Here is a 72089-nt window from a genome sequence, read left to right as displayed (position 1 = left end):
GCCTCCGGAAGGAAGAAATAGAAAACAGATAATTGAAATAAAAGAATGGAGAAGAAAATGCCAACTTCTGACACAAAAGAGTTTGAAAAGGCATCCTTAGGAGAAGGGTCGAACGGAGTTGTTGGAAACCAACAACGAAAAGAGTAAGCTTGTATGGGCTTATGAAGAACATCTCAAAACTACGAGGTGAAATTCTGCCACTAACGGAAACGATAAATTGGATTGATATGAACAAGGAGACGAGAAGATTATTTCACCGGAAGGATAAATGAAGAACTTGGATCATTTATAAGCACCACAAATAGAACAATCCTTAGGGAAGGCTTTAGGTGCAACATGACGCAAGATAACTCCAACGAATAGATTGGTGGATTTAAGATATTTCAATCTTAACAACAAGTGAATCATGAGACATGAACTCAAATTATCAAGAATGACATAATACCACCTCGAATGATACGGTTGAAAGAATTGCACTCCATATTGCAAGATGAAGAATGTTTGAGCTCCTCTGAAAAGAATCTCGATGAACACTTCGAGAATGGATTAAGTCCTTTATGGACCACCATGTAGGGCCTTCATGAAGAACTCCGGTAAACAAAAGGATAACGAAAAGAAAGAGAAGTTGAAAACACAAGGTGAAACCTTGCAATGGTTAGATGGATCTCCGTGGCGATAAAATTGAAAGAGGTTGGAACTCCGGAAAAAGAAAAGATAAAGCATCTCGAACCGAGAATGTGATATGATGAACCACTCCAGAAAGTAGGAATTGAATACACTCGATGAAACAAGAATAAGAATTACATTATGCTCATCCTTCACCAATTAAATTGATGACAAACAATGGATTTGTCATACTACTTATTCTCATAGAGAGGATTAAGATAGATATAGCGCAACCTTGAGAAGGTCTTCTACGAACCACCGGTAAAATTGGAAAGAACGAGTGAATTGATACAATAACGTAAAAAGAAGGATCTTGAATGAACCACCGTAAGAATTGGAACTGAACGTAGCAAATGCACAACTCACCGGGAAGAATTGGAAAACGACTGAAGATACTTGAAGGAATTTAGATACAAGAGAACGAATAGATCACAAGATGATTAGAGGATATTTGAGCGATGCACTGGTATGATTTAAAGAACGAGAACTGAAAACTAGAAAGAATAATTCTGAGATGATGGGCTGCGGACAATCAAACTGAAAAGACTCCTGACTTGCTTCGGATGGGTGAAAAGAATTCTCACAATCGAAGATAATTATGATAGGATGGCAAAAGGCTAGAACCATGAATCTTGAAAGAATGGATATGATTTGGAGGGAAAATCTCTTCTTCGGTCTTCAAATGATGAGAAAGACGACGAGAAACACCACCGTGAATTGTTGAGACACACCGAAAGAATCAAAAGCGAAGAGGTAGAGCCAACGATGAAAATAATTTGAAAGATCATGGAGAAAAAAACATAAGACTGATGACAAATCATTCTTACGTCAATCATTGAAATGAATTTGAAAAGCTCCAGGAAAATAAGAAGAGTCAGGTAAGATCCTGGGAAAAGACCTGTGGGTTAGGGCCCACTCAAAAGAAACACCGTAGAACGATTTAAAAGAGAGAATGCACCGGTAAGATTTAAATGGCTAGAATGAGATAACAACCTCGAAATAGGTTGAACTGATCTTGAAAGACAAGACGAGCCTTCTGAGATATCTTCAGCACTCCCGACCAAATGAATAGCGAGAAGTGAATTATTATGTGGTGCACCGGTAAAGAAAAAGCATTGAAATGAGGAAAGGATATACTCAACAAAGCTTGAATTGAAACCACCGAAGACGAAAAAAGAACGAATAATGATAACTTGAAACTCCGTTAGTATCTTCTTGAGAATCACCGGATAAGAACATTGAAGAAAAAGAATGGAGAGACTTCATGATCGTAAGATAGATATTTGGTAAAGAAATCTTAGTCCTTGAAAAAAAAGGGGGGGGGGGGGGGGAAAAAAACAAAGGCAACTTGGAGACAGATGAATCAAACACCGTTGAGAAGAACTGATACCAGATCTTGTGGATGTTGAAAATGGACGGATCCGCTTGAAGAGAAGCACACCGGTTGAAAAGGATTGGCAAGACAATCTCGATGATCACGAAGGATTAGTATTCACATAGGAATATGAGAAAACCACTTAGACAAGGGATGGAATCAACATTTGACTTTGAAGCAACTCGAATACCACAACTCAAAACAAAACAAAGGATTGGCTTGCAAAATAAGCCGGAACAAAGATATGATAGAGATTTCGTCCGAAGTTTTCGTGGTGGGGCCTACACGGGCTCGATCGTACAACACCATCATGTACAAGGCAGTGCACATGACATACGAAGCGTCCCCAAGTCGGCATAGCCAAGGACTCTTTAAGACACAATGAGACCATTGTAAAACCAACCGTGGATAGGCGGACCACTAAACGACGAACCCCAATCTCATATCATGCATCTGTCGGAAAGATATCCTAAGAGCTACTTGAATTCCCACTTATAAACTCCCGAAACTTTTTGGTTATGCAATCGGGTGTTGCGGATACAGGGGAAGCATAATATCTCATCCAAAACTAGCAAATCCTACATCCAGCTGTATCCATCCTTCAACACATAACCAAGAAACCTTCGGAAATCATCTAGCTCAACCTTCGAAAAGCATCTGTTATACGGGTTATGGCAATACTCCCGAACTCCCGCCCCAGTACTGGGTGGCGTCGAGGTTATCTCACCAACAACTGCATAAAAGAGATTTTCGATGTCGGCGAAACTAAACTCAGGTATTCCAGAACTGCAACGATAAAATTGTGACGACAACACCTCGGAGCTCAACTACCCGGGACACTGCCACAACCCCTAAATGTCAGGAGGCACCAAGAACAATGTTCTCGTCACAAAACCATCGGAACGATTCCAAGATACCCGCGTGATCCTAATTTTTTTAGTGAAATTTGAGAAGAGAAGATTCAAAACTCTACGTCAGGATGCCTCATCAGAGCGATGAAGGGAAAAAGAATTCCTAAACTCTTCGATATATATAATCCTAAATGACTCTCAACATTTTTCTAGACTCAACAACGCCAACGATTCGATCAAGCAGGGGGCTCCTAAGGTCGGGGAAGGCTCTGATTACCAACTTGTAACGCCCTCGATGCGGCTCTATCTCCCACGTGTTGAAGCACGACTTAGAGGCATAACCGCATTGAAAGCAATGTCGCAAGTGAGGTAATCTTCACACAACCCATGTAATACATAAGGGAAAGAGATACATAGTTGGCTTACAATCGGCACTTCACACATTTACATGAATAAAGCATTACATCAGCCAGATACAATCAAGGTCTGAGTACGGAACCAAAATAAAAGAAGACTACCCCAAATGCTACACAGATCCCCGATTGACCCCAACTGGGCTCCACTACTGATCAACTAGAACGAAACAACATAAAGGACAAGATCTTCAACGAGCTCCTCCTTGAGCTTGGTTGGGTCATCTGCACGGTTCAACGGCACCTGCAAGCTGGTTTTGGAAGTATCTATGAGTCACGGGGACTCAGCAATCTCACACCCTCGCTATCAAGACTATTTAAGCTTATGGGTAAGGTAAAAGATATGAGGTGGAGCAGCAGCAAGTGACTAGCATATATGGTGGCTAAACATACGTAAATGAGAGCGAGAAGAGAAGGCAAAGCACGATCGAGAAACTATGATCAAGAAGTGATCCTAGAACAACCTACGTCAAACATAACTCCAACACCGTGTTCACTTCCCAGACTCCACCGGAAAGAGACCATCACGGTTACACACGCGGTTGATGTGTTTTAATTAAGGTCAACTTCAGGTTTTCTACAACCGGACATTAACAAATTCTCATCTGCCCGTAACCGCGGGCACGGCTTTCGAAAGTTCAAATCCCTGCAGGGGTGTCCCAACTTAGCCCATCACAAGCTCTCACGGTCAACGAAGGATATTCCTTCTAGCGGGAAGACCCGATCAGGCTCGGAATCCCGGTTACAAGAAATTTCGACGATGGTAAAACAAGACCAGCAACACCGCCCGAATGTGCCAACAAATCCCGATAGGAGCTGCACATATCTCGTTCTGAGGGCACACTCAGATGAGCTCTCCATACAACTAAAACCAAACCTCGAGTTTCCCCGATGGGGCGCTGCACAGGGCTCTAGTTTGGACCAACACTCAGAGGAGCACTGGCCCGGGGGGGTAAAATAATGATGACCCTCAGGAGCGCGACTCCCAAGGGAAACGAAAAGGCTAGGTGGCGAATGGTAAAACCAATGTTGGGCATTGCAGGAGGAGTTTTATTGAAGGCGAACTTTCAAGGGGTTCCCATTATAACCCAACCGCGTAAGGAACGCAAAATCCGGGAACATAACACCGATATGACGGAAACTAGGGCGGCAAGAGTGGAACAAAAAACCAGGCATAAGACCAAGCCTTCCACCCTTTACCAAGTATATAGATGCATTAATTAAATAAGAGATGTTGTGATATCCCAATAAAATATCCATGTTCCAAACATGGAACAAGCTTCAATCTTCACCTGCAACTAACAACGCTATAAGAGGGGCTGAGCAAAGCGGTAACATAGCCAAACAACGGTTTGCTAGGAAAAGGTGGGTTAGAGGCTTGGTTCAACAATATGGGAGGCATGATAAGCAAGTGGTAGGTATCGCGTCATAGGCATAGCAAAAGAGCGAACATCTAGCAAGCAAAGATAGAAGTGATTTCGAGGGTATGGTCATCTTGCCTGAGATCCCGCAAGGAAGAAGAACGAGTCCATGAAGAAGACAAACGGACGAAGTCGAACGGGTTCTCACAATCACGATGTTACCGGAACCAACCCGAAGAAGCAACACTGGAAAGAAGCACACAACATAGTAAACAAACCACACATGAACATGGTATGATATGCGGGATGCGGTATGCGATGCATATGCATGATTTGCAAGGGAATGAATGAACCTGGCCTCAACATGGGAATCCAAGAGTGCCACTGGAAAGGTGAGATGATTTCGGTTGAAATTGATATAAAGATCACCGGAACCGGATGCACGAATTGGAAATGGCAAGCAAAACAAATATGGCACCGGTCTGCGATAATCAGCAAGTAGTCATCTAAATCCAACAAGATAGATATGCTACAGCACTCAAACATGACAACAAAATACATGGCAGGGATCCACTCATGATGCTTGACAAAAGATTAACACTGAGCTACGGCTAATTCATCCATTAACAGGTTCAAACAAGCATGGTAAAAGTGCAAATGAAAACAGGTTTCAGACTTTGTGAAATTAACACAAGTCTGGAATTTATCATCAGGAAGCACACTTTAGAGCATGAAAAATACATTCTACAGGAACTTAACATGGCAAATCAAGGCATGAAATGAAGCTACTCAAAGCACTTAACACAAGTCCCTTAGTGACCTTGAGCCAAAAGAGATCAGAAAATACAATTGCAAGCATGTGAACATAGCAAAAACATAAACAGATTCACACTTGGTGAAAAACTGAAGCAAGGGAAAACAGTTAACGAGTAGGAATGTTAACGAGCTCGATGCACTCACTACAGAGCATGGCATGAAAAACTAAGCATACAACCGTCAATAAGACATGACATAGAAGCTAGACATGGCAAGAAGAACAACATAGCATGCACGGATCAATAGCAACATCCTCGGCAAAATCGCTAATCATGTCAACAATCTGCCAGGATTCACTTTATAGAAAAAGTAGAGCTCGATTGACTCAAGCTAGGGTGCTCCATAAATGCAAAAAAAGACATGGATGGAGAGAGCACCACAATGTTAACAAAACATCCTTACTGATGATCCTCAAAAGAGGCACGGGTCACTAGGAAACAACATAAACATATGGCATAACCACAAAAACAGAACAAGGACTTAGTGAAATTCTAAGTCCTGAAATCAGCATTACCGATTACGCTACTTTGCAAACTTGTGCTAGTCACCACAAATATCACAAAAATACATTGCATACACCCCTGTAAAGATGGCATGGCATATAACAAAACACATGTAGAGCTTAGGATCATAGCATGCACACAATAATCATGGAAAAAATGACAAAATGCCATTTGCAGAAACATATCTGACAAATTTATCAAATAGCCCTCTTCCAACAGCATTTCAGGCATCAAGATGAGCTCAAATGAAAATTATGCAATGAGATGAAATGATGTACTCGTCGAGGCGAACATTTTGATATGCTACACGTGCAAATCGGAGCTACGGCTGCAGAGATACTATGCGATGAAGATTGCAAAATATTACGGGGACTTGGTGGAATCCTCGCCCTGCGAGATCTAGGGTTCGTGCACGCGAACCGACACAAGGCAGATCTCGCCGAAGTCAACGACGTTGCCGGTGGCTTCTCCGGCAGTGTGGCGGCGGGACGGCGCCGGAGGGTGGCCGGGGAGCTCGGGGTTGGCCGGATCCGGTCCGGCTCGACCGGATCCGCGGCAAGGGCGGCGGTGGCGCGCGCTCCGGCGAGCAGAGGCGCCGACGGCGGCGAGGTGCGGCGGGGAAGGGCGGCGCTGCACCGGCGAGCGGGGCGGCGGAGCACGGCGAGCGACGGCGGCGCGGCGAAGGACGCAGGGAGGCGGCCCACGGTGGAAGACGATGGCTCGGGGGGGCGCGGGAGGAACCGGGCCGCGAGGGCCCGCGGCGGGCTCGCCGGGCCGCGCGAAGGGCTTGTCGGGCCGCGCGGGAGGAGGTGGCCGGCGGAGCCACGTGGCGGCCCAGGAGAGGCTGGAAGCGGCGGCGCGGGGACGAGCGGACATGTCCATCCGGCGAGGTTGTGTCCGGCGGCGCGGAGGGAGATGGATCTAGGGTTTCATCCATGAATTTCAGAGGGGGATCACATATATATAGGTAGAGGGAGCTAGGAGAGTCCAAATGAGGTGCGGTTTGCAGCCACGCGATCATGATCGAACGACTGAGATGATAGAAGGGGTTTAGGTGGGGTTTGGGCCACTTTGGAGGGGTGTTGGGCTGCAACACACACGAGGCCTTCTCGGTCCCTCGGTTAACCGTTGGAGTATCAAACGAAGTCCAAATGGCTCGAAACTTGACAGGCGGTCTACCGGTAGTAAACCAAGTCCGCATGACAAGTGTCGGTCCAATCCAAAAACGTTTAGCACCCACACACGAAAAGCGATAGAAAGGGACACCGGGTGACATAGGAGCGCCAGATTGCAAAACGGACAATGGGGAAAATGCTCGGATGCATGAGAGGAACATGTATGCAAATGAAATGCACATGATGACATGATATGCAATGCATGACACACAAGAAATGACAACGCAACAACAACGAATAACTGGAGGACACCTGGCACATCGGTCTCGGGGCGCTACATACCGCCCCTCTCGTTCAAGGATGAGTGAATACACACTCATCATGAGAATAACCCGCTTAGCATGGAAGATACTAACTACCCCCTGTCGCTCTATAAGAAATCCATGCACACAAAAATAGATGTTCATTTGATGTTTTTGAGGTGGCACATGCAAATTTACTTTGAACAACAGGGTAATACCGCATATAGGTATGTATTGTGGACTCATCTAGAATAACTTTGGTTTGAGGATTTGATGCACAAGTAGCATTTCCACTTAGTACAGGCCAAAGCTAGCGAATAGGTTCAGAAGCGGCCAGCTAGAGAGCAAAAACGGTCATGAACATGCATTATGCATAATAAACATTGAATGCTAGCATGAGTAGGATATGAACACCATGAACATAAATATCATACATGCTATGTTGGTTTTGATTCAACTACATCCGTGAACATGTGCCAAGTCAAGCCACTCGAAACATTTGGAGGAGGATACAATATCATGATAACACATCACAATCGTTTTAATGCATGTTGACATCCAAGATAAATCATTATCCACTCCTAGCTACTTAAGCATGGCATGAGAAACTATAGTCTCTAAATGTCATTGCAAACATGTTTGATCGTAATAGGCTTAATGATGGATACTAGGTTAAACATATTTACAAAAACAGAACAAGTTGAGTTCATACACGTTTCTCTCTTCCATAGCCAGTTCATCAAATATCGTCATTACTGCCTTTCACTTGCGCGACCAAATGATATGAAAATAACAATAGTGCAAGAGTGCCATGGACTAAGCTGGAATCTGCAAACACATTATTCAGAAGGAGAAGACAAGGTAATATGGGCTCTTTGTTAGATCAATTACAATGAAAATGAGAGCCACTGAACATTTTCATTGTGGGCTTCTCCTCGGTATGACTCAATAAAAAGAAAAGAATTTCAAAGAAACACTGAAATATTTTTGGAGTTTTTAGTGTTTTTTCTTGAAGAAAGCGAATTAAAGAAAGAAAACCAAAAATGAAAAAAACTATTTACACGGGAAAGCTACCAACAAGCAAGAAGAATCGAGAAATATTTTTGGGTTTTCTTTTAATACTGCAACTAAATAAACTAGAAAGAAGAAACCAAAAAGAAGCAGGAAACTTTTTTGGGTTTTCTCAAAGTTTTCAAACACACTAGAAGGAATCAAGAAAAATAAATTTAACATGGACGATACAATGAAAAAGTGTGAACACCGACAACCGGGATGAAAAGTGTCAACATTAATATAATGTTGGTGGTAATACGTACTCCCCCAAACTTAGGCTTTTGGCCTAGCTTGGTAATCACTATCCCGCCCTGCATAGTAATCAGAGTGGTAGTTCACGGAGGCCCTTGGTGCAGCCTCCACAGCTCGCCGAGCAACCACAACCTCTGCATTGTGTGCGCGGGCCTCGCTCTCAAGAACATAATAACCTCCTTTCCTGTGGTAATCAAAGAGAGCAGGAGCAAGCAAAAAGGTGTGCACAACGGAAACTTTATTGAATAGTAGGTTATAAGTACAATCAGTGATCTTGCCCTTAATGAACTTATGGCGCTTCATGGCATCAAAGTCTAAGTACTGAGTAGGTAGGACAGGGTCACTAGGCCAAAGTGATACACCAAGCTCCCTTGCTAAATGTGAAGCATAAATCCCACCATAAGAATATCTACTACCAGCATTGTGTTGCAATCTGCGTGCAACAATCGCTCCAAGGTTATAACATTTGACACCGGTGTGAGCAGTGTGTATGAGGCTCAAGTCAGGAGCACATACTGTACTACAGTCTTTTTTGCCTACGATGCATTTTCCGTTAAACAGTGCAAAGTATTGAATTGATGGGAAATGAATACTTTTTATTCTACCTTGTGTCACCCCTTTGTTCTCACCATAGCAAAGACTAGTCAGAAATGATTCATACTCAAACCTTGGTGGTTCGTCCAACAAACTCCAAAATGGACTTTTACGCACACCACTAAATGCGTCTAGAGGCACGGTGATCGAACCGTCATAAAGTTTGAATGAAACTCTAGACTCACGAGGATGAAATTTAAACTCTTTAGTAAATGATTCTGTGAGACTGAGATGCTGGTTGCACTTAACTTCGATGTAGGGACCGAGCTCAGCATTGTGATCATATTGCTCAAATTCTTATTTAATACCTGCCATCATCATGAAATCGTTGCATGACCATAAGCATGATTTGGTGGCGGCATCCCATATTGAACTTGCACTTGGTTCAACATAAGACTGACGGGTTGAGCCAGTATTAGAAGATGCCTCCGAGGACCTCCTCCTCGAAGAACTCCTTCCAAAGAGGTTCATCATATTTGCATAAAAAAATTTGGAAAAAAATTGGGTCACAAAATTTTTGTCAACAAATCTTCACAAGATTGATAGAAACTACTCATAAGCATGCATAGAGGCTATATTGAGCATTCAAACTACTTAGAACTCTAAGAATTCAACATGCAAGCTCATCTACAGAAGCACCAAGAGTAGCTAATTATTCAAAATATAATCCACTAAAGAAAAAACTAATTGGACCAATGGAGGAGTCAAAAACCAAGTAGCAATCCCCCAAAATAGTTTCAGAAATGGAGTTTCAAGCAAAGAGATCAAAATCCGTGGGTTTGAGAGCAAGTACACGAGAGAGAGAGAGAGAGAGAGAGAGAGAGAGCAATGGTGAATTTTTTCCGGAGGTAGGTGGTGACACGGGCTAAAGAGATAAGTGAGGGGCCCCACATGGGGACCACAACCCATCAGGGCACGCTTGGGTCTGCTGGCGCGCCCAGGTGGGTTGTGCCCACCTGGTGCACCCCCTCTGATGTTATTTGAACTAGAAAATCAGAAATATCCAAAAAAAATCTTATTAAAATTTCAGGACGTTCTGAGGACTTTTATTTGTGGGTCATTTTTTATTGCACGGAAAATCCAGAAAATAAGACAAACATGGCATTTTATTTTATTCAAATAAGAAAAATAGAAAACAAAAGGTAAGGACAGAAGGTAGTGCCTACTAAATTCATCAACTTCATACCTCTCAAAGATGATCCATTAATAAGGTTAATCAAGTCTTATTAATAACCACCTTGGATTAGCATGAAACCTAAGAACTTTCATAAAACACTAAATTACCTCAACGGGGATATGCATGTCCCCAACAACAAGTATATCATATTTTTTTGGCAGTAGGTAGAGGTGGTTGAAAACTTCCAATAATGAATGTCGGAGATTTTTCAATAACATTAATACCATTCACTTGGAATTATTTCTTCAGCAAGTGCACCGTATGCTCATTACAATTGATATGAAAAAGTGATCTTGCTTTTATTAAAATCAAGAACAGCTCCTGCAGTATTTAAAAAGGGTCTACCAAGGATAACTGACATGTTTTCGTCCTCGGGCATCTCGAGAATAACAAAGTCAGTTAAGATGGTAACATTTGCAACAACAACGGGCACATCCTCACAAATACCGATAGATATGGCAGTTGATTTATCAGCCATTCGCAAAAGATATTTCAGTAGGTGTGAGTTTTTTCAAGTCAAGTCTTTTGTATAAAGAGAATGTCATAACACTAACACCAGCTCCTAATTCAGATAGAGCAGTTGTAACATAGTTTCTTTTGATGGAGCAAGGTATAGTTGGTATTCCCGGATCTCCAAGTTTTTTAGGTACTCCATCCTTAAAATAATAATTACAAAGCATGGTGGAGATTTCAGATTCAGGTATCTTTCTTTTATTAGTGATGATGTCTTTCATATACTTTGCATAAGGGGCCATCTTTAAAATATCAGTCAAACGGGTGCCCAAAAAGACTAGCCTAAGCATTTCAGCAAAGCGTTCAAATTCTTCATCACTTTTCTTCTTAGTTGATTTAGGTGGAAAGGGCATGGGTTTTTGAATCCATGGTTCTCTTTCTTTACCATGTTTTCTAGCGACAAGGTCTCTTTTATCATATCTTTTATTTTTTTAGGTTGTGGGTTATCAAGATCAACAGTTGGTTATATCTCAACATCATTATCTGGTTCTTTATCATTGTTTGGTTGAGTGTCTTCATGAACATCATCATCATCTTTTTCATTATAACTAGGTGAATTCTCATTACCGTATTTAGTTTTAGCAACTGAGATAGAAACATCATTATTATCTTCAGGAGCCTTTTCTACTTCAGGTTCACTAGAGGTATGCAAAGTCCTATCATTTTTCTTTTTCTTTTTATTTTTAGAAGGACTAGGTGCATCAGTGTTAATTCTTTGAGAGTCTTTTTCAATTCTTTTAGGGTGTCCCTCAGGTTAAAGTGGTTCCTGAGTCATTCTATCTCCTCTAGTCATTACTCTAACAGCATGATCATTGATATTATTGTTCATTTCATCAAACAATTCTCTCTGAGATTTAGCAACTTGTTCTAACTGAGTTTGAACCATAGAGGCATGTTTTCCTACACCTCTAACATCATTGGAGATTCTAAATAAAAAGTCACTCAAGTGAGCAATCATATAAAACTTGTATTTCAATTGTTTCATAACATTTTTTCATTGAAGTGATCTTGTTTTCTAATGTAGTTATCAAACTCGTAAAGGCATTGACTAGGATGCATATTATAAGGACTATCCTTTTAATCAAATTTCATCAAATAGTTTACCTCTACCACCTTGGGTGGTGGTGTATCAAGTCCATCTATTTCTTCAATAGGAGGTATGTTTTTAACATCCTCTGCTTTAATACCTTTTTTTCCTTCATACATTTCTTTGCCTCTTGCATATCTTCGAGACTGGGATATAAGATACCCCTCTTCTTCGGAGTGGGTTTAGGCGGTGGTTCGGGAAGAGTCCAATCATCATAATTTCTCAATATGTTATTCAATAATTCACCAACTTATTCAATACTTCATTCACTGAAAACACAACCAGCACAACTATCTAGGAAGTCCCTAGAAGCATTGGTTAGTCCATTGTAGAAGATATCAAGTATTTCATTTTTCTTAAGAGGATGATCAGGCAAAGCATTAAGCAATTGGAGAAGCCTCCCCCAAGCTTGTGGAAGACTCTCTTCTTAAGTTTGCACAAAGTAAATATTTCCTGTAAGGCAACTTGTTTCTTATGAGCTGGAAAATATTTTCTAGAGAAGTAATAAATCATATCCTGGGGACTACACACACAACTATTAGCAATAGTATGGTACCATATCTTAGCATCACCCTTTAATGAGAACGGAAATAATTTGAGGATATAATAAAAACAAATCTTCTCATCATGAGCAAATAGGGTAGCTATATCATTTAATTTGGTAAGGTGTGCCACAATAGTTTTAGTTTCGTAGCCATGGAAAGGATCGGATTCAACCAAATTAATTAACTCAGGGTCAATAGAGAATTTGTATCCTTATCATCAACAAAGAGAGTTTAAGTAGAAAACTTAGGATCACATTTCATTCTAGTATTCAAAGATTTCTCTTTCAGTTTGCATAACAATTTCTTTAGATCATCTCTATCATTGCAAGCAAAAAAATCTCTAGTTGTCTCCTCATCCATAACATAACCCTCAGGTATCTTAGGCAATTCATATCTAGGAGAGCTAGTTCTAATAGGTGTTCAACATTTTCAGTTTCAATGATCTCATCAGTCTTAGTAATTTCATTCTCTTTAGATCTAACAATTTGCTCATCAAGAAAATCACCTAGTGACACACCATCATCAAGCAAGGTACTAGCATCATCATGAGTAGCAGCACGACATATCAGGATTAATAGCATGTGGTGGTGTTGCAAGTCTACTCAAAATAGATGGTGAATCAAGTGTAGAGCTAGATGGTAGTTCCTTACCTCCCCTTGTCTTAGAGGGAAAAAAATCTTAGTCTTGGTATCCTACAGATTCTTAATAGTGATAAATAGAAAATAATCCCAAGTGACTCAACAAATATAGCTATGCTCCTCGGCAATGGCGCCAGAAAAAGGTCTTGATAACCCACAATTATAGGAGATCGCAACAGTTTTTGAGGGTAGAGTATTCAACCCAAATTTATTGATTCGACACAAGGGGAGCGAAAGAATATTTGCAAGTACTACCAGCTGAGTTGTCAATTCAAACACACCTGGAGATTAATTATCTACAGCAAAGCGATCAGTAGCACAGTAATATGATAGTTTTGATAGTAGTAGCAACAGCAAGAGTAACGGTAATAGTGATAGCAATGATTTTGTAGCAAGTGTAACAGTAACAGTAGAAGTAGTAACTTAGCAAGATCAACATGTAGGGAAATCGTAGGCATGGGATCAGTGTATTCGTTGGATGATATTCATCATATAACAGTCATAACCTAGGGCGATACAAAACTAGCTCCAGTTCATAAATATAATGTAGGCATGTATTTCTTAAATAGTTATACGTTCTTATGGAAAGAACTTGCATGACATTTTTTGTCCTACCCTCCCGTAGCAGCGGGGTCCATATGGAAACTAAGGGATATTAAGGCCTCCTTTTAATAGAGAACCGGAACAAAGCATTAACACATAGTGAATGCATGAAGTCCTCAAACTACGGTCATCACTGGAAAGTATCCCAAATACTGTCACTCCGGGGTTTACGGATCATAACATGCAATAGGTGAATATGACTTGCAAGATCGGATCTAGAACATAGATATAATGGTGATGACATAAACGGTTCAGATATGAAATCAGGGCACCCGGGCCCAAAGTGACAAGCATTAAGCATGGCAAAGTCATATCAACATCAATCTCAGAACATAATGGATACTAGGGATCAAGCCCTAACAAAACTAACTCGATTACATGATGAATCTCATCCAACTCCTCACTGACCAGCGAGCCTATGAAGGAATTACTCACTCCCAGTGGGGAGTATCATGGAATTGGCAATGAAGGAGGGTTGGTGATGAAAAAGATCGAAGATCCCCCTCTCCGTAGGCCCAAACGGACTCCAGATCTGGCCCCCCTAATGAAGAACAGGAGGTAGTGGTGCTCCGTATCGTGAAATGAGATAATTCTTCCTCCCTGATTTTTTCTCCGAGAATGTGATTTTATAGCGTCAGAGATAGGGTCTGCAAGGCCACTAGGTGGGCACAACCTACTTGGGCGCGCTAGGAGGGGGATGCGCCCTAGTGGGTTGTGCTCCCCCAGGGACCCCCCTCGGGTGGTTCTTGGCTCCAGTATTTTTCTTTTATTGTATAAAAATTCTCCAAAAAGTTTCGTTCCATTCCGATAACTTTTATTTCTGCACAGAAAACAACACCATGGTAGTTCTGCTGAAAACAGTGTCAGTCCAGATTAGTTTCATTCAAATCATGCAAATTAGAGTCCAAAACAAGAGTAAAAGCATTATGAAAAGTAGATACAACAGATACGTATCAGACGCCCACCACCGACGTCTCCTACTCCACTACCAAGGCCCAAGAGATCCTTACTGTCGCCCGTGATGCTGCCCCAGTGTGCATCATGATGGTGCCCGTCACCTGTTCAACGGAGTGCTCGACCCAGGTCGACACCACCAATAGCATCGGTGAGGTCCATGACGTTGCCACCACCGTCCACCTCGAGCTAACGGTCGACCCCATCCACCAAGCAGTCGAGCAGCTCGCTCTGGTGCAGCCTCCATCGGCACCAACACTCCATCTAGTGTCGAGGTCGTTTCTCCTGTAAAGACACCACCAACATCGACCCCAAGGCCGGCGTGTAGGAGCTCAGTGCCCTCTTTGTCAACACCTCCACCCCAGCGACGAACAAGGTCGACAATAGCGTCGCCCTCATCGCCCCCAATGACCTTGTTGCACAAAAGCTGACCGGGTGTTCGATGAAATGCTCCCCTCGTGACACCAGTCATTTCAATTCAGTGCTCCACACAGTCATTACTCCTTCATCACCCACAACCATTGGCAACTCCTTCCCTGACCAGGCATCTATGTTGGGTAATGGCACCATGGAAATCATTGCATTTGTGTTGCCCATAGAAGAATTGCAAGCGGATGAAATATAGTGGCAACCATGGCCGCTGCCTACACGAGTGAGAGTCAAACACCTGGGGCTCCTGTTCAGGCATAGACCATGGTCGTCATTCAAGTCAGATTTGGATGCAGGCTATCCGCATGAGCCATATTCAGTTTCTTGTGAGCTGATTTCCATAGAAGAGACTTTCAATTTGTAAGCTGATGTAATTCGGCACCATAAACCTGATGATCTAAGGTTGCTCATGTGGCCATCAAGTAGTCCGAGGAGTTTAAGCAAGATAGTGGTGAAGGAAATACCTTGCAATGGAACCTTAAATACATATTCAGGCCACTACAGAGTAGTATAGGTTGTCGGCGTCCTGGGAACCAGGGTACCCAGACTTGCCTGCCTGCGGCCCATGGCATGGCTCCTTCAATGGCCTGGTACGGCCCATCTAGAAGACCGCCAAGACAAGATCCTCGCGAGGGTCCAAGCCTCGCGAGGTGGACGACACCAAGACCTCTCGAAGGAGCGGCCTCCCTAGGCAGCCTCTCGAGGAGTGGAGATTTCTATGCAGGTACCCAGCCTCATGAGGCTACGATGACGCAAGCCATGACGACCAAGGCCGGGCAGCCGCCAGTGGGCGCAGACAAGGTAGTTTCCTCTTTTGTGTCTAGGAGGCAAGGACATGCGTGGGTTCCTGAGGAATCTGGCAAAGGTTTCCATTTTGGTGCAATGAGACCAAGACCACCAGCACGGTAGGACGTATGTCATCGCCGAGCCCACTACTGCTTCACAACCAGAAGCTTTGTAGGCGAAGACCACCTTTCATCAGGATAATATGTACTACTTGTCCCCTTTCAAATTGGCCACTGTGGGATCCCTTCCTGCCTATGTTTTGGGGGAAGAGGACCGAGGCCACTATAAATGTAGGTTAGCCACCACCATAGGGGGGATCCGATCTGGCCCTGGTCAACTCGTTCCTCACCCCTCAACCTCGCGAGCTTGTTCATCCCTTGTACTAGTTCATCCTCAGCACCTCATGAGGCCAATCCACCACAACGCAAGAGTAGGGTCTTACACCGCAAGGTTGCCCAGACCTAGGTAAACTGCAGTGTTCATCTTCTTACTTGCTCACGCGAATTGGGCTAGGCTGTGGGGCGACGAGCTGGTAGGCTGGATAGGTTGAGTTCTTCGCACACGCCCCAGAGTTCGAACCTTCTTGGGTCTGCAGAGCCCTAAATCCGACACCGGTCTTCTTAGAACTATAAAAAGTGGAATTTAAATTTAGTGCTCTTGGTTCTAGTGATCTAAATATCATGAGAGAATGCTGGTGGTGTCAGCAAAGTGTGCAGCAGAAAACATTTCTTTTAGAGAAGGTTATTTGTTGGATCCCTCTGGTGCCAAGTGATGGAAATATGCCCTAGAGGCAATACTAAAATGGTTATTATTATATTTTCTTAATGATGATAAAGGTTTATTATTCATGCTAGAATTGTATTGACCGGAAACTTAAATACATGTGTGGATACATAAACAAATACCGTGTCCCTAGTGAGCCTCTACTAGACTAGCCTAACCATAGACACGAGTTGTCATTTGATAACGGATCACACATTAGGAGAATGATGTGATGGACAAGACCCATCCGTTAGTTTAGCATATGATCATTCAATTTATTGCTATTGCTTTCTTAAATGTCAAATACATATTCCTTCGACTATGAGATCATGAAACTCAAAGATACCGGAGGAATGCCTTGTGTGCTCTCAAATGTCACAACGTAACTGGGTGATAATAAAGATGCTCTACAGGTATCTCCGAAGGTGTCTGTTGAGTTGGCATGGATCGAGATTAGGATTTGTCACTCCATGTATCAGGGAGGAATCTCTGGGCCCTCTAGGTAATACACATCATGAGAAGACTTGCAAGCAAAGTGACTAAGGAGTTAGTTACACTACTGCAGGATACTCCTAACATGACACTACGATCAGAGACCCTTCGATGAAACTGTGTGCGATGCAATAGTTGCAAACAGTGGTGTAAAAACGGTCAAAAAGGTGCAAAACATTTGCGATGGAGGATGCATCAAACACGTTTTAGATTTTTGTTGCGTGTGCGATGCAGGGCATATGGTTCAGTTCAATTAATTGTTTGTGATGAGGAGGAACAAAATAAACGGGCAGGCAGATGAAGGTGTGTGCGATATACAGCATACGGTTCACTCAGATGAACTGTTTGTGATTAGGAAACACAAAAGAAACGGTCAGCCAGATCAAGGTGTGTGCGATATACGGCATGCGGTTCACTCAGATGAACTGTTTGCATTGAGACAAAAGAATAGAAATGGTTCAACTTAACAAGATGTGTGCGATACGCGGCAAACTGGTCTATAATCGGAAACGTGTGCGAAGACCGATAACAACACAGACGATTGCTGCTAACAAGCCGTGTGTGTTGTGAGGAAACAATTGCTGGTATACAATTGTGAGTGATGGATGAAAACATCACCGGCGGGTTCCATTGTTTAGTCCGTGTGGGATGTGATTTTCTTTGTCCGCACAACATCTACGCTCTGTCTACAGAGCATCAACATATATACTTAAAAAGACAGCATTGCATAACCAAATTAAGCATACAATTACACAAGTGCCTATGCACATGACATTTCCACACACCAAAGTATGCAATTACATGCATACTAAACTAGGAGAAACGAGGATCTAATCATCTACTTATTGTTGCGACGACGCTTGCCATTGCTCTACTTCCGGCTTGATCCCCGGCCGTTTTGGGGAAGGGGGCACTTCCTCATGTCAATGATCCACCTGTACATGTCGTAGCTCGTGTATGCCTCCTTGGCTGCGTACATGACGTGAGCTTTTTCGAGTTTCTCCATCTAGGCCGAGTGCCAGGCACACTTGTCCTTGTTGCACGAATCCTTCATGTCTCTGTAGTAGGGGTCGATGATGGCCTCGGCGAGGTGAACTAGTGAATCCTTCTCATCCTCCTTGCTGCCCTAGATCTTTTATTAGCCCTGGATGTTGACAAGATTCTGGCAGGCGATGCCCGAATTCTCGAGCGCCTTTACATCATTGGTGATATCCACCATAGTGAACATGTAGTGGGGGCTGTTGACAAACCTGGCGAAACGCTCGCAAGGACTTGTGGCTAGGCAGTAGTGGTAGCCGAGGACGTGGTGGCGCACGCACATCTGGGCGACGTCAACCTTGGGACAAGACCTGGCACGAGTGCGGGTGTACTCGAGATCGAACCCGAACACCTTGTACTTCTCCTTGGCAAGCAAAAACTCCATGATGTGGATGGAATGCTCCACCCAGACCGGGTCGTTGGTGTACACCACCGAGAGGTCCATGAACCTTCTGTGGGTGTCCACCACGGCATGCATGGTGAACTACTGCTCGTCGTCGCAGCCGCTCGGAGCTCCATTGGAGCCGTGCAGGATACTCTCTAAGAATTCCTCATGGTGGGTGTGCTTCTTGCAATGGTGGGGCGCGATCGAAAGGTTAAAGAAACACAAGGGTTAAATGGTCGCTGTAATAAATGGGGGCCGGTCGGAGTGTAATCGTCACGTCTTGTCACGGCGTTCATAGCAGAGGATTCCAGTGCACGCTTGACAACTACCGTGCAGTTTACCGCGCAAGCTTCTTGCCCGACTAGTTTGGCCACGCGTCGGCTAGAAGAGGGAAAATCGTGGGCGTTTATTGGCAAAAGGCTTTGTAAAAATGAAGCGTATGGAATAACTTCGGACATAAGTTTACCCATGGGTGATGAGGTCAAATTTACATAGAAGGGTGATGATGGACACTCGAGTGCGATAATTAATTTTGTGCTCTACAGGGCACACGATGGAAGAAACCAACTGTGTGCAATAATGTCGAAGATCGCAGTCGAGTTAGCCATATAGATCATGTGCTGTAAGATTGACAAGGTAAACAGATTCAGGAATGGTTAATAAAATCTAAGACCATTGCATATTAAGGTCAAAAAAGTGCTACCAATATATGAGTCTCATATGATGCCATTTCAACGTCAGTACCACAAAAGCTCAAAATATTACAAGGTTCAAATTCCATAGTTATATGGCTCAAATTCGAAGATTACAAGGTTCAAACTGGTATTAGAAATGAAATTCATCTCATCGGCTGCAAATGCTTGTGCTGATCCGCTAAACATGGATATCATAGACGTTCAAACTGATATTACCACTTCTAAGTCTGATTTCGAAACCTCACAATTTTTGCGAAGGGGTCAGCCACTGAGAAGTCATGTATGGGGTTGACACGATCACTTCCGATTACTCTATCATCTGAAGTTCCAAAATGAAATTCAGCATTTTTGGAGCCTATTCCATTCTGCCGCAGGCGCTGGCGCTGATTAACATACCATTCATTTTTGCAAAACAAATGTAGGGCAAACCTCATTACCTTCAGCACCCTTGCTATGAGAACAAAGAACCTGGCGAATATACTCTCCGTTAAGGTCCCTTGGTAGGAGTTCAAAGTAATTTCTGAGAGATGCAGATCTAGGCATTCGACGTGGTTGTTATATTGTATCACATTATCCACCACTGGGCATAATCTTATCTGCAAAAGAAGAAAATGTGCTGGTGCCTACATGCAGTTTTGAACACTACAACAGGCCTATTTGGTTTGCAGGATTTGTAAAATGCAATAATATGCCATCTTTGATCTGACACGTTTAACATGGGCATTTGATTACATTCTACAAAAATGTAGCCTTCTTCACAAAAGGTTGGAGTGGATGAAAAGTTCCCTAAGAAAACTAGTACAGATGAATCCAAAGGAGAAATGTTTATTGATTGTAACCATATGGATCAAGCAACCAATATGGGGGAGGGGAACATGTATGTACTAAAATCCTCCAAAAGAATCCTTCAGAAATCGTAGTACATTGTCATTGTAAACTTGGAAAAAGGTGTCACAAATTGAACTCCCTTATGGTTAACATTTAACAGGAAAGGAACATGACCTCGATATATAGCTTCTCCAGGCACGGAAAGCATCTCAGGAAACTGGCAACTTGCTCCAGGTATGGGCCCATAGATTCTAGTGCCAAGACCTTCACCGTGCGCAGTTTCGGGGGCAAGCTTGTCGGAATCATTTTCTGAATCACAGACAAACAACAACTTCAAAATTAGAAATAATGTTAATTTGTAGAAGGAGAGGTAGAGGACGGTTGGTGTACCTGAACGGGTGTGGATCCAATAACAAGTTCAGAGTATTTGTCAGACGAGTAGCCCACCACTGTCAATTTTGGTGCAGAAATGACATTGATTATTATTGGACCTTATTGATCATCTACAAGTAATCTCTCAAGTGCGGGTGTGTCCTTAATGACCATACCATGGTACACATCTTGTGATGTCTTCCTGCTGCACCAACAACACACATAAATAGTCCGGAGGGTCATGGAGGTGATGTGGAAGGTACTCAACCCATTGATCTCCTGATGACGGAGGTACTCGAGTGTAGTACAACCACGGAGCAGGCTCTCCATGTCACCATTTGAGAGGCAGACGACGACGAGCTTGAGGTGCTTCAATCGTGGTAGCATAAGAGCGAGCGCGTCATTAAGGGGGGGATTGGCAGTTCCTGAACTTGGCGACGCATAGCATGAAGGAAATATGCCCTAGAGAAAATAATAAAGGTGTTATTTATATTTCCTTATATCATGATAAATATTTATTATTCATGCTAGAATTGTATTAACCGGAAACTTGGTACATGTGTGAATACATAGACAAACAGAGTGTCCCTAATATGCCTCTACTTGACTAGCTCGTTAATCAAAGATGGTTAAGTTTCCTGACCATAGACATGCGTTGTCATTTGACGAACGAGATCACATCATTAGAGAATGATGTGATGGACAAGACCCATCCGTTAGCTTAGCATAATGATCGTTAAGTTTTATTGCTATTGCTTTCTTCATGACTTATACATATTCCTCTGACTATGAGATTATGCAACTCCCGAATACTGGAGGAACACTTTGTGTGTTATCAAACGTCACAACATAACTGGGTGATTATAAAGATGCTCTACAGGTGTCTTCGAAGGTGTTTGTTGGGTTGGCATATATCGAGATTAGGATTTGTCACTCCGTGTATCCAAGAGCTATCTTTGGGCCCTCTCGGTAATGCACATCACTATAACCCTTACAAGCAATGTGACTAATGAGTTAGTTGCGGGATGATGCATTACGGAATGAGTAAAGAGAATTGCCCGTGACGAGATTGAACTAGATATGATGATACCGATGATCGAATCTCGGGCAAGTAACAAACCGATGACAAAGGGAATGACGTATGTTGTTATGCGGTTTGACCGATAAAGATCTTCGTAGAACATGTAGGAGCCAATATGAGCATCTAGGTTCCGCTATTGGTTATTGACCGGAGATGTGTCTTGGTCATGTCTACATAGTTCTCGAACCCGTAGGGTCCACACGCTTAACGTTCGATGACGATTTATATTATGATTTATGTGATTTGATGACCGAAGTTTGTTTGGAGTCCCGGATGAGATCACAGACATGACGAGGAGTCTCAAAATGGTCGAGACGTAAAGATTCATATATTGGAAGGATATATTCGGACATCGGAATGGTTCTGAGTGATTCGGGTATTTTTTAGAGTACCGGAGAGTTACGGGAATTCGCCGGGGGAAGTTAATATGCCTTATTGGGCTTTAGTGCAGAGAGGGAATAAGGGCCAGGAGGTGGCGCGCGCCTCCCCCTTTCCCAAACCAAATTGGACAAGGGGTGGGGGTGCGGCCCCTCCTTTCCTTCTCCCTCTCCCTCCTTTCCTTCTTTCCTACTCTGGAAAGGAAAGGGAATCCTACTAGGACTTGGGAGTCCTAGTAGGACTCCATACACTTGGCGCGCCCCTAGGAGGGTGGCCTCTCTCCCTCCTTCCTTTATATACGTGGGAAGGGGGCACCCCAAAGGCACACCAAGTCTTCTCTTAGCCGTGTGCGGTGCCCCCCTCCACAGTTACACACCTCAGTTATATTGTCGTAGTGCTTAGGCGAAGCTCTGTGCTAGTAACTTCGTCATCATCGTCGCCACGCCGTCGTGCTGACGGAACTCTCCCTCGTCCTCAACTGGATCAAGAGCTTGAGGGACGTCATCGTGCTGAACGTGTGCTGAACACGGAGGTGCCGTATGTTCGATACTTGGATCGGTTGGATCGTGAAGACGTTCGACTACATCAACCGTGTTACTAAACGGTTCCACTTTCGGACTACAAGGGTACGTGGACACACTCTCCTGTCTCGTTGCTATGCATCTCCTAGATAGATCTTGCGTGATCGTAGGTAAATTTTTTAAAATACTTCGTTCCCCAACAGTGGTATCAGAGCCAGGTCTATGAATAGATGTTATATGCACGAGTAGAACACAAAGAGTCGTGGGCGATAATAGTCATACTGCTTACCACCAACGTCTTACTTTGATTCGGCGGTATTGTTGGATGAAGCAGCCTAGACCGATATTACATGACCGCGCTCATGAGACTGGTTCTACCGACGTGCTTTGCATAGAGGTGGCTGGCGGGTGTCTGTTTCTCCAACTTTAGTTGAATCGGGTTTGGCTATGGTCGGTCCTTGTTGAAGGTTAAAAAATCACACTTGACGAAAAATCATTGTGGTTTTGATGCGTAGATAAGAATGGTTCTTACTAGAAGCCAATAGGAGCCACGTAATACTTGCAACAACAAAGTAGAGGACCTCTAACTTGTTTTTGCAGGGCATGTTGTGATGTGATATGGTCAAGACATGATGAGATATAAATTGTTGTATGAGATGATCATGTTCTGTAAAAGTTATTAGCAACTGGCAGGAGCCTTATGGTTGTCGCTTTATTATATGAAATGCAATCGCAATATAATTGCTTTACTTTATCACTGAGCGGTAGCGATAGTCGTGGAAGCAATAGTTGGCGAGACGACAACAATGCTACAATGGGGATCAATATGTCAAGGCAGTGACGATGGAGATCATGATGGTGCTTTGGAGATGGAGATCAAAGGCACATGATGATGATGGCCATATCATGTCACATATTTTGATTGCATGTGATGTTTATCTTTTATGCATCTTATTTTGCTTAGTACAGCTATAGCATTATAAGATAATCCCTCACTAAATTTCAAGGTATAAGTGTTCTCCCTGAGTATGCACCATTGCTATAGTTCGTCGTTCCGAGACACCACGTGATGATTGGGTGTGATAAGCTCTACGTTCACATACAACGGATGCAAGCTAGTTTTGCACGTGCAGAATACTCGGGTTAAACTTGACGAGCCTAGCATATGCAGATATGGCCTCAGAACACTGAGACCGAAAGGTCGAACGTGAATCATATAGTAGATATGATCAACATAGTGATGTTCAACATTGAAAACTACTCCATCTCACGTGATGATCGGACATCGTTTAGTTGATATGAATCACGTGATCATTTGGATTACTAGAGGGATGTTTATCTAAGTGGGAGTTCTTAAGTAATATGATTAATTGAACTTAAATTTATCATGAACTTAGTCCTAATAGTATTTGCATATCTATGTTGTAGATCAATAGTTTGCGATGTAGCTCCCCGTTTATTTTTGATATATTCCTAGAGAAAACTAAGTTGAAAGATTATAATAGCAATGATGCAGAGTGGGTCCGTGATGTGAGGATTATCCTCATTGCGGCATAGAAGAATTATGTCCTTGATGCACCGCTAGGTGACGGACCTATTGCAGGAGCAGATGGAGACGTTATGAACGTTTGGCAAGCTGAGTATGATGATTACTTGATAGTTTAGTGCACCATGCTTTATGGCTTAGAACCAGGACTTAAAAACGTTTTGAACGCCATGGAGCACGTAAGATGTTCCAAGAGCTGAAATTGGTATTTCAGACTCATTTCTGTGTCAAGAGGTGTGAGACCTCTGACAAGTACTTTGCCTACAAGATGGAGGAGAATAGCTCAGCTAGTGAGCATGTGCTCAGAATGTCTGGGCACTACAATCGCTTGAATCAAGTGGGAGTTAATATTCCAGAAAATATAGTGATTGATAGTGTTCTCTAGTCACTATCACCAAGATACTAGAACTTCGTGATAAACTATAATATGCAAGGGATAACAAAAACGATTCCCGGGCTCTTCACGATACTGAAATCGGTGAAGGTAGAAATCCAGAAAAAGCATCAAGTGTTGATGGTTGACAAGACCACTAGTTTCAAGTAAAAAGGGCAAAGGAAAAGAAAGGGAACTTCTAGAAGAATGGCAAGCAAGTTGCCACTCCCATGAAGAATCCCAAAGCTAGACCCAAGCCTGAAACTAAGTGATTTTACTGCAAAGGAAATGGTCACTGGAAGTGGAACTGCCCTAGATACTTGGCGGATAAGAAGGATGGAAAAGTGAACAAAGGTATATTTGATATACAAGTTATTGATGTGTACTTTACTAGTGTTTATAGCAACCCCTCAGTATTTGATAGTGGTTTAGTTGCTGAGAGTAGTAACTCGAAAACAGGAGTTGCAAGATAAACAGAGACTAGTTAAGGACAAGGTGACGATGTGTATTGGAAATGATTCCAAGGTTGATAAGATCACCATCGCGTACTCCTTTTACCTCCAGGATTAGTGTTGAACCTAAAATAAATGTTATTTGGTGTATGCGTTGAGCATGAATATGATTGGATCATGTTTATTGCAATACGATTATTCATTTAAATCAAAGAATAATTGTTGTTCTATTTACATGAATAAAAACTTATATGGTCATACACTTAATATAAATGGTTTATTGAATCTCGATTGTAGTGATACACATATTCATAATATTGATGCGAAAAGATACAAAGTTAATAATGATAGTGCAACTTATTTGTGGCACTGCCGTTTAGGTCATATTGGTGTAAATCGCATGAAGAAACTCCATGCTGATGGGCTTTCGGAATCACTTGATTACGAATCACTTAATGCTTGCGAACCATGCCTCATGGGCAAGATGACTAAAACTCCGTTCTCTGGAACAATGGAGCAAACCACTGACTTATTGGAAATAATACATACTGATTTATGCGGTCCAATGAGTGTTTAGGCTCATGGCTGGTATCATTATTTTCTGACCTTCACACATGATTTAAGCAGATATGGGTATATCTACTTAATGAAACACAAGTCTGAAACATTCAAAAACTTCAAATAAATTCAGAGTGAAGTTAAGAATCATCGTAACAAGAAAATAAAGTTTCTATGATCTGATCATGGAGGCAAATATTTGAGTTACGAGTTTGGCCTTCATTTAAAAACAATGTGGAATAGTTTCACAACTCATGCAACCTGGAACACCACGGAGTAATGGTGTGTCCGAACGTCGTAACCGTACTTTATTAGATATGGTGCGATCTATGATGTCTCTTACCGATTTACCACTATCGTTTTGGGGTTATGCATTAGAGATAGCTGCATTCACGTTAAAAAGGGCACCGTCTAATCCGTTGAGACGACACCGTATGAACTATGGTTCAGCAAGAAACCTAAGCTGTTGTTTCTTAAAGTTTGGGGTTGCGATGCTTATGTGAAAAAAAATCAGCCGGATAAGCTCGAACCCAAATTGGAGAAGTGCGTCTTCATAGGATACCCAAAAGAAACTGTTGGGTACACCTTCTGTCACAGATCCGAAGGCAAGATCTTTATTGCCGAGAATGGATCCTTTCTAGAGAAGGAGTTTATCTCAAAAGAAGTGAGTGGGAGGAAAGTAGAACTTGATGAGGTAATTGTACCTTCTCCCGAATTGATAAGTAGTTCATCATACAAATCAGTTCTAGTGATGCCTACACCAGTAAGTGAGGAAGCTAATGATGATGATCATGAAACTTCAGATCAAGTTACTACCGAACCTCGTAGGTCAACCAGAGTACGTTCGGCACCAGAGTGGTACGGTAATCCTTTCTGGAAGTCATGTTACTAGACCATGGCGAACCTACTGTAACACCCACAATGCGGCTATATCTCCCACGTGTCGGGGCACGACTTAGAGGCATAGCCGCATGGTAGGCATGCCGCAAGAGGGGTAATCTTTACACATCCCATGTACTGAATAAGAATGGGATAAAGAGTTGGGTTACAATCACCACTTCACACAAAAACATAAATAATCCATACATCATCCAAGGTACAATCAAAGGTCTGACTACGAAACCAAATAAAGAAAGACAACCCCAAATGCTAGATCCCTGATCGTCCCAACTGGGCTCCGCTACTGATCATCAGGAAAGGAAACATAATAGGGACCCAAGTCTTCATCGAATTCCCACTTGAGTTTGGTAGCATCGCCTGCACTGGTATCGTCGGCACCTGCAACTATTTGGAAGTATATGTGAGTCACAAGGACTCAGCAATCTCACACCCTGGCGATCAAGACTATTTAAGCTTATGGGTAGGAAAGGGTAGTGAGGTGGAGCTGCAGCAAGCACTAGCATATATGGTGGCTAACGCACGGTCGAGAAGCTATAAGAGATCAAAAAGTGATCCTGAAACTACTTACGTTGAACCATAACACAAGACCGTGTTCTCTTCCCGGACTCTGCCGAAAAGAGACTATCACGGCAACACACACAGTTGATTCATTTTAATTAAGTTTAGTGTCAAGTTTTCTACAACCGGATATTAACAAATTCCTATTTGCCCATAACCGTGGGCACGGCATTCGAAAGTTCAAACCCTGTAGGGGTGTCCCAACTTAGCCCATCACAAGCTCTCATGGTCAATGAAGGATATTCCTTCTCCCGGGAAGACCCAATCAGTCTCGGAATCCCGGTTACAAGACATTTCGACAATGGTAAAACAAGACTAGCAAAGCCACCCGATGTGTCGACAAATCCTAATAGGAGTCGCATGTATCTCGTTCTCAGGGCAACACCGAATGAGACTAGCTATGAGTAAAACCAACCCTCAAGTTTCCCCGAGGTGGCCCCGCAAGCAGCTCGGTTCGAACCAACACTCAGAGGAGCACTGGCCCGTGGGGGTTTAAAATAAAGATAAGACTTGAGTCTGCAGAACCCAAGGGAAAGGTATTTGGTGGTAGGTATGCAAATGGTAAAACCAAGGTTGGGCCTTGCTGTAGGAGTTTTATTAAAGCGAACTGTCAAGGGGTTCCCATAACACCCAACCACGTAAGGAACGCAAAAATCAAGGAACATAACACCGGTATAAGGGAAACTAGGGTGGCAAGAGTGGAACAAAACACCAGGAAAAAGGCTGAGCCTTCCACCCTTTACCAAGTATATAGATGCATTAAAGTAAGAGGCTTGACATGGCAATGTGGGAGGCATGATATAGCAAGTGGTAGGTAGCGCGACATAGCAATAGAGTGAGCAACTAGCAAGCAAAGATAGAAGTGATTTCGAGGGTATGGTAATCTTACCTGCAATGTTCTCAGAGTTGTCGAAAGCTTGATCCACGTAAGCGTACTTAACATGTTCCTCGGTCACGTACTCATCTCCTGGCTCTACCCAAGGCAAGAACAGAAGCAAAGGAACAACAATCAACCACGGTGCAATGCACAAGCAACATGATGCAAAACATGGCATGATATGCAAGACATGATATGCAATGCATATGCGTGCTCTGGAAGAGAAAGAATGATCAAGGCATCAACTTGGCAAACCAAGCATGCCGCTGGAAAGATGAGATGTTTCGGTTGAAATCGATATAAAGATCACCAGAAACGGATGCACGGTTTGCAAATGGCAAGCAAAACAAGGATGGTGCAAAACTGTAATTAACAACATGATGCTACTTAGCATGCAACAAAAAACTAGGCTACCGCACTCCAACATAACAACAAATCATATGGCAGTGATGTACACGAGATGCTTGACAAAACATGAACACTGAGCTATGGCTAAATCACATAAGAGCAGGTCCAAACAAGCATTGCAAAAGTGCAAAAGATATCAGCTTCACAGACTTAGTGAAAATACTAACATGCCATAAATAACATAAGGAAACCATGTTTAGAGCAAGTAAACAACATGCTACAGGAAAATATCATAGCAAACCAAGGCATGGCATGAATCTACTAAACGCATATAACAAAAGTCACTTACTGATCATGAGCCAAAAACGCACAGAAGATATGATGGCACCCATGCAAACATAACAAGTTTTATTAACAGTTTCAGACTTGCAGAAAACAGAGCATGGCATAAACAGTATTATGAAGGCAAATTTGTGAGCTCAAACCACTCACCAGAAAGCATTGCATGACAAACCAAGCATATCAACAGCAAGAAGACATGTTCATGAAGCTAACCATGGCAAGAGCAAGTTCATAGCATGCATGGATCATTAGTAACAACCATGGCAAAATTGATTAACATGTAAACAATCTGCCAGGAACATTTTATAGCAAAAGTAGAGCAAGAACAAGACATTCTAGGGCACTCCATAATGGCAAACAGGGGCATGGATGGATAGAGCATAACCATATGTTCAAAACACCCTTACTGAAGTATCCCAAAATAAGCATGGATCTCACTGTAGCATCAAGTTTACATGGCATCAAAATAACAGCAGGCAAAAGACTTAGCAAAATCCTAAGTCTCTTATAACAGCAACATTGCGGAGGCTACTTTGGATGCCTGTTCTAGTCACCAGGTTGATCACAAAAATGCAAGACAAACTCCACTGTAAAGATGGCAGGTTGTAGTTCAAAACACATGCAGAGCTCATGCTCATATCAAGCACACATCAAATGTGACAAAAATGACAAATCACCATAAACTAATAAGTAGCAGCAGTAATCATTTTATAGCACTCTTGCATCAATGGTTACGGCATCAAGATGAACTCAAACAAGCATGCGACAATGGAATTAAATGAAGAGCATATCAGAATGAACATTTTGATATATCATATGCATGAGACGGAGCTACGGTCATGGAGATATGAGGCAATGAACAGGGCAAGAAAACATAAGGGATTTGGGACTTAAGAGAAATTCGACTTCCAAGAAAAAGTCAACGCGCGGAAAACCGAGGCGGATCTGCCCGGAGCTTCACCGGAGTTCGTCGGATCCAGCTGGAACTTCGCTGGAGATGGAGCGGGGAGGCGGCCGGAGGTGAGGAGGTGGCCGGAGCGACGTTTGGGCGCGGGCGGCGGTCGGCAGCGACCCGCGGTGGCTGCTGGGCGGTGGAGCCGGCGGAGGAGCGGCGCGACCTGCCGGCGTGGAGGAGCGGCACGGCCTGCAGGCGTGGAGGAGCGGCGCGGGAGGTGCGGGATCTCGCGGGCGGCGCGGGCCCAGCGTGGCCCGGTTCGGCCCGGGGTGGGCCGGATCTGGGCCCCGGGCGACCGGCGGTGATGTGGGCGCGGGGTGATGACGTGTCATCTCCTGGTTGGCTCGGGGCGGCGGGCGGACGTGTCCGTCGGTGGTGATGAAGTGTCTGGCGGCGGCAGGGAAGAATTCTAGGGTTTCGAGACCCGAATTTTTAGGGGGGGGGGGGCACATATTTATAGGTAGGAGGAGGTAGGAGTGTCCAAATGAGGTGTAGTTTTCACCCAGACGATCGTGATCTGACGACGGAGGGCATGGAAGTGGTTTAGATGGGTTATTGGGCCATTTTGGAGGGGTGTTGGGCTGCAACACACACGAGGCCTTTGCGATTACCCGGTTAACCGATGGAGTATCAAACGGACTCCAAATGGAACGAAATTTGACAGGTGGTCTACCGATGGTGTACCAAGGCCACTTGGCAAATCTCGGTCCATTCCGAGAACGTTTAACACCCTATCAAGAAAAGAGACAAGAGGGGTCCGCCGGTGCATGTGGGAGTGTCGGATTGCAAAACGGACAACGGGGAAAATGCTCGGATGCATGAGACGAACATGTATGCAAATGCGATGCACATGATGACATGATATGAAATGCACGACATGAACAAAATGCAAAACAAAGAAAAACACCCAACCACGAAGGGAATCTCATAACTTAAAGCCGAAAATGGCAAGAGTTGGAGTTACAAATATGGCAAGTTACATCCGGGGTGTTACAACACTCCACCACTACGAGAGGATCTCGTCCCGAGATCTAGGACTGAAAGAACTCTGGATATTCGGAATGGAGGTGGTCCTTGCATTCCCAGGTGGCTTCTCGGTCGGAGTGGTGTGACCACTTCACTTTCAGGAATTTGATAGACTTTTTGTGAGTCTTGCGCTCGATTTCTTCAAGAATAGCAACGTGATGCTCATGATAAGACAAATCTTCTTGGAGATCAATCTCTTCGAAGTTGATGGTGCGCTCAGGAGTCTTGAAGCACTTGCAAATCTGTGACACGTGAAACACATCATGCACATTTGCGAAGTTGGACGAAAGCTCAAGTTGATAGGCGAGGTCGCCTCTTTTGCCAATGATCTTGAAAGGACCCACGTATCTAGGGGCAAGCTTCCCTTTGATACCGAAGCGATGAGTGCCTTTCATTGGAGAGACGTGGAGGTAGACATGGTCTCCGATCTCGAAAGCCAAGTCACAGACCTTGCTATCATAGTAACTCTTCTGGCACGAGTGCGCAGCTTTGACATTTTCACGGATGACTTTACACATTTCTTCAGCCTCTGTGATCAAGTCGTTGCCAAGAAGTTGGCATCCACCAGTCTCTGACCAATTGAGAGGAGTACGACACTTTCTGCCATAGAGAATTTCGAATGGGGCCTTGCCCGAACTCGCTTGGAAACTTTTGTTGTAGGAGAACTCGGCATATGGAAGACAATATTCCCACTTCATACCGAAGGAAATGTCACAAGCCCTGAGCATATCTTCAAGGATTTGATTGACTCGCTCGACTTGGCCACTAGTTTGAGGATGGAAAGCTATGCTGAAGCGAATGTTGGTGCCCATGGCCTTCTGGAAGGAGTCCCAGAACTTAGAAGTGAAGATGCTTCCACGATCTGAAGATATCAACTGTGGAATGCCGTGCAAGGAGACAATCCTGGAGGTGTATAGCTTTGCCAGCTGAGTTGTTGTGATAGATTCTTTGATTGGAAGGAAATGAGCCACTTTTGTAAGCTTGTTGATGACCATGAAGATAGCATCATTTCCACGCTTGGACTTCGGAAATCCAGTCACGAAGTCCATATCGATATGGTCAAACTTCCATTGTGGAATAGCAAGAAGTTGGAGGAGACCAGCTGGCCGTTGGTGTTCTGCTTTCACCCTTCTACAGACATCACATTCATTCATGAACTGTGTAATTTGTCACTTCATTCGAGTCCACCAATACGACTGCTTGAGGTCCTGGTACATCTTTGTACTTCTAGGATGAATGGATAGAAGGGAATTGTGTGCCTCATTCATAATGACTTTCCTTAGACCACCTTTAGGAACCACAATCCGGTCCTCGAAGAATAGAGTGTCTTTGTCATCAATGTGATAGCACTTGTATTTGGTTTGGCTCTTGGCAATCCCATTTTTCACCTTCTTCACCATGGAATCCAGGAGTTGTGCCTCACGAATTTGATCTTCCAAAGTAGGAGAGACTTGGAGGTTGGCAACAAAGCCTTGAGGAACAACATGCAGATTAATTTTGCGGAAAGCTTCACAAAGATCCGGTTGGAAGGGCTTGAGAATTAAGCTGTTGCAGTAAGCCGTCCTGCTTAAAGCGTCTGCAATGACATTGGCCTTGCCTGGAGTATATTCAATACTCGGATTGTATTCTTGAATCATTTCGACCCAACAAGTCTGCCTGAGGTTGAGGTTGGGCTGAGTGAAGATGTACTTGATGCTCTTATGATCAATGAAGATGTCCACTTTCCTTCGCAACAAGAGATGTCTCCATGTTAATAATGCATGGACAACTACCGCCAACTCAAGATCATGAGTGGGGTAGTTCCTTTCGTTGGGCTTCAACTGACGAGAGGTATATGCCACAACTTTATTCTCTTGCATTAACACAGCACCGAGACCTTGCAGGGAGGCATCACAGAAAATTCAAATGGCTTGGATTCATCAGGAGGAGCCAAGACAGGAGCTGTGACTAACTTCTCTTTGAGGGTGTTGAAAGCAACGTCACATGTAGGCATCTAGACATACTTGACACGCTTCTGGAGGAGGTTGGAAAGAGGCTTTGCAATCTTAGATAAATTCTCAACGAATCTTCGACAATAGCTTGCAAGCCCAAGAAAACTGCGGAGCTCCTTGACATTCTGAGGCAGTTCTGTAACACCCACGATGCGGCTATATCTCCCATGTGTCGGAGCACGACTTACAGGCATAACCGCATAGTAGGCATGTCGCAAGAGCGGTAATCTTTACACATCCCATGTACTGAATAAGAAAGAGATAAAGAGTTGGCTTACAATCGCCACTTCATACAATACATAAATATATCATTACATCATCCAGATACAATCACGGTCCGACTACGGAACCAAAATAAATACAACCCCAAATGCATAGGTCCCCGATCGTCCCAACTGGGCTCCACTACTGATCAACTGGAAACGAAAAAACACAACGAACATGATCTTCATCGAGATCCCACTTAAGCTCAGTTGCGTCATCTGCAGTGGTATCATCGGCACCTGCAACTGTTTGGAAGTATCTATGAGCCACGAGGACTCAACAATCTCACACCCGCAAGATCAAGACTATTTAAGCTTATGGGTAGGGAAAGGTAGTGAGGTGGAGCTGTGCCAAGCACTAGTATATATGGTGGCTAACATACGCAAATGAGAGCGAGAAGAGAAGCAAAGCACCGTCGTGAACTAGAAGTGATCAAGAAGTGATCCTGAAACTACTTACGTTCAAGCATAACACAAGAACCATGTTCACTTCCCGGACTCCGTCGAGAAGAGACCATCACGGCTACACACGTGGTTGATGCTTTTTAATTAAGTTAAGTTTCAAGTTCTCTACAACCGGATATTAACAAATTCCCATCTGCCCATAACCGCGGGCACGACTTTCGAAAGTTCAAACCCTGCAGGGTGTCCCAACTTAGCCCATCACAAGCTCTCATGGTCAACGAAGGATATTCGTTCTCCCGGGAAGACCCGATCAGTCTCAGAATCCCAGTTACAAGACATTTCGACAATGGTTAAACAAGACCAGCAAGACCGTGCCGATGCGCCGACATCCTGGTAGGAGCTGCACATATCTCGTTCTCAGGGCAACACCAGATGAACACTACATACAGCTAAAACCAGTGCTCAAGTTTCCCCGAGGTGGCGCCGCATGTGGCTCTGGTTCGGACCAACACTTAGACAAGCACTGGCCCGGGGGGGTTAAAATAAAGATGACCCTTGGGAGCACGACTCCCAAGGGAAAAGTAGGTGGTGCTGAGGCAAATGGTAAAACCAAGGTTGGGCCTTGCTGGAGGAGTTTTATTCAAAGTGAACTGTCAAGGGGTCCCCATAACACCCAACCGTGTAAGGAACGCAAAATCAAGGAACATAACACCGGTATGACGGAAACAAGGGCGGTAAGAGTGGAACAAAGCGCCGAGCCTTCCACCATTTACCAAGTATATAGATGCATTAATTAATATAAGAGATATTGTGATATCCCAACATATCCATGTTCCAACATGGAACAAACTTCAACTTCACCTGCAACTAACAACGCTATTAGAGGGGCTGAGCAAAAGCGGTAACATAGCCAAACAACGGTTTGCTAGGAAAGGTGGGTTAGAGGCTTGACATGACAATATGGGAGGCATGTTATAGCAAGTGGTAGGTATCGCGGCATAGCAATAGAGCGAGGAACTAGCAAGCAAAGATAGAAGTGATTTCGAGGGTATGGTCATCTTGCCTGAGATCCCGCAAGGAAGAAGAACGAGTCCATGAAGAAGACAAACGGACGTAGTCGAACGAATCCTCACAAACGCGGCGTTATAGGAACTAACCCGAAGAAGCTACACCGGAAAGAAGCAAACAACATAGTAAACAACCAAGCATAACATGGCATGATGCACAACCAAGTATGATGCATGTCTGGTTTAATAAGGCATGGCATGGCAAAGTGCACAAACAATACTACAAATTAAGTGGAGCTCAATATGCAACGAGTTGCATATTGACGGAACACCACATGACTTATTTAGTTCTCTCTTGTTTAGGTACTCAACAATATTAAATGTTGGTTAGCATGGCAAGAGGTGAAGCATGACAAAACTACCTACCTAGGCAAGTTTAAATGAGGCCGAAACAATGAACAACAAAACCAGAAAATCCTCATGAGCATATATTAGATTTGGTACTGTTCTACCCTAAAGCATATTATAGAGTTGTTTAACATGCAAAGTAAAGCCACCATGATAAACTAGGCATCTTTCTACACCATTTACATATAAAGTTTGTTAGGTTTGGAGCTACAGTTATTTAGTTATGGATTAAATCATTTTAACATGGCAATTAAGCAAATAAATGCAAACAACAGTTTAAACATTTCAAACATGTATGAAAGTTGGATATTATGAAACTGGACACAATTTTAAGCATTTTTCATATGTAAAACATTTTAATCCGATGCACCATTTGTGAGTTATTAAATGAATGAAGTATGAGGGCTTTTCTGCAAAACTGGCAATTCGGGATAAATGGACAAATTCGCAGATCCGGGGAAAAAAAGAGACGGGCCGAAACTGAGCGCTCACATTGGGCCAGGCCCAGTCGGCGAAGCAGCTGGCCCGCGGCTGAGGCGCGGTGCGGGACAGGCCGCAGAGGAAGCTGGGCCTGCGGTCAATGCGATGATGAGGAACCGCTCCTTCGTTCTCTGCTCGACAGGGACAGAACGGCGACGCTGCAAGTCAACAGCGAGGGCGGGTCTTGGCGTGGCAACGGCGAACTGGGGTCGCCGGGATCCGAGGCGGCTGGTCGATCCCAGCTGGATCAGGTCAAACCGAAGAGTGGCGGCGTCGGCGAGCTGTGGAAGAGGGCCGGGAGCAGCTAACCACAACGGCGGGTCGGAGCTCCCTGTTAGTGAAGCAGAGAGAGATGTGAGAAGGAGCGAGAGGTAGAGAAGGGAGTAAGGAGGAAGGGAAGGGGAATGGAGCTCCAGCCTGGTTGGTCGACTCGCCGGACGGTGGCTGACTACTCCGGCCAGACGGAGGTGGCGGCGCGATAGGAGGGTTGCGGGGACGGTGAGAGGTCCTGGAGAATGACGGTTCAGGGAGGAGACGAGGAAGGCCCCTGGTGGTGCTGGCCTTGGTCGCCGGCGGAGGGGTCGGCGAGGACGAGCCCGATGCTCGGGAGGTTGGAGGCGCATGGGATCGAGGCTGATCAGATGCAGAAACAAAGGAGGAGGTAGGTGGATTGGGAGGGATCCCGAGGTGGGTGGCGGCGGCTCGACGGGACAAGTCCCTATATTTTAGGGTTTGTCCAAATAGACTAGGAGTGGAGTATATATACATCACATATTAGGTTAGGGGATACCTCGTCCCTCCGATCGGAATCGGATGATCGCGAATAAATAGCTAGGGAGTCCAAATAAAAAACGGAGATGTTTGTAGAAGTTTGGGGATGAAACAGACACAATGGTAGTGACAGTACGGGTCGGGTTCGGGATAGCTTTCGGACGCGCGCGCGAGGAGGTCCACGGGCTGACGAGAGAGCATAGGTTAGGCCTGGCGGTAGGTAGTGGACTGTGAAGACGGTCTCGAGCTGAGAGAAGAGAAGAGAGAGAGAGGCCCGGCGACTGTTTCCGGAGACCGAAAACGTCCGACGTTTGACCGGCTATATTGCCGCTATAGTTATACGTTGGGGCGTCAAACGGACTCCGAATGTGACGAAACGTGGCAGGCGGCCTACCAGCAACAAAACAACACCGCACGCGAACTTTCAACTCATTCCGAGAACATTTTCTGGCCACTTATAAAATACTATTTCGGACGTGCTGCGGGCGCGTGCAAGTGTGTCTGGGATCAGAACGGGCAACGGAAAGAACTGGGAAACCCGGACGAATGCATGTTTTGAAAACATGATGCTAAGATGCAACACGCAAGCGAATGACAAGGAAACAACATCGAATAACTGGAAGACACCTGGCGCAACGGTGTCGGGGCGTTACAGGTTCCCAATTCAGAATTGCAGACACCTTCTCAGGATTAACAGCGATGCCCTTGGCGGAGATGATACGACCCAGGTAGAGAACCTCATCAAGCCAAAACTCACACTTTGAAAACTTCGCATAGAATCAAGCACCAATCTGAAATGCTTGGCATGATCCTCCTTATTCTTGGAAAAAACCAAGATATCATCGAGATACACCAGGACGAAGTCAATTGTGTAAGTGTTGAAGATGAAGTTCATCATGCGAGAGAACGTTGGAGGAGCACTGACAAGGCCGAAAGACATGACAGTATATTCATAAGAACCATAACTTGTTCTGAATGCTATCTTTGGAATATCTTGTTCACGAATGTGAATCTAATGATAACCCATACAGAGGTCAAGCTTGGAGAATACTTGGGCACCTTTAAGTTGCTCGAATAGCTCATTGATGTTGGGAAGTGGATACTTGTTCTTTATTGTCTACTTGTTCAATGGACAGTAGTCAACGCAGAGTCGTTCCATTCCATCCTTCTTCTTGACAAAAAGAACACCACAACCCCATGGAGATGAACTCGGTCTGATCAGACCCATACACTCTTGTTCATCGAGTTGTTTCTTCAACTCCTTCAACTCCTCTAGTCCATGCTTGTAAGGACGTTTGCTAACAGGTTCCGTGCCAGGCTCATGATCGATAACAAATTCAACTGGCCAGTGACGAGGCATTCCTGGAAGCACTTCTGGAAAGATGTGTTGATATTCACAAACAACTGGAATCTGAGAGATGGCATTCAACTAGCCCTTCTCATTGAGAGAAAACAGTCGAATGGTTTCATCACGAGCGGCATAGATGATCACATCCTCAGAAGAGTGTGTTAATTGAATTTCTCTGGCAGCACAATCAAGAAGAGCCTTGTGCTTAGAAAGTCGGTCCATGTCCAGAATTAGATAAATATCCGAGTCACTAAGTACAATTGGAGAAGCCAGAAATTTATAGTCGCCCATCTCGATACCGACATTCGGAACCATCATGCTGGAACTCAAACGCTTAGCCGGAGAAACAACTTGCAATGCTTTTGGTAATGCCTTAGTGTCAAAATTGTGCTCCGATGCAAATGGGAGTGACATGAAAGAATGCGATGCACCAGTATCAAATAAGACTTTAGTAGGAATGGAGTTAACTAGAAGGTTACCCATGATCACTTCTGAAGAATCCTCTGCCTGAGCTGCGTTCATCATGTTGACCTTAGCATGCTTGGGATTATGCTTGACCACTGCATTGCTGGCAGATCTCACAGGAGGAGGAGGCAGAAGGCGCCTTTGGTTGAAGCATTTGTTTGCATAGTGCCCTTTCTGCTGACACTTGTTGCAAGTAACATCTAAAAGCGGACGATGATAAGGAGCACTTGTCCTTGGAGTATGAGACTGAGCTTTGTTCTAATAGCCTGGGTTGGGTGGGTGGGAAGATCCATTGCCACCATTGCTCTTCTGCTGATAAGGCTGACAAAACGGAGGAGGAGGAGGCAACCAGAACTTCTGTTGCTTAGCTGTCATTTGTGATGAAGAAGAAGATTGAACTGCATCCCTGACTCCCTTCTTAGATGCCTCACACTTGAGCTGAGCAGCTTCTTGCTTTAGTGCCATGTTGTAGAATTCATCTAACTTAGTTGGCTCAGGAAGCACGAGAGCTAATTGTTGATCTTCTCCGAGGCCACCTCTGAATTGATAAATCATAATTTCATCACGGACGTCTTGTTTAGCGAAGCAAGCATGTTTCTGAAACTGAATATTGTATTGATACACGGACATGTTGCCTTGCTTGAGATTGCGGAACTCCTCACGCTTGCTCTAAACAACACTTGGTGGGATGTGATGAGCTTTGAAGTCTCGGCGGAAATCATTCCAGGTAATCACACGACCTCCTCTGGAATCTCTGTATTGTTGATACCACTCAGCAACTTGATCCTTGAGTTGAAACGACGCAAACTTGACAAAGTCCTCAGGTCTAACATTGCTACATTCAAAATGTTTGCAGATATCCACGAGCCAGTCATCGGCATCTATGGCCTCGACAAAGTTGCTGAAGGACTTCGTCTGGTTTGCGAGGAACTGGTTGAGGGTAGCAAACTGAGGCTGATTGTTGCCTTGGTCTTGATTTCTTGGTTGCCTTGCCATTGGTTGCGCTCTTGCAAGAGTTGCAAAAGCATCTGAGTGTTGGCGTTGGTGGCTGCCATGACAGCTTGCCATGCCTCCGGAGGTGGAGGTGGTGGCGGAGGGTTCGACTGATCCCCATCATTGCGGTCCGGATTCTGGCGCGTTGGAGGAGCCATCCTGAAGAAGTTGACATCCGTTAGAATCTTGAAAGACATATATTCAAGCTGAATCAGTGGATCAAAATTGTAACGTAAAGTCTTAGCATTCGAACAAGGATGAACGAATGAATTCCAAAGTAAATCATCACACGTCCATAAAGTTGGGAAGCCACTTAGATAAAGGTAGATGAATAAAGCAACAAGGTATGGATATGAACAAATAAGTGGTAAGGATTACCCAATCACAACCCAAATATCTGCGGAAGAAATACTAGAGCTACTTGAATTCTCACCTATAAAACACCCGAAACTTTCTGGTTATGCAATCAGGTGTTGGGAATTCAGGGGAAGCATAATATCTCACCCAAAACTAGCAAATCGTACATCCAGCTGTATCCATCCTTCAACACATAACCAAGAAACCTTTGGAAATCATGTACCTCAACCTTCAAAAAGCATCCGTTATATGAGTTATGGCAATACTCCCGAACTCCCGCCTCAGTACTGATTGACGTCGAGGTTATCTCACCAACAACTGCATAAAAGAGATTTTCGATGTCGGTGAACTCAGGTATTCTGGAACTGTAACGATAAAATTGTGACGACAACACCTCGGAGCTCAAGTCCCCGAGACACTGCCACAACCCCTAAATGTCAGGAGGCACCAAGAACATTGTTCTCGTCACAAGACTATCGGAACGATTCCAAGATACCCGCGTGATCCTAAAAAAATTCGTGAAATTTAAGGACAGAAGAGTCAAAACTTCTACGTCGGGAGGCCTCACCAGAGCGACGAAGGGACTGAGGAGTAAAAAGAATCCTACTCTCCAATATGTAATCCTAAGAATGAAAACATTCTGTTCTAGACTCAACAATGTCAGCGATTCGATCAAGCAGGGGCTCCTAAGTCGGGGATGGCTCTGATACCAACTTGTAACACCTACCATGCGGCTATGCCCCTAAGTCGTGCCCCGACACGTGGGAGATATAGCCGCATTGTGGGTGTTACACCTACGAACTATGAGGAAGCAATGCTGATCCCAGATTCCGTGAAATGGCTTGAGGCCATGAAATCTGAGATGGGATCCATGTATGAGAACAAAGTATGGACTTTGATTGACTTGCCTGATGATCGGGGAGCCATTGAGATTAAATAGATCTTCAAGAGGAAGACGAACACTGATAGTAGTGTTATTATCTACAAAGCTAGAATTGCCGCAAAAGGTTTTCGACAAGTTCAAGGTGTTGACTACGATGAGAGTTTCTCACTCGTATCTATGCTTAAAGTCTGTCCTAATTATGGTAGCAATTACTGCATTTTATGAAATTTGGCAAATGGATGTCAAAACTACATTCCTTAATGGATTTCTTAAAGAAGAGTTGTATATGATGCAACCAGAAGGTTTTGTCAATCCGAAAGGTGCTAACAAAGTGTGTAAGCTCCAGTGATCCATTTATGGACTGGTGCAAGCATCTCGGAGTTGGAATGTACGCTTTGATAGTGTGATCAAAGCACATGGTTTTGTACAGACTTTTGGAGAAGCCTGTATTTACAAGAAAGTGAGTGGGAGCTTTGTAGTATTTCGTGATATTATATGTGGGTGACATATTGTTGATTGGAAATAATACAGAATTTCTGGATAGCACAAAAGGATACTTGAATAAGATTTTTTCAATGAAAGACCTCGGTAAAGCTACTTACATATTGGGCATCAAGATCTATTAACATAGATCAAGACGCTTGATAAGACTTTCGATAAGTACATACCTTGATAACATTTTGAAGGAGTTCAAAATGGATCAATCAAAGAAGGAGTTCTTGCCTGAGTTGTAAGGTGTGAAGTTGTGTAAAGACTCAAAACCTGACCACGACAGAAAATAGAAAGAGAATGAAAAGTCATTCCCTATGCCTCAGTCATAGATTCTATAAATTATGCTATGCTTTATACCAAACCTATTGTGTACCTCACCATGAGTTTGGCAAGAGGGTACAATCGTGATCCAGGAGTGGATCACTGGACAGTGGTCAAAATTATCGTTAGTAGAATAAGGAAATATTTCTCGGTTATGGAGGTCATAAAGAGTTCATCGTAAAGAGTTACGTCGATGCAAGCTTTAACACCGATCTGGATGACTCTGAGTCTCAATCTAGATACATATTGAAAGTGGGAGCAAGTAGGTAGAGTAGCTCCATGCAGAGCATTGTAAACATAGAAATTTACAAAATACATACGACTCTGAATGTGACAGACACATTGACTAAACTTCTCTCACAAGCAAAACATGATCACACCTTAAGTACTATTTGGGTGTTAATCACATAGCGATGTGAACTAGATTATTAACTCTAGTAAACCCATTGGGTGTTAGTCACATGACGATGTGAACTAATCACATAAAGATGTGAACTATTGGTGTTAAATCACATGACGATGTGGACTAGATTATTGACTCTAGTGCAAGTGGTAGACTGAAGGAAATATGCCCTGGACGCAATAATAAAGGTGTTATTTATATTTCCTTATATCATGATAAATGTTTATTATTCATGCTGAATTGTATTAACCGGAAACTTGGTACATGTGTGAACACATAGACAAATAGAGTATCCCTAGTATGCCTCTACATGACTAGCTCGTTAATCAAAGATGGTTAAGTTTCTTGACCATAGAAATGTGTTGTCATTTGATGAACGGGATCACATCATTCGAGAATGATGTGATGGACAAGACCCATCCGTTAGCTTAGCATAATGATCGTTAAGTTTTATTGCTATTGCTTTCTTCATGACTTATAGATATACCGGAGGAACACTTTGTGTGCTATCAAACGTCACAACGTATCTGGGTGATTATAAAGATGCTCTATAGGTGTCTCCGAAGGTGTTAGTTGGGTTGTCATAGATCGAGATTAGGATTTGTCACTCCATGTATCGGAGAGGTATCTCTGGCCCTCTCGGTAATGCACACCACTATAAGCCTTGCAAGCAATGTGACTAATGAGTTAGTTGCGGGATGATGCATTACATAACGAGTAAAGAGACTTGCCGGTAACAGGATTAAACTAGGTATGATGATATACACGATTGAATCTCGGGCAAGTAACATACCGATGACAAAGGGAATGACGTATGTTGCTATGCGGTTTGACCGATAAAGATTTTCGTAGAATATGTAGGAGCCAATATGAGCATCCAGGTTCCCTAATGGTTATTGACCGGAGATGTGTCTCGGTCATGTCTACACAGTTCTCGAACCCGTAGGGTCCGCAAGCTTAACGTTTGATGACGATTTATATTATGAGTTATGTGATTTGATGACCGAAGTTTGTTCGGAGTCCCGGATGAGATCACGGACATGACGAGGAGTCTCAAAATGGTCGAGAGGTAAAGATTCATATGTAACATGGGCCGGACTAATGGGCTATGAAGATACAAGACAGAAGACTTCCTCCTGTGTCCGGATGGGACTCTCCTTTGCATGGATGGCAAGCTTGGCGTTCGGATATGTAGATTCCTTCCTTTGTAAACTGACTCTATACAACCCTAGGCCCCTCCGGTGTCTATATAAACCAGAGTGTTTAGTCCATAGGGGCAATCACAATCATACAAGAGAGACATCTAGGGTTTAGCCATTACGATCTCGTGGTAGATCAACTCTTGTAATCCTCATATTCATCAAGATCAATCAAGCAAGTAGTAGAGTATTACCTCCATTAAGAGGGCTCGAACCTGGGTAAGCATCGTGTCCCCCGTCTCCTGTTACCATCGACCCTATATGCATAGTTCGGGACCCCCTACCCGAGATCCGCCGGTTTTGACATCGACATTGGTGCTTTCATTGAGAGTTCTGCTGTGACGTCGAAGACAGGATCGATGGCTCGCCTTGTCATCAAGGACAGCATCACATCCGGAGGAGCCCTGGCCTTAGGCCAAACCCTCCGATTAGGCGACTTTACCATGATCTCCCATTCGGCCATCAAGCCAACGGTGACTTCTCAAGTCATCGAAAATTGCCTCTGTGTTGACTCCGAATACTCCAAACGGATGGATCTAGAAGAATTTTCATCTTTAAACGAACTGCTGGATCGCATCGCCGCCATGGGGGTCGCTACAGACTATGATCAGATTGGGCTTAAACCCGATCAGAGAGAAATCAAATCTCCACCGATCACCTATCAGATAGCAGTTGTAGAGGGGCAAAAACACAACTCTCCCTCTACGTTGAAGACGAGAAGTGTTCGGATTTCCGATCTCGAAGAGCCGGATACCTGTCTGCGGAACGACACTCCAAGACCTCCGAATCCAGAATTGGGCGTGGGGCCCAGAAAATCATTGGACATCACGGAACCCGAACTAATAAGCTCGGAAGCTTTTCAAACTCCGGACTCCAAATTGGGTTAGGGTTCAGATTTAAAGCCACCCACCCACAACATGCAATATTCAACAAGAAATTCCGGTCATCCAGATATATGCGACCTCACGTGCATACAACAACAGTCTTAGGAAACAGTCCATCACTTTTGGGCCAGGTTCCTCCTTGTCAAAGACAAGATTAAAGATTGTCGCGACGAGGACGTGATTTCAGTATTATGCAATAATAGCATGGACAAAGGAATCCTCAACGCCATCAACCACCATCGCGTATTACACTTCGCGGACTTGGCAACTATAGTACAAAAGTACTGCGCAATGGAACCCCCGGTTTCTGCTCAACCCCTCGGGCAGGCGAAAATGGTGCACCCATGCGTGGCACCCGGCCCCATATTGAAGAAAACTAAGCCCATTACAAGATGCGGAACCGTTCTGGAGGGATTGCTCGACAAGCCATGCAGAATACACACGACACCGGAAACCAAACCAACCCACAGCCTTAGAGCATGTTGGATAATCCAGCAAGTGGTCAAAAGAGGCGAGGATATCCTCACTACAAACACCTCAGAGCAACGTCCCCCGGATGACGACGACCTCAGAGTATTGACAGTCTTTGAGACTTTCACTTCAAACCATTGGCGCAAAAGGGCACTCCGTGACCTCGCTGAAGTCTGCAAAGTCGCAGCAATAAACCCCTGGAACGACATGGCCATAACTTTCAATGCCAGTGACGAACCTAAATTCCGGTCAGTCCGGGCACCAGTCGCCCTGGTCCTCAATCCAATTGTGGACGGTTTTCGGCTCACTAAAGTGCTCATGGATGGCGGCAGTGGACCAAACCTCATCTACGAGGATACACTCAATAAAATGGAAATAGACAGGAGCTGCATCGAGCAAAGTAATACGACCTTCTGAGAGATTATTCCTAGCCGGGAGGCGCGGTGCGGGGGGAAAATCACACTTGACGTGGTATTCGGCACACCGGAGAACTACCAGTCTGAAGAAATAACCTTCCAAGTGGCCCCTTTCGACAGTGGATATCACGCCCTGTTGGGGCGAGATGCGTTCACACGCTTTCAAGCCATACCTCACTACGTGTATATGAAGCTCAAGAAGCCCGGGCCCAACGGTATTATCACTCTTGCCAGTGATCCGGACATAGCCCTCCACACCGAAAACAAAACCGCATCCCTGGCCCTCGAGGCAATGTCCAAGGCCCTCGCGGCCGAAGAGTTAACCGCACTATGCTTCACGGTGGACAGTGATGACGTAATACTTGATAAACGACCCAAATACACCTCTTTCAAACTAGCAGACGAAATAGTCAAATTTTAGGTCCACCCAATGGACCCCAAGAAGACAGCTTCCATTAGGGCACAGCTGGAACCCACGGTTGACGCCGCACTACGAGCGTTCCTACGCGAAAACTGGGACATATTCGCCTGGCACCCTTCTGATATGCCAGGGATCCCACGCAGGTTGGCCGAACACAGCCTCAATATATTGAAGGGATATAAGCCGGTCAAGCAAACACTACGATGCTTTTCCAAACCCAAACGACAAGCGATGGGGGAGGAGCTAGCCAAGTTAATTGAGGCCAGATTCATCAGAGAAATAAAACACCCGGACTGGCTAGCAAACCTGGTGATGGTGCCAGAGAAGGATAAATCCTGGCACCTGTGCATCGATTTCAAAGACCTCAACAAGGCCTGCCCTAAGGTTCCCTTCCCCCTCCCCCGCATTGATCAGATTATCGATGCTACCGCAGGACACGACGCACTGTGTTTCCTCGATGCATACTCCGGATACCATCAAATCAAAATGAAGGAGCCCGATCAAGCCGCAATGCCATTGATTACCCCATACAGGCCTTTCTGCTTCAACACTATGCCCTTTGGGTTTAAAAATGCTGGCGCCACCTACCAACGCATGATACAAACATGCCTGGAGAAGCAAATCAGAAAGATAGTTGAAGCATATGTAGATGACATCGTCATCAATACTAGGCATGTCAAGTCATTAATAGACGATCTGCGTCTCACATTCGACAGCCTCCGTACATATGACGTTAAGCTCAATCTGGAAAAGTGTGTTTTCGGCGTCCCGCTAGAAAACTGCTGGGATTCATCATTTCCAATAGAGGAATTGAGGCAAATCCAGCCAAAATCCGAGCTTTGTCACAATTGGCTACACCAACAGACCTTAAACTGGTCCAAAAGCTAGCCGGATGCGTAGCAGCTTTATCTCCAGACTAGGAGAAAACGCACTGCCACTCTATCGCCTTCTCCGACGCACCGACCACTTTGAGTGGAGGGATGCAGCGACAGCCGGACTGGAAGAAATAAAGGCTCTTTTATCGAGCAACCCAATCTTGGCCGCGCCAAACGTCGGCGAAACAATGTTATTATACATATCTGCAACTCACTAGGTGGTGAGCGTAGTGCTCGTCGTTGAGCGAGAGCAGGACATACACAAATTCCCACTTCAGAAACCGGTATACTACGTATCCACCATCCTCACACCATGCAAATCCCAGTACCCTCATTACCAAAATATAGCATATGCGGTCTTCATGGCATCCCGGAAGCTATGACACTACTTCCAAGAGTGCTCAATCACGGTGGCTTCTGAAGTACCACTCAATGACATAATAAACAACCGCGATGCTACGGGCCGGATTGCTAAATGGGCCATTGAGCACTTGCCAGTTAATATAACATGCAAACCACGCCGGGCCCTCAAATCCCAAGTATTGGCCGACTTCGTCGCCGAATGGGCAGAGGCCGAACTCCCTAAAGAGTACAACACATATTCCAACTGGGTCATGTACTTCGATAGCTCTAAAATGCTGGCCGTTTTAGGAGCAGGCGTTGTTTTAACGTCTCCCATGGGAGACACAGTCCAGTATGTACTCCAAATATTATACATAGACTCCAACAATGCAGTCGAATACGAGGCCTTATTGCACGGTCTTCGGATGGCTACCTCCAAGGGAATACAACATCTGGAGGTGCGCGGGGATTCAAATCTCGCAATATCCCAAATAAATGGGGACTTCGATGCCAAGGATCCAAAGATGGACGCCTGTCGAAACGCCGTTATTAAAAATATCAGCTCGGGTCGAGGGAATCGATTTCATCATGTGCCTCGAGAAAGTAATCAAACGGTGGATGTCCTTGCTCGCATGGGCGCCAAGCGTGACCCCATCCCGCCTAACATCTTTTTGGAAAGGCTCTTCAAGCCATCCGTGGTATGGCAGGATGAGAGCGGCAACACTAGTCCGGATCCGAGTATACCCCCAGATTCCGAACATAATACCGATATCATCAGGGGCTCAGCCACCGAAATAACACCATCAGCCTATCTAATAAGGGCAGTAATTGCCCCATGGAGTGAACCCTTCTTGGCCTACATCAATAGGCGAGAGCTCCCTGAGGACCAGAATGAGGCTCGCAGCATTGTTTGGCGCTCGAAAGCCTACAAGGTCCATGACGGAGAGCTCTACAAGAAAAGTGCTACCGGAGTCCTTCAAAGATGTATCTCTGAAGAAGAGGGATGGCAGCTCCTGGCTGAAATCCATGCTGGTCTCGGCGGTCACCATGCCGCGGCTCGGCCCCTTGTAAGTAAGGCCCTCCATATAGGTTTCTTTTCACCGACGGCCCGAGCAGATCCACAGGACCTGGTCCAACATTGTGTCGAATGCCGGATCTTCGCCAATCAAAGCCATATGCCGCCTACTTCTCTACAAACAATCCCCATTACTTGGCCTTTTGTGGTTTGGGGGCTTGATATGGTAGGACCCCTTACAGGAGGAAGCCATAAGAACAAATATCTGCTAGTCATGGTAGATAAATTCACCAAATGGATAGAGGCCAAACAAGTGAAAACGGCTGAAGTTGGACCAGTGATAGACTTCATATCCGGTGTCGTGCACCGTTATGGTGTCCCACACAGCATCATCACTAATGATGGCTCCAATTTCACAGCCGATGAAGTGAAATCCTGGTGTGCTAAATTGGGCATTAAGCTCGATTACGCCTCGGTCTATCATCGACAAACAAACGGTCAAGCCGAACGAGCTAATGTTCTTAGTATAAGCAGCATTAAGCCTAGACTAGTGCGGTCGTTAAAGAATCAGACAAGCACTGGGTTGAGGATCTCGACTCCGTACTCTGGGGGCTGCGAACCATGCCCAATCGCACTACCGGATACACACCATTCTTCATGGTGTACGACGTAGAGGCCGTTTTGCCCTGTGACATCATTCATCACTCACCTTGAGTGCGCATGTATGAAGAGAGAGAATCCAAGTTGGATCGGCAGAACAGTCTAGATGCCTTGGAGGAGGAGCGCGACGTTGTAAAAGCCCGTTATGCATTCTATCAACAACAGGCTCGCAGATATCAAAGCAGAGAGGTGCGGACCAAGACTTATAATGTTGGTGAACTCGTTCTACACTTGCCAGAAAATAAAAAGGACAAACTCAAGCCCAAGTGGGAGGCTCCCTTCATCATCGATGAAGTTCTCACAGGAGGAGCATACGGCATGCGTGCTGCATCGGATAATCGCCTGGAGCCGAACCCATGGAATGCAACCAGACTCTGACAATTCTACGCCTAGAGCCAGACTCTTTGTTCGTTTTCTTCTCCCTTTGTCTCCATTTTCTCCTCTCTTTAGCCTTTTTGTATAGCTTTAAGCTCTTGTCCGGCTAAATTGCACACCTATGACATACACATCCTTAAATGTACACGCTCATAATACATGGGGGCTTCTCTTACAGAAGCTTATTATTATTATTTTATGAGCATCAAGCTCCCCACATATGTGTATTTCCTCTCATATGTACCTTTTCTTCGCCATTATATGCACCGTTATGACTTAAGTTTTTGCCAAGCTGGGTTGCCTGGCTCCTGTGCTTATGCCCTACGTTCCCGTTTGTTCGGCTAGGGCATAAAGGGAGCATTGAAGGAAATATGCCCTAGAGGCAATAATAAAGTTTTTATTTATATTTCCTTATATCATGATAAATATTTATTATTCATGCTAGAATTGTATTAACCGGAAACTTAGTACATGTGTGAGTACATAGACAAACAGAGTGTCACTAGTTTGCCTCTACTTGACTAGCTCGTTGAATCAATGATGGTTATGTTTCCTAACTATAGACATGAGTTGTCATTTGGTTGACTTGACCCATTTCGTTAGCTTAGCATTTGATCGTTTAGTATATTGCTATTGCTTTCTTCATGACTTATACATGTTCCTATGACTATGAGATCATGCAACTCCCGAATACCGGAGGAACACTTTGCGTGCTACCAAACATCACAACGTAATTGGGTGATTATAAAGGTGCTCTACAAGTGTCTCCAATGGTGTTTGTTGAGTTGGCATCGATCAAGATTAGGATTTGTCACTCCGATTGTCGGAGAGGTATCTCTAGGCCCTCTCAGTAATGCACATCACTATAAGCCTTGCAAGAAATGTGACTAATGAGTTATTTGTGGGATGATGCATTATGGAACGAGTAAAGAGACTTGTCGATAACAAGATTAAACTAGGTATTGAGATACCAACGGTTGAATCTCGGGCAAGTAACATACCTATGACAGAGGGAACAACGTATGTTGTTATGCAGTTTGACCGATAAATATCTTCATAGAATATGTAGGAGGCAATATGAACATCCATGTTCCGCTATTGGTTATTGACCGGAGACGTGTCTCGGTCATGTCTACATGGTTCTCGAACCTGTAGGGTCCGCACGCTTAACGTCCGGTGACAATCGGTATTATGAGTTTATGTGATTTTATGTACCGAAGGTAGTTTGGAGTCCCGAATGAGATCGGGGACATGACGAGGAGTCTCGAAATGGTCGAGAAGTAAAGATCGATATATTGGACGACTATATTTGGACATCGGAAAGGTTCTGAGTGATTCGGGTATTTTTCGGAGTATCAGGGAATTACGGGAATACGGGGAAGAAGTATTGGGCCTCATGGGCCAAGTGGTGGAAGAGAGGAGGCGGGGCGCACGGCCCCCCTGGACCAAACCGAATTGGACTAGGGGGCCAGACCCCCTTTCCTCCTTTCCAACCTCTCATTCCTTCTCCCTCTCCTCCTTCTTTTCGCCCTCCTAGTAGGACTAGGAACGGGGAGTCCTAGTACTACTAGGAGGAGGACTCCTCCTCCTGGCGCGCCCTGCAAGGGCCGGCCGGCCTCCCCCCTTGCTCCCTTATATACGGGGGCAGGGGGCACCCTAGAACACACAAGTTTACCATGGATCCCTTAGCTGTGTGGGGTGCCCCCCTCCACCATAATCCACCTCGATCATATCGTGGCAGTGCTTAGGCGAAGCCCTGCGTCGGTAGCGAAATCATCACCGTCATCACGCCATCGTGCTAACGGAATTCTCCCATGAAGCTCTGCTGGATTGGATTTCATGGGACGTCATCGAGCTGAACGTGTGCTGAACTCAGAGGTGCTATAACGCCCTCGATGCGGCTATATCTCCCACGTGTCGAAGCACGACTTAGAGGCATAACCGCATTGAAAGCAATGTCGCAAGTGAGGTAATCTTCACACAACCCATGTAATACATAAGGGAAAGAGATACATAGTTGGCTTACAATAGCCACTTCACACAATACATGAATTAAGCATTACATCATCCAGATACACAGAAGGTCCGACTACGGAACCAAAATAAAAGACGACTACCCCAATGCTACACAGATCCCCGATCGACCCCAACTGGGCTCCACTACTGATCAACTAGAACGAAACAACACAAAGGACAAGATCTTCCACGAGCTCCTCCTTGAGCTTGGTTGCGTCACCTGCACGGTAACATCAGCACCTGCAAACTGGTTTTGGAAGTATCTGTGAGTCACGGGGACTCAGCAATCTCACACCCTCGTGATCAAGACTATTTAAGCTTATAGGTAGGGTAAAAGTTATGATGTGGAGCTGTAGCAAGAGACTAGCACATATGGTGGCTAACATATGCAAATGAGAGCGAGAAGAGAAGGCAAAAGCACAGTCGAACAACTATGATCAATAAGTGATCCTAGAACAACCTACGTCAAGCATTACTCCATCACCGTGTTCACTTCCCGGACTCCGCCGGAAAGAGACCATCACGGTTACACACGCGGTTGATGTATTTTAATTAAGGTCAACTTCAGGTTTTCTACAACCGAACATTAACAAATTCCCATCTTCCCATAATCGCGGGCACGGCTTTCGAAAGTTCAAATCCCTGCAGGGGTGTCCCAACTTAGCCCATCACAAGCTCTCACGGTCAACAAAGGATATTCCTTCTAGCGGGAAGACCCGATCAGGCTCGGAATCCTAGTTACAAGACATTTCGACCATGGTAAAACAAGACCAGCAAAGCTTCCCGAATGTGCCGACAAATCCCGATAGGAGCTGCACATATCTCTTTCTTGGGGCACACCGGATTGTCCAAGGTTCCGGTAGGCCAGCCCAGAGTTGCCCCTGGTGGCCACTGGCAGCTGACAGGTTGGACCAACACTCAGAGGAGCACTGGCCCAGGGGTTTAATAAAGATGACCCTTGAGCCGGCCGACTCAAGGGAAAGAAAAGGCTAGGTGGCAAATGGTAAACCAATGTTGGGCCTTGCTGGAGGAGTTTTATTCAAGGCGAACTGTCAAGGGGTTCCCATTATAACCCAACCGCGTAAGGAACGCAAAATCCGGGAACATAACACCGATATGACGGAAACTAGGGTGGCAAGAGTGGAACAAAACACCAGGCATGAGGCCGAGCCTTCCACCCTTTACCAAGTATATAGATGCATTAATTAAATAAGAGATATTGTGATATCCCAACAAGTAAACATGTTCCAACAAGGAACAACATCTCCATGTTCCAACACGGAACAAACTTCAATCTTCACCTGCAACTAACAACGCTATAAGAGGGGCTGAGCAAAGCGGTAACATAGCCAAACAACGGTTTGCTAGGATAAGGTGGGTTAGAGGCTTGGCTTAACAATATGGGAGGCATGATAAGCAAGTGGTAGGTATCGCAACATAGGCGTAGCAAAAGAGCGATACCATGAATTATCGCAACAAGTGGTTATTTAGTTATGAATTAAATCATATAAACATGGCAATAGGAAAAATATATGCAAACAACATTTTAAACATGTTAAACATGGATGAAAGTTGCAAATTATGAAACTAGACAAAATTCTAGTCAAGTTTCATATATAACTTATTTTAATCCGATGCACGGTTAATTAGATATTAAATGCATGAAGTGCAAGGGTTTTGCTGTAAAACTACAATACCCTGGAAAATAGACAAAATCACAGATCTAAAAAAACTACACTGGGCCAAAAAAGAGGCTAGCCCAACATGCACAGGGTAGAGGGACTGGAGGGGAACTGCTCACTTCGACCCAAGGCCCAGGTCGGGGAGATGAGGCAGGCCAATCGCTGGGCCTTGAGAAGGGGCGCGGTCCACTTGCGGACATGGCACAGTCAACGCGGGCGTTCGACCTTGTCCTCCTCCTATCAAACAGAGGCAACACGGGAATCAAGGACGAGCACTCCTGCTCGATGAAGAGGAAGCGGAAGTCAGCGGCAGGTTCAGCAGGGACGGGGACGACGCTCCGGCGACGGGCGGCGCGGGCCTTGGATATCTGGCACGAGAGGTCACGCACGCGAGGCAGGGGCGAGTGATGCAGGAGGTCGGGGTCAGCGCGGGCTAGGCGCGGATGCGGCGACGAGGACCTGTCGGATCCCGCGGGGCGGCAGGAGCGCGGGGACGGCACAGCTCCGGTGGAGGTTGGAGCTCCAGGCGGCGGAGGAGGCACGGCGGCGCGATGCAGGCCGTCGAGCGCATTCGGCTTCGGACGAGCAGGCGAAGCAGGGGAGCGGCTTCCAGGAAGATGAGTGGTGGCGGCATTGGCACTTCTAGCAACGGCAGACGGCGGGCCAACACCGGAGGCGGCACGAGGTCGAGGGGAACCGATTCCCAGCGGTGGGAGGTGGATCCGGTCCTCAGAGATGGGTCTAGATGGTGCCGGATGAGCTCGAGCTTCGGGCGCCATGGCGTCGTTGTTCCTGTCGACAAGAGGGGAAAAGCAGGGGTCAGAGAGGGGAATGGAGAGCAGAGGGAAGGGGAAGCAGAGAGAAGAGGGAGAGGCCTGGCTGGAGTCCGGTTGCCTACTCCGGCGAGGAGCTGCAGGCGCGAAGAGGAGTTCGGGCAGGGGAATCGGGTGCTGGTGATTGGATGGGCAAAATGAGGGAGGCAGGCGCTATGATAGGTGGATCGAGAGGAGTGGCTGGTTGGGTGGAGAAGGATCGGGAGGGGTTCCCGAGAGGATTTGGTGGAGTGGCGGCGCAGAATAGGAAGGATGGGACAGCTCCCTACGTTTTAGGGTTGGACCTCTTATATACGCTGGTGGGATTGGTTAGGGGCTAACGGATCCGTCCGATCGTAAATGGACGATTGAGAATAAAAGGGTAGAGGAGTCCAAAAAAGAAAACGGTGATATTTTGCAGATGTTAGGGGATGATCCGGACCCAACGGTGACAACTGCCCAGGTCTGGTTCGGGACAACTTCCGGACGCGCGCGAGGGGTTCGATGCACTGTGCAGAGAGGGTTTTGGGGCCTGGGGGGTTGGTAGCGGACTGTGCAGAAAGCTTTGGGGTGAGAGAAGAGAGAGAGAGAGAGAGAGAGAGAGAGAGAGAGAGAGCCCGGCAGCAGTTTCCAGAGACCGAAAACATCCGATGTTAGACCGGCTATAATGCCGCTATAGTTATCCGTTGGGGCATCAAACGAACTCCGAATGGGATGAAACTTGGAAGGCGGCCTACCTACAACATAAAGACATCGCATGCCAACTTTCAACCCATACCGAGAACATTTTCCAGCCACTTACAAAATAATATTTCGGACGTGCCGCGGGCGCGTGCAAGTGTGTCTGGACTCAGAACGGACAGCGGACAGAACTGGGGGAACCCGGGCGGATGCAAGTTTTGAAAACATGATGCTGCAATGCACATGATGGCATGACAAAGATGCAACACGCAAGCGAATGACATGGCAAAGACAACGAATAACTGGAGGACACCTGGCACATCGGTCTCGGGGCGTTACAACACTCCACCACTACGAGAGGATCTCGTCCCGAGATCTAGAATGGCACCGGAGGGGAAAAACGGAAGAGAAAGAGAAGAGGTAAGACTAAGTTGCTTCTTGACAATTGAGTGAAACCAAAGAACCTTGAAAGGTTGAACAAATTGAAAGAAAGAATGTAACGAAGTTGAACAAAGTCGAAAACACTCCGTTAGGAAAGAGGAACAAGGAACATTGCGAAAAACCATGAGGTTGAAGGGCAAGATATATATTGAAACCACTCCGGTTAAAACAAGATAGAGAAGGATTAAGAATGATATAATTTGGACAGCACTCCGACTGTAAATGGAAGGAATTGAACATGAATTTGACAAGATGAGGGGATACTTGATGAAAACAACAATACACTGCCTCCGGAACTATTGAAAGAATGGCACAAGGGGTAAGAAAGGTTTCAGACAGCACTCCGGTTGAGAAGGGAAGAAAACTTGATAAGATGAGAGAACTTGAGCAGAGGCACAACTCTCCGGTTAAATGGATAAGCAATAAAAGAACAAGGTCCTGACAAGAACAAGAAGAACGGTTGAACATAGCAACATCACAATGCCTCCGAAACAAAAGTAAGAATGGAATGGAGTGAACGAAGGGAAACACGATGTTGAGAGAGCATGCTTACCACAAATGCTAGAACGGAATTGTTGGAAAAACCAACAATGAAAAAAATAATCTTGATATGGTCTTATGGAATACATCTCAGATTATGAGGTGACAACCTGCCACTCATGGAAAAAGATTGGATTGAATAAAAACAATCTGACGAGCAAACTATTTCATCGGGAGGATAAAACAAAAACTTGGGTCATTTACATGCCTCACAATAGCAAAATCCTTAGGGAAATCTTTAGGTGAAAAATAACCCAAAATACTCCAGCGACAAGGTTGATGGATTTAAAATATCTCATTCATAACAACATGTGAATCATGGAACATGAACTCAGATTATCATGACATAATACCACCTCCAATGATACGGAAGGGAGAATTGCACTTCGGAATGCGAGATGAAGAAAACTTGGGCTCCTCTGACAAGAATCTCAAAGAACACTTCGAGAAAGAATTAACTCCTTGATGAACCTCCATGAAGAACTCCGGTAATAGAAGAATGATCAAACGAGAGGAAAATGAAGTTGAAAAACACAGTGAATCCTTGTAATGATTTAGATGGATCTCCATGACAATTTGAGCTTGGAACTCCGGGAAAGAAAAATGAATCAAGTGAAACCGAGAATTTGATGAGCCTCTGGACTAAAGAATTAATCACTTGGATGAAGCAAGAATAAGAATTACGTTATGCGTATCCTTCGCCAATTAAATTGATGACAATCAACGGATTTGGCACACTACTTATTTTCGTAGAAAGGATTAAGATAGATATAGCATAACTTGAGAACATCTTCAACAAGTTACTCGTAGGATTGAGAAGAACGAATGAATATATACGATAACGAATGACGAGAACTCTTGCACGAACCACCGTTAGGATTGACAACGAATAAATAGATATGATAGCAAGGAAGAAAAATTCTGAATAGGCACCGTAACAATTGGAAATGAACGAAGTAAAGGGATGAATCACCGGGAAGAATTATAAAAAGAACGAAGATACTTGAGAGAATTTAGTTACAAGGGAACGAAGAGATTACGAGCTGATTAGAGAATCCTTGAATGATGCACCGGTAAGATTTGGAGAACAATAGCTGAAACCTGGAATGAATAATATTTGAAAAGATGGCCTTCGGAGGAAAGAAATGGAAACAACTCAAGAAATTCTCCGGATGGTTGAAAAGAATTCTCACGAACGAAAACGATTATGGGGGGATGGCACGAACCTAGAGCCATGAATCTTGAAGAGAATGGAGCAAGATTGGGAAAAAAATCTTCTTTGGTCTTCAAAATCTGAGAATGACGATGAGAAACACCACCATGAATTATTTAGACACTCCGGAAGAATCACAAGTGAAGAGGTTGAGCCAACGATGAAAAGAATTTAACCGATCTTGGAGAAAGGCATTTGACTGATGATAAATCATTCTTACGTCAAACTTCGAAAAGAAATTTGAGGATAGCTCCGGGAAAATAAGAAGAGTCAGGTAAGATCCTGGGAAAAGACCTGTGGGTTAGGGCCCATTCAAAAGATACACCGTTGAAAAGATTTAAAAGAGAGGTTGCACCGGTTGAATTAAATGGCTAGAATGAGATAACAATCTCGAAAGAGCTTGAAAGGATTACGAAAGCAGAGTGGAAACACGAACCTTCTGAGATTTCTTGAGCACTCTGGAACAAATGAATAGCGAAGAGTGGAAGATTATGAGGTGCACCGGTATGATAAAACGTCTGAAACGAGGAAAAGGATATGATCAACACCAAAAGCTTGAATTGAATCCACCAGAGAAGAAAGAAAACCAAGAATGATGAGCTTGAAGCTCCATTAGAATCTTCATGAGAATCACCGGATAAGAACATTGACAGAAAAGGAATGGAGAGACTTCACAAGAATAAAAGGATACTTGATTAAGACATCGGATTCCTTGAAAAAAAAGGGGGGGGGGGGGGGGGAAAAACATAGGCAACTTGGGGACGGATGAAACAAACACCATTGAGAAGAACTGATTCTTGATCTTGCGGATGTTGCAAATTAACGGATCCACTTGAAGAGAAATACACCGATAGAACAAGATTGACATGACAATCTCGATGATCACGAAGGATTGCATTCACATAGGAGTATGAGAACACCATTTAGGAAAGGTATGGAATCAACATTTGACTTCGAAGCAACTCGAATACCACAACTCAAAACAAAAACAAAGGATTGGCTTGCAGAATAAGCCGGAACAAACATATGATAGAGATTTCGTCCGAAGTTGTCGTGGTGGGGCCTACACGGGCTCGATCGTATAGCACCATCATGTACAAGGCAGTGCACATGACATACGAAGCGTCCCCGGGTCGGCATAGCCAAGGACTCTTTAAGACACAACGAGACCACTGTAAAACCAACCATGGATAGGCGGATCACTAGACGTCGAACCCCAATTTCATATCATACATCTGTGGGAAAGATATCCTAGGAGCTACTTGAATTCCCACTTATAAACTCCCGAAATTTTCCGGTTATGCAATCAGGTGTTGGGGAGACAGAGGAAGCATAATATCTCACCCAAAACTAGCAAATCCTACATCCAGCTGTATCCATCCTTCAACACATAACCAAGAAACCTTCAGAAATCATTTACCTCAACCTTCGAAAAGCATATGTTATACAAGTTATGGCAATACTCCCGAACTCCCGCCCCAGTACTGGGTGGCGTCGAGGTTATCTCACCAACAACTGCATAAAAAGAGGTTTTCGATGTCGGCGAAACTAATCTCAGGTATTCCAGAACTGCAATGATAAAATTGTGACGACAACACCTCAGAGCTCTAAATGTCAGGAGGCACCAAGAACAATGTTCTCGTCACAAAACCATCGAAATGATTCCAAGATACCCGCGTGATCCTAAATTTTTTAGTGAAATTTGAGTAGAGAAGAGTCAAAACTCTACGTCAGGATGCCTCACCACAGCGACGAAGGGACTGAGGAGTAAAAAGAAGTCCTAACTCTCCGATATATATAATTCCTAAATGACTCAAAACATTTCTAGACTCAATAACGCCAGCGATTCGATCAAGCAGGGGGCTCCTAAGGTCGGGGAAGGCTCTGATTACCAACTTATAACGCCCTCGATGCGGCTATATCTCCCACGTGTCGAAGCACGAAATAGAGGCATAACCGCATTGAAAGCAATGTCCCAAGTGAGGTAATCTTCACACAACCTAGTAATACATAAGGGAAAGAGATACATAGTTGGCTTACAATCGCCACTTCACACAATACATGAATTAAGCATTACATCATCCAGATACACACAAGGTCCGACTACGGAACCAAAATAAAAGAAGACTACCCCAATGCTACACAGATCCCCGATCGACCCCAACTGGGCTCCACTACTGATCAACTAGAACGAAACAACACAAAGGACAAGATCTTCCATGAGCTCCTCCTTGAGCTTGGTTGCGTCACCTGCACAGTAACATCGGCACCTGCAAACTGGTTTTGGAAGTATTTGTGAGTCACGGGGACTCAGCAATCTCACACCCTCGTGATCAAGACTATTTAAGCTTATAGGTAGGGTAAAAGGTATGATGTGGAGCTGCAGCAAGCGACTAGCACATATGGTGGCTAACATACGCAAATGAGACCGAGAAGAGAAGGAAAAAGCACGGTCGAACAACTATGATCAAGAAGTGATCCTAGAACAACCTACGTCAAGCATTACTCCAACACCGTGTTCACTTCCCGGACTCCGCCGAAAAGAGACCATCACGGTTACACACATGGTTGATGTATTTTAATTAAGGTCAACTTCAGGTTTTCTACAACCGGACATTAACAAGTTCCCATCTGCCCATAACCACAGGCACGGCTTTCGAAATTTCAAATCCCTACAGGGGTGTCCCAACTTAGCCCATCACAAGCTCTCATGGTTAACGAAGGATATTCCTTCTAGCGGGAAGACCCGATCAGCCTCGGAATCCCAGTTACAAGACATTTCGACAATGGTAAAACAAGACCAGCAAAGCCACCCGAATGTGCCGACAAATCCCGATAGGAGCTGCATATATCTCTTTCTCAGGGCACACCAGATTGTCCAAGGTTCCGGTAGGCTAGCCCAGAGTTGCCCGTGGTGGCCACCGGCAGCTGACAGGTTGGACCAACACTCAGAGGAGCACTGGCCCGGGGGTTAAAGAAAGATGACCCTTGAGCCGGCCAACTCAAGGGAAAGAAAAGGCTAGGTGGCAAATGGTAAAACCAATGTTGGGCCTTGCTGGAGTAGTTTTATTCAAGGCGAACTATCAAGGGGTTCCCATTATAACCCAACCGCGTAAGGAACGCAAAATCCGGGAACATAACACCGATATGACAGAAACTAGGGTGGCAAGAGTGGAACAAAACACCAGGCATAAGGCCGAGCCTTCCACCCTTTACCAAGTATATAGATGCATTAATTAAATAAGAGATATTGTGATATCCCAACAAGTAAACATGTTCCAACAAGGAACAACATCTCCATGTTCTAACATGGAACAAACTTCAATCTTCACCTGCAACTAACAACGCTATAAGAGGGGCTCAGCAAAGCGGTAACATAGCCAAACAACGGTTTGCTAGGATAAGGTGGGTTAGAGGCTTGGCTTAACAATATGGGAGGCATGATAAGAAAGTGGTAGGTATCGCAGCATAGGCATAGCAAAAGAGCGAGCATCTAGCAGCAAAGCTAGAAGTGATTTCGAGGGTATGGTCATCTTGCCTGACATCCCGCAAGGAAGAAGAACGAGTCCACGAAGAAGACAAACGGACGTAGTCAACGGATCCTCACAAACGCAACATTACCGGAACCAACCCGAAGAAGCAACACCGGAAAGGAGCAAACAACATAGTAAACAACCATCACATAATCAGGGCACGATGCGCAAACAAGTATGATGCATGTCCGGTTTAACGAGGCATGGCATGGCAAAGAGCACAAACAACACTACAAATTAAGTGGAGCTCAATATGCAACGAGTTGCATATTGACAGAACACCACATGACTTATTTAGTTCTCTCCTGTTTAGGTACTCAACAATATTAACTGTTATTTAGCATGGCAAGGGGTGAAGCAAAGTAAAACTACCTATCTAGGCAAGTTTAAATAAGGCCGGAACAACAAACAACAAGTCCGGAAACTCCTCATGTGCATATTTTAGGTTTGGTACTGTTCTGCCCTAAACACAATTTTAGGGTTGTTAAACATGCAAAACAAGTACACCATGTTAAACTAGGCATTTTCCCACCCCATTTACATATAAAGATTATTAAATTTGGAGCTACAGTTATTTAGTTATGAATTAAATCATATTAACATGGCAATAGGCAAAATATATGCAGACAACATTTTAAACATGTTAAACATGGATGAAAGTTGCAAATTATGAAACTAGACAAAATTCTAGTCAAGTTTCATATATAAATTATTTTAATCCGATGCACGGTTAATTAGATATTAAATGCATGAAGTGTAAGGGTTTTCCTGTAAAACTGCAATACCCTGGAAAATAGACAAAATCACAGATCTAAAAAGAAGCTACATTGGGCCGAAACAGAGGCTAGCCCAACATGCACATGGTAGAGGGACTGGAGGGGAACTACTCACTTTGGCCCAAGGCCCAGGTCAGGGAGCAGAGGCAGGCCAGTCGCTGGGCCTTGATGAGGGGCGCGGTCCACTTGCGGACGTGGCGCAGTCAACGCGGGCGTTCGACCTCGTCCTCCTCCTCTCGAACAGAGGCAGCACGAGAATCAGGGACGAGCGCTCCTGCTCGATGAAGAGGAAGCAGAAGTCAGCGGCAGGCTCAGCAGGGACGGGGACGACGCTCCGGCGACGGGCGGCGCGGGCCTTGGAGATCTGGCACGGGAGGTCACACACGCGAGGCAGGGGCGAGTGATGCAGGAGGTCGGGGTCAGCGCGGGCTAGGCGCCGATGCGGCGACGAGGATCTGCCGGATCCCGCAGGGCGGCAGGAGCGCGTGGACGGCAGAGCTCCGGCGGAGGTTGGAGCTCCAGGCGGCAGAGGAGGCACGACAGCGTGATGCAGGCCGTCGAGTGCGTTCGGCTTCGGACGAGCAGGCGAAGCAGGGGAGCGGCTTCCAGGAAGACGAGTGGTGGCGGCGTTGGCACTTCCGGCAACGGCAGACGGCGGGACCACCACCGGATGCGGCACGAGGTCGAGGGGAACCGATTCCCGGCGGTGGGAGGTGGATCCAGTCCCCGGAGATGGGTCTAGATGGTGCCGGATGAGCTCGAGCTTCGGGCGCCATGGCGTCGTTGTTCCTGTCGACAAGAGGGGAAAAGCAGGGGTCATAGAGGGGAATGGAGAGCAGAAGGAAGGGGAAGCAGAGAGAAGAGGGATAGGCCTGGCTGGAGTCCGGTTGCCTACTCCGGCGAGGAGCTGCAGGCGCGAAGAGGAGTTCGGGTAGGGGAATCGGGTGCTGGTGATTGGATGGAGAAAACGAGGGAGGCAGGCGCTGTGATAGGTGGATCAAGAGGAGTGGCTGGTTGGGTGGAGAAGGATCGGGAGGGGATCCCGAGAGGATTTGGTGGAGTGGCGGCGCATAATAGGAAGGATGGGACAGCTCCCTACGTTTTAGGGTTGGACCTCTTATATACGCTGGTGGGATTGGTTAGGGTCTAACGGATCCGTCCGATCGTAAACGGACGATTGAGAATAAAAGGGTAGAGGATTCCAAATAAGAAAATGGTGATATTTTGCAGATGTTAGGGGATGATCCGGACCCAACGGTGACGACTCCCCAGGTCGGGTTCGGGACAACTTCCAGACGCGCGCGAGGGGTTCGATGCACTGTGCAGAGAGGGTTTCGGGTCCTGGGGGTTGGTAGCGGACTGTGCAGAAAGCTTTGGGCTGAGAAGCGAGAGAGAGAGAGAGAGAGAGAGAGAGAGAGCCCGGCAGCAGTTTCCGGAGACCGAAAACGTCCGACGTTAGACCGGCTATAATGCCGCTATAGTTATCCGTTGGGGCATCAAACGAACTCCGAATGCGATGAAACTTGGCAGGCGGCCTACCTACAACATACCAACATCGCATGCCAACTTTCCATCCACTTATAAAATAATATTTCGGACGTGCCGCGGGCGCGTGCAAGTGTGTCTGGACTCAGAACGGAGAACGGACAGAACTGGGGGAACCCGGGCGGATGTAAGTTTTGAAAACATGATGCTGCAATGCACATGATGACATGACAAAGATGCAACACGCAATAGAATGACATGGCAAAGACAACGAATAACTGGAGGACACCTGGCACATCGGTCTCGGGGCGTTACAGGTGTCGTGTGTTCGGTACTTGGATCGGTCGGATCATGAAGACGTTCGACTACATCAACCGCGTTCTCATAACGCTTCCGCTTATGGTCTATGAGGGTACGTGGACTACACTCTCCCCTCACATTGCTATGCACCACCATGATCTTGTGTGTGCGTAGGAATTTTTTTGAAATTACTACGTTCCCCAACAGTGGCATCCGAGCCAGGTCTATGCGTAGATGTTATATGCACGAGTAGAACACAATTGAGTTGTGGGCGATAATAGTCATACTGCTTACCAGCATGTCATACTTTGATTCAGCGGTATTGTTGGATGAAGCGGCCCGGACCGACATTACGCGTACGCTTAGGCGAGACTAGTTCTACCTACGTGCTTCGCACACAGGTGGCTGGCGTGTGTCAGTTTCTCCAACTTTAGTTGAATCGAGTGTGGCTACGCCCGGTCCTTGTTGAAGGTTAAAACAACAGATACTTGATGAAAAATTGTTGTGGTTTTGATGCGTAGGTAAGAACGGTTCTTGCTCAGCCTGTAGCAGCCACGTAGAGCTCGCAACAACAAAGTAGAGGACGTCTAACTTGTTTTTGGAGGGCATGTTGTGATGTGATATGGTCAAGACATGATACTAAATTTTATTGTATGTGATGATCACGTTTTGTAACACAGTTATCGGCAACTGGCAGGAGCCATAAGGTTGTCGCTTTATTGTATGAAATGCATTCCCCATGTAATTGCTTTACTTTATCACTAAGCGGTAGCAATAGTCGTACAAGCAATAGTTGGCGAGACGACAACGATGCTTCGATGGAGATCAAGGTTTCAAGCCAGTGACGATGGTGATCATGATGGTGCTTTGGAGATGGAGATTAAAGGCACAAGATGATGATGGCCATATCATATCACTTATATTGATTGCATGTGATGTTTATCCTTTATGCATCTTATTTTGCTTAGTTCGGCGGTAGCATTATAAGATAATCTCTCACTAAATTTCAAGGTCTAAGTGTTCTCCCTGAGTATGCATCGTTGCTACAGTTCGTCGTGCCAGGACACCACGTGATGACCGGGTGTGATAAGCTCTATGTTTACATACAATAGGTGCAAGCAAGTTTTGCACACGCGGAATACTCAGGTTAAACTTGACGAGCCTAGCATATGCAGATATGGCCTCGGAGCACTGGAGACCGAAAGGTCAAGCGTGAATCATATAGTAGATATGATCAACATAGTGATGTTCACCATTGAAAACTACTCCATCTCACGTGATGATCGAACATAGTTTAGTTAATATGGATCATGTGATCACTTAGATGATTAGAGGGATGTCTATCTAAGTGGGAGTTCTTAAGTAATATGATTAATTGAACTTAAATTTATCATGAACTTAGTCCTGATAGTATTTTCATAACTATGTTGTCGATCAATAGCTCGCGATATAGCTCCCCGTTTATTTTGATATGTTCCAAGAGAAAAACTATGTTGAAAGATGGTAGTAGCAATGATGCGGACTAGGTCCGTGATCTGAGGTTTATCCTCACTGCTACACAGAAAAATTATGTCCTTGATGCACCGCTAGGTGACAGACCTATTGCAGGAGCAGATGCACACATTATGAACGTTTGACAAAGCTCGATATGATGACTACTTAATAGTTTAGTGCATCATGCCTTACGGCTTAGAACTGGGACTTCAAAAATGTTTTGAATGCCACGGAGCATATAAGATGTTCCAAGAGTTTAAATTGGTATTTCATACTCATGCCCGTGTCAAGAGGTATGACACCTCTGACAGTATTTGCCTACAAGCTGGAGGAGAATAGCTCAACCAGTAAGCATGTGCTCAGAATGTCTGAGTACTACAATCACATGAATCAAGTGGGAGTTAATCTTCTAGATAAGATAGTGATTGACAGAGTTCTCTAGTCACTATCACCAAGTTACTGGAACTTCATGATGAACTATAATATGCAAGGGATGACGAAAATGATTCCCCGAGCTCTTCGCGATGCTGAAATCGGCGAAGGTAGAAATCAAGAAAAACATCAAGTGTTGATGGTTCGCAAGACCACTAGTTTCAAGTAAAAGGGCAAGGGAAAGAAAGGGAACTTCAAGAAGAATGGCAAGCAAGTTGCCGCTCCCATGAAAAATCCCAAAGCTAGACCCAAGCCTGAAACTGAGTGCTTCTACTACAAAGGAAATGGTCACTGGAAGTGGAACTGCCCTATATACTTTGCGGATAAGAAGGATGGCAAAGTGAACAAAGGTATATTTGATATACATATTATTGATGTGTACTTTACTAGTGATCATAGAAACCCCTCGGTATTTGATATTGGTTCAGTTACTAAAGGGTAATAACTCGAAACGGGAGTTGCAGAATGAACAGAGCCTAGTTAAGGGTGAAGTGACGATGTGTGTTGGAAGTGGTTCCAAGATTGATATGGTCATCATCGCACACTCCCTATACTTTCGGGATTAGTGTTGAACCTAAATAAATGTTATTTGGTGTTTCCATTAAGCATGAATATGATTTGATCATGTTTATTGCAAGACGGTTATTCATTTAAAATCAGAGAATAATTGTTGTTCTGTTTACATGAATAAAACCTTCAATGGTCATACACCCAAGGTGAATGGTTTATTGAATTTCGATCATAGTGATACACATATTCATAATATTGAAGCCAAAAGATGCAAATTTAATAATGATAGTGCAACTTATTTGTGGCACTTCCGTTTAGGTCATATTGGTGTAAAACGCATGAAGAAAATCCATGCCGATGGGCTTTTGGAATCACTTGATTATGAATCAGTTGATGCTTGCGAACCATGCCTCATAGGTAAGATGACTAAGACTCCGTTCTCCAGAACAATGAAGTGAACAACAAACTTGTTGGAAATAATACATACTGATGTATGCAGTCCGCTTTATGTTGAGGCTCACGGCAGGTATCGTTATTTTCTGACCTTCACAGATGATTTGAGTAAGATATGGGTATATCTTTTTGATGAAACATAAATCTAAAACATTTGAAAGGTTTAAATAATTTCAGAGTGAAGTGGAAAATCATCGTAACAAGAAAATAAAGTTTCTATGATCTGATCGTCGAGGAGAATATTTGAGTTACGAGTTTGGTCTTCATTTGAAACAATGCGAAATAGTTTCACAACTCATGCCACCTGGAACACCACGGCATAATGGTGTGTCCGAACATCGTAACCATACTTTATTAGATATGGTGCAATCTATGATGTCTCTTACCAATTTACCACTATCATTTTGGGGGTTATGCATTAAAGACAGCTACATTCACGTTAAATAGGGCACCATCTAAATCCGTTGAGACGACGCCATATGAACTGTGGTTTGGCAAGAAACCAAAGTTGTCATTTCTTAAAGTTTGGGGTTGCGATGCTTATGTGAAAAAGTTTCATCCTGATAAGCTCAAACCCAAATCGGAGAAATGTGTCTTCATAGGATACCCAAAGGAGACAGTTGGGTACACCTTCTATCACAGATCCGAAGGCAAGACATTCGTTGCTAAGAATGGATCCTATCTAGAGAAGGAGTTTCTCTCAAAAGAAGTGAGTGGGAGGAAAGTAGAACTTGATGAGGTAACTGTACCTGCTCCCTTATTGGAAAGTAGTTCATCACAGAAATCTCTTCCTGTGACTCCTACACCAATTAGTGAGGAAGCTAATGATGATGATCATATAACTTCAGATCAAGTTACTACCGAACCTCGTAGGTCAACCAGAGTGAGATCCGCACCAGAGTGGTACGGTAATCCTGTTCTGGATGTCATGTTACTTGACCATGATGAACCTACAAACTATGAGGAAGCGATGATGAGCCCAGATTCTGCGAAATGGCTTGAGGCCATGAAATCTGAGATGGGATCCATGTACGAGAACAAAGTATGGACTTTGATTGACTTGCCCGATGATCGGTGAGTCATTAAGAATAAATGGATCTTCAAGTGGAAGATGGACGCTGATAGTAGTGTAACTATCTACAAAGCCCGAATTGTCGCAAAAATGTTTTCGACAAGTTCAAAGTGTTGACTACGATGAGAGTTTCTCACTCATACCGATTCTTAAAAGTCTGTCTGAATCATGTTAGCAGGTGCTAACAAAGTGTGCAAGATCCAGCGATCCATATATGGACTAGTGCAAGCATCTCAGAGTTGGAATATATGCTTTGATAAAGTGATCAAAGCATATGGTTTTATACAGATTTGCGGTGAAGCCTGTATTTACAAGAAAGTGAGTGGGAGCACTACAACATTTCTGATAAGTATATGTGAATGACATATTGTTGTTCAGAAATAATGTAGAATTTTATGGAAAGCATAACGGAGTGTTTGAAAAGAGTTTTTCAAAGAAAGACCTCGATGAAGCTACTTACATATTGAGCATCAAGCTCTATAGAGATAGATCAAGACGCTTGATATATTTTCAATGAGTACATACCTTGACAAGATTTTGAAGTAGTTCAAAATGGAGAAGTCAAAGACGGAGTTCTTGCCTGTGTTGTAAGGTGTGAAGTTGAGTAAAGACTCAATACCCGATCACGGTAGAAAATAGAAAGAGAATGGAAAGTCATTCCCTATGCCTCAGTCATAGGTTCTATAAAGTATGCTATGTTGTTTACTAGTCCTACTGTATACCTTAGCATGATTTTGGCAAGGGAGTACAATAGTGATCTAGGAGTAGATCACTCGACAGCGGTCAAAATTATCCTTAGAGAACTAAGGAAATATTTCTCGGTTATGGAGGTGATAAAAGAGATCATCGTAAAGAGTTACGTCGATGCAAGCTTTTTACTTCGATCTAGATGACTCTAAGTCTCGATCTGGATACATATTGAAAGTGGAAGCAATTAGCTAGAGTAGCTCAGTGCAGAGCACTGTAGACATAGAAATTTGCGAAATACATACAGATCTGAATGTTGCAGACCCATTGACTAAATTTCTCTCGCAAGCAAAACATGATCACACTTTGGATGTTAATCACATAGCGATGTGAACTACATTGTTGACTCTAGTAAACCCTTTGGGTGTTACTCACATGGAGATGTGAACTAATCACATAAAAATGTGAACTATTGGTGTTAAATCACATGACGATGTGAACTAGATTATTGACTCCAGTGCAAGTGGGAGACTGAAGGAAATATGCCCTAGAGGCAATAATAAAGTTGTTATTTATATTTCCTTATATCATGATAAATGTTTATTATTCATGCTAGAATTGTATTAACTGGAAACTTAGTACATGTGTGAACACATAGACAAACAGATTCTCACTATTTTGCCTCTACTTGACTAGCTCCTTGAATCAATGATGGTTATGTTTCCTAACCATAGACATGAGTTGTCATTTGATTAGAGGGATCACATCATTAGAGAATGATGTGATTGAGTTGACCCATTCCGTTAGCTTAGCATTTGATCGTTTAGTATATTGTTATTGCTTTCTTCATGACTTATACATGTTCCTATGATTATGAGATCATGCAACTCGCGAATACTGGAGGAACACTTTGGGTGCTACCAAACGTCACAATGTAACTGGGTGATTATAAAGGTGCTCTACAGGAGTCTCCAATGGTGTTTGTTGAGTTGGCATGGATCAAGATTAGGATTTGTCACTCCGGTTGTCGGAGAGGTATCTCTTGGCCCTCTCGGTAATGCACATCACTATAAGCCTTGCAAGCAATGTGACTAATGAGTTAGTTGTGGGATGATGCATTACAGAACGAGTAAAGAGACTTGTCGGTAATGAGATTAAACTAGGTATTGAGATACCGACGATCGAATCTCGGGCAAGTAATGTACCAATGACAAAGGGAACAACGTATGTTGTTATGCGGTTTGACCGATAAAGATCTTCGTAGAATATGTTGGAGCCAATATGAACATCTAGGTTCCGCTATTGGTTATTGACCAGAGACATGTCTCGGTCATGTCTACATAGTTCTCGAACCCGTAGGGTCCGCATGCTTAACGTTCGGTGACGATCGGTATTATGAGTTTATGTTATTTGATGTACCGAAGGTAGTTCGCAGTCCCGGATGAGACCGGGGACATGACGAGGAGTCTCTAAATGGTCGAGATGTAAAGATCGATATATTGGACGACTATATTCGGACATCAGAAAGGTTCCGAGTGATTCGGGTATTTTTCGGAGTACCGGGGAATTACGGGAATACAGGGAAGAAGTATTGGGCCTCATGGGCCAAGTGGTGGAAGAGAGGTGGCATGGCGCGCGGCCCCCCTAGCCTAAACCGAATTGGACTAGGGGGTCGCCCCCTCCCCCTTTCCTCCTTTCCTCCCTCTCCTTCCTTCCCCCTCTCCTCCTTCCTTTCCCCCTCCTAGTAGGAGTAGGAAAGGGGAGTCCAACTCCTACTAGGAGGTGGACTCCTCCTCCTGGCGTGCCCGGCAAGGGCCGGCCGGCCTCCCCCCTTGATCCTTTATATACGGGGGCACCCTAGAACACAGAAGTTGATCATTGATCCCTTAGCCGTGTGCGGTGCCCCCCTCCACCATAATCCACATCGATCATATCGTAGCGGTGCTTAGGCGAAGCCCTGTGTCGGTAGCAACATCATCACCGTCATCATGCCGTCATGCTGATGGAATTCTCCCGTGAAGCTCTGCTGGATCGGAGTTCGTGAGACGTCATCGAGCTAAACGTGTGCTGAACTCGGAGGTGCCATGCGTTCGGTACTTGGATCGGTCGGATCGTGAAGACTTTCGACTACATCAACCGCGTTCTCGAAGCGCTTCCTCTTAGAGTCTACGAGGGTACGTAGATGATACTCTTCCCTTTTGTTGCTGTGCATCACCATGATCTTACGTGTGCGTAGGATAAGTTTTTCAAATTACTATGTTCCCCAACAAGCACATCTGCGATTGTTACAGCCGGGTTATCTAGACTTGTACCTCGACTGGGTGAAGCCAAAAGCTAGCATTCTTAAGGCAATATTTGGTCGGTGGACTAAAGACGTTATACCATGTTTACATCATGAACCCCCAGATGTTACGTATACTGCGATTTTTTTATCACAGTTTGGACATGCATACTAACGCATGTTCACCTAGCGCAAGGAACCCTTAACAGAACTATTCTCCCTGTAAGATGTTTCTTACAATCAACATGTAATATAACATAGCTAGCCGGATACAACTTGTCTGTTCAAGCAACTATGACCCCTATTCCTGGTTTCCATGCATACCCCAGTCTATATTACCGTTACGGTATTCTGAAACACTCCGAGCCTTCGGGTCCAGAGGTCGAAGCAAAAAGGTCTGGCATGATAATCATTTTACAATCCGGCTAGGGACAAATTTGTCAATTGAACTACATAGTCACTTGGACTAAAAAACTTCTTCCTCTATGCCATCTAATAGGTTATCTAGCTTACAATCCTGTTGGGAATACATGGCTGCTATATTTACTTGGTCATATACCAAACTAACTAGAATTTCTTTTCCACTGACCCCCGAGGTCTGACCCGGGCCATATGATTCCTATCAAGCTTGGTGTACTGTGTTTTTACCATGGCCCAAGGCTGTCGGGCACCTTCTCGGCAGGCTGATATCTTCCATAATCGGAAGCACCGCCGAGCTCCCTGAAATAGCTTCACAAGCTCCTCCATACTTCCTGGAGGAGAGGCGGATGACCACAAAGCTTTGGCAATGCTCCGCATGGCTTGCCGAGCTCGCTCGTGTAGTTGGGACAGCTCTTGCAGCAGGTCACCTTGAGAGCCGGACATTTCCTCTTCGGAATGGCCAGTCAGCACACCTGTAGACATAAATCTATTAGATCATTTCTTCGTTGAATTACATAAAGGTAAGGTCAAAAGCATACTGAATATGCCGCCTCGTAGCCTCCTATTCTCCTTGACAGCGTCAGCTAGCTGGGCTCACACATCTTTTAGCTTTTCGCCCAGCAGGGTATTGGAATCCTGCAGCTTGTTCTTTTCATCCCTAACTCGTGTCAGCACACGTTCGCCTGCAGCTAGTTGCCTTTTGGCCTCTTGTTCGCCCGCCTGTGCGACTTTCAGTTCCCCTTCCAGTTGATCTGCAGATCCTGTCATCGGAAATGCAATAGTATTAACATTACTAGTATATGATTACATTTTTCTGGATGAAAGGGAGGTGTTGCCTTCTTGGATTTCTCTAGTTCGGCGGTAACTGCAGCCAGCCGGGTCTGACACTTTTCCAACTCTTGAGACAGCAGGCTATTCTTCTCCGTGAGTGCCTGATTATACAATGATCCTTAAATCAGTTGTATCAACTGCTTCAAGTCTCGGGGGCTACTGGTATATGATTACCAAATCTGTACTTACCCACATATCTTTTAAATGCTGGTCTGTGGTTCTGGCAAGCCCATCCCGAGCACCTCGGATGTAGGCATCGGCTGAGCTGAAGGCACTGAATGCCTCTTTTGAAAAGCTAGGGCCGCGGAGAGCGGCCTTCCGGCACCGATGATTCATGGCACTCTCCACTTCAGAGTTCGTGACGGGCACGTCATCCGAATCCTCTATGGAAGGACAATCCGGGGTCACTCCCGTTTTAGCCTCCATCCTTAAGGCCGGGTCTGGAACCTGACTAGTGGAGGCGCGATCGGTAGGATCCTCGGATGTAGTCCGGTGAATGATCTTCCTGATAAGACACATCAGCCAGGGTCACAGTTCGATGTGATTGCTAGAGGGCACATTTAAAAAAGCCATACCTCTTTGATGAATGCTCGGCCGTGTTATCATTTGCCTTCCTCTTCGAAGACATGCCCAGTGCGGGCGCCGTTCTCTTATGAGACGCCTCTGGTGCAGCATGGCATGCTGAGCGCCTCCCCTTTGGAGCACGAGACAATGCGGTGGGTGAGGCATAGCGAGGAACCTCTTTTGGAGGAGATATCTCCTGATTACTTACATGTGAGGCGGGAAGGAGGTCGGGATAGTCGGCCATGATGGCCACTTCTGTGCCATCGTAGCTCGCCTGGTAGAATACTCCATCCTCAAGCTCTACAAATATGTTCGGCTCCTCTTCGAATCCGGGGTCAAGGTCTTGGTTTTGGTCCTCCGGCTGTGGGGCGGGGCTATAGATCCCCGCGGTAACCTTCCGCTATTCCTGTTACAAATGGACGGGTTAATGTCAATTAAAAGTGGCTCAAGAAAAGGATTGAGTAACATGGTTGGAGTAAAACTCACCCAGCTAGGAGGATTGTACATGGAAAATCCCTCTCGGCGTGTAAGACGAGTGAACTCCTCTTTTTCCCCTTTATACAGGTCGGCCAATATTGCGGCCAGGGCGGTGAGGGAATCCGGACCCTTTCGTCCACAGCGGGAGGGGTCATCTTCCCCATTATAGTGCCACATAGGGAGCCCCCGGAATTGGAGCGGCTAAACGCCTCGCGCTATGGAAGTTGCCATCACCTCGATTATTGATAATCCAGACTGGGAGAGTGTCTTTATCTTGCCCATTAATTGTTGGTCTTCCGCACTATCCTCCTCCTCTAGGCTCCGAGGGCGCCAGCGGTGGCGTTTCTTCAATGGAGCACTGGAAAATTTGGGAAGACCCATTCGGACTGGGTCGGGGAGAGCGACGTCCTCAATATAGAACCATTCTGAGGGCCACTCCTCGGACGCCTTCTTCGGCGTCCCGGACAGGTATCCGGTCCCGGCTATGCGCCATACATCGGCGCCGCCTACCTCGTATAAGGATCCCTTTTGGGTACGAGGGATGAGGCAAAATAGTTTCCTCCATAACTCAAAATGGGCCTCACAGCCCAGGAACAACTCGCAAAGAGCGACAAAACCCGTGATATGCAGGATGGAGGCAGGAGTGAAGTTGTGCAGCTGGAGGCCGTAGTACTCCAGGAGACCTCGGAGGAAAGGGTGGATTGGAAACCCGACGCCTCTCAACAAGTAGGAAACGAAGCGCACTCGTTCCCCCCTAGTTGGACTGGGGAAATTTTCTGCTTGGGCCTCGCCATCGAAGGAGGTCAATCCTGCCCGAACAGGGACCAGATCTGCGGGGGAAGAAATCCCTGCATTTGAAGCTTAATCAGCTGATCGTGGGGTATGGAGCATCTGTCCCAATCGCCTTTTTCGGAGCCGCGGGGGTGGGAGGAAGAATTGGGAAAGGTAACCATGTTGGGATGGTTTCTCCTAGTGAGCACTAAGGATTTTCCGCTTGATGTGGAATGAGATCTGAGATCCAATATCTTTAAATAGATGCCTTTCTTACATGGCCGGGGTGTTATGTGCAAAAATACCCTGACCTCTCGTATCCAGTCGACACGTGGAAGCAGAAGCGTTGGAGGCATGGAAGCCGAAGGGTGTGACATTAAAACACAAACCAAGTACAACTTTTCAGGTCAGGTACTTTGAAGTAATCGGAGAAGGAACCCGCCTTGCAATGTCGAAGACGATCAGCGTGCCAGATACATCATCATTGAAGCCTGGTTCGGGGTGTACTGAGGGAGTCCTGGATTAAGGGGTCCCCGGGCGTCCAGACTATGTAACATAGGTCAGACTAACGGGATATGAAGATACAAGACAGAAGACTTCCTCCCGTGTCCGAATGGTACTCTCCTTTGTGTGGATGGCAAGCTTGGCATTCGGATATGTAGATTCTTTCCTTTGTAAACCGACTCTGTACAACCCTAGGCCCCTTCGGTGTCTATATAAATCGAAGGGTTTAGTCCGTAGGGGCAATCACAATCATACAGGCTAGACATCTAGGGTTTAGCCATTACGATCTCATGGTAGATCAACTCTTGTAATCCTCATATTCATCTAGATCAATCACGTAGGAAGTAGG

Source organism: Triticum urartu, chromosome 4, assembly GCF_003073215.2.
Source record: "Triticum urartu cultivar G1812 chromosome 4, Tu2.1, whole genome shotgun sequence".
Lineage (NCBI taxonomy): Eukaryota > Viridiplantae > Streptophyta > Magnoliopsida > Poales > Poaceae > Triticum > Triticum urartu.
This window is presented reverse-complemented; position numbering follows the sequence as displayed.